The sequence below is a fragment of the Camellia sinensis genome, unplaced genomic scaffold, assembly GCF_055761805.1.
Source record: "Camellia sinensis isolate YWXY unplaced genomic scaffold, ASM5576180v1 Unanchor14, whole genome shotgun sequence".
Classification (NCBI taxonomy): domain Eukaryota; kingdom Viridiplantae; phylum Streptophyta; class Magnoliopsida; order Ericales; family Theaceae; genus Camellia; species Camellia sinensis.
In genome coordinates this window covers 3,030,489-3,102,577 of record NW_028129020.1, presented here as the reverse complement: position 1 = coordinate 3,102,577, position 72,089 = coordinate 3,030,489, and positions in this window count along the sequence as shown.

Below are 72,089 nucleotides of genomic sequence, written 5' to 3'. Positions count from 1 at the left end.
TCTTGCGCATTACGGTTCGAACACTCGAACACCTATACGGATTCTCCTGCACAGTGGCAGATATGTAAATACGTGGTTTACATACCATTTCTTGCGCATTACGGTTCGAACATTCGAACACCTATACGGATTCTCCTGCACAGTGGCAGATATGTAAATACGGGGTTTGCATACCATTTCTTGCGCATTACGGTTCGAACACTCGAACACCTATACGGATTCTCCTGCACAGTGGCAGATATGTAAATACGGGGTTTCCATACCATTTCTTGCGCAATACGGTTCGAACACTCGAACACCTATACGGATTCTCCTGCACAGTGGTAGATATGTAAATACGGGGTTTCCGTACCATTTCTTGCGCATTACGGTTCGAACAGTCGAACACCTATACAGATTCTCCTGCACAGTGGCAGATATGTAAATACGGGGTTGACATACCATTTCTTGCGCATTACGGTTCGAACACTCGAACACCTATACGGATTCTCCTGCACAGTGGCAGATATGTAAATACGGGGTTTCCATACCATTTCTTGCGCATTACGGTTCGAACACTCAAACACCTATACGGATTCTCCTGCACAGTGGCAGATATGTAAATACGTGGTTTACATACCATTTCTTGCGCATTACGGTTCGAACACCCGAACACCTATACGGATTCTCCTGCACAGTGGCAGATATGTAAATACGGGGTTTACATACCATTTCTTGCGCATTACGGTTCGAACACCCGAACACTTATACGGATTCTCCTGCACAGTGGCAGATATGTAAATACGGGGTTTGCATACGATTTCTTGCGCATTACGGTTCGAACACCCGAACACCTATACGGATTCTCCTGCACAGTGGCAGATATGTAAATACGGGGTTTCCATACCATTTCTTGCGCATTACGGTTCAAACACCCGAACACCTATACGGATTCTCCTGCACAGTGGCAGATATGTAAATACGGGGTTTCCGTACCATTTCTTGCGCATTACGGTTCGAACACCCGAACACCTATACGGATTCTCCTGCACAGTGGCAGATATGTAAATACGGGGTTTCCGTACCATTTCTTGCGCATTACGGTTCGAACATTCGAACACTTGTACGGATTCTCCTGCACAGTGGCAGATATGTAAATACGGGGTTTCCGTACCATTTCTTGCGCATTACGGTTCGAACACTCGAACACCTATACGGATTCTCCTGCACAGTGGCAGATATGTAAATACGGGGTTTGCATACCATTTCTTGCGCATTACGGTTCGAACACTCGAACACCTATACGGATTCTCCTGCACAGTGGCAGATATGTAAATACGGGGTTTCCATACCATTTCTTGCGCATTACGGTTCGAACACTCGAACACCTATACGGATTCTCCTGCACAGTGGCAGATATGTAAATACGGGATTTCCGTACCATTTCTTGCGCATTACGGTTCGAACACTCGAACACCTATACGGATTCTCCTGCACAGTGGCAGATATGTAAATACGGGGTTTCCATACCATTTCTTGCGCATTACGGTTCGAACACTCGAACACCTATACGGATTCTCCTGCACAGTGGCAGATATGTAAATACGGGGTTGACATACCATTTCTTGCGCATTACGGTTCGAACACTCGAACACCTATACGGATTCTCCTGCACAGTGGCAGATATGTAAATACGGGGTTTGCATACGATTTCTTGCGCATTACGGTTCGAACACTCGAACACCTATACGGATTCTCCTGCACAGTGGCAGATATGTAAATACGGGGTTTCCATACCATTTCTTGCGCAATACGGTTCGAACACTCGAACACCTATACGGATTCTCCTGCACAGTGGCAGATATGTAAATACGGGGTTTCCGTACCATTTCTTGCGCATTACGGTTCGAACATTCGAACACCTATACGGATTCTCCTGCACAGTGGCAGATATGTAAATACGGGGTTGACATACCATTTCTTGCGCATTACGGTTCGAACACTCGAACACCTATACGGATTCTCCTGCACAGTGGCAGATATGTAAATACGGGGTTTCCATACCATTTCTTGCGCATTACGGTTCGAACACTCGAACACCTATTCGGATTCTCCTGCACAGTGGCAGATATGTAAATACGTGGTTTACATACCATTTCTTGCGCATTACGGTTCGAACATTCGAACACCTATACGGATTCTCCTGCACAGTGGCAGATATGTAAATACGGGGTTTGCATACCATTTCTTGCGCATTACGGTTCGAACACTCGAACACCTATACGGATTCTCCTGCACAGTGGCAGATATGTAAATACGGGGTTTCCATACCATTTCTTGCGCAATACGGTTCGAACACTCGAACACCTATACGGATTCTCCTGCACAGTGGCAGATATGTAAATACGGGGTTTCCGTACCATTTCTTGCGCATTACGGTTCGAACAGTCGAACACCTATACAGATTCTCCTGCACAGTGGCAGATATGTAAATACGGGGTTGACATACCATTTCTTGCGCATTACGGTTCGAACACTCGAACACCTATACGGATTCTCCTGCACAGTGGCAGATATGTAAATACGGGGTTTCCATACCATTTCTTGCGCATTACGGTTCGAACACTCGACCACCTATACGGATTCTCCTGCACAGTGGCAGATATGTAAATACGTGGTTTACATACCATTTCTTGCGCATTACGGTTCGAACATTCGAACACCTATACGGATTCTCCTGCACAGTGGCAGATATGTAAATACGGGGTTTGCATACCATTTCTTGCGCATTACGGTTCGAACACACGAACACCTATACGGATTCTCCTGCACAGTGGCAGATATGTAAATACGGGGTTTCCATACCATTTCTTGCGCATTACGGTTCGAACACTCGAACACCTATACGGATTCTCCTGCACAGTGGCAGATATGTAAATACGTGGTTTACATACCATTTCTTGCGCATTACGGTTCGAACACCCGAACACCTATACGGATTCTCCTGCACAGTGGCAGATATGTAAATACGGGGTTTAAATACCATTTCTTGCGCATTACGGTTCGAACACCCGAACACTTATACGGATTCTCCTGCACAGTGGCAGATATGTAAATACGGGGTTTGCATACGATTTCTTGCGCATTACGGTTCGAACACTCGAACACCTATACGGATTCTCCTGCACAGTGGCAGATATGTAAATACGGGGTTTCCGTACCATTTCTTGCGCATTACGGTTCGAACATTCGAACACCTATACGGATTCTCCTGCACAGTGGCAGATATGTAAATACGGGGTTGACATACCATTTCTTGCGCATTACGGTTCGAACACTCGAACACCTATACGGATTCTCCTGCACAGTGGCAGATATGTAAATACGGGGTTTCCATACCATTTCTTGCGCATTACGGTTCGAACACTCGAACACCTATTCGGATTCTCCTGCACAGTGGCAGATATGTAAATACGTGGTTTACATACCATTTCTTGCGCATTACGGTTCGAACATTCGAACACCTATACGGATTCTCCTGCACAGTGGCAGATATGTAAATACGGGGTTTGCATACCATTTCTTGCGCATTACGGTTCGAACACTCGAACACCTATACGGATTCTCCTGCACAGTGGCAGATATGTAAATACGGGGTTTCCATACCATTTCTTGCGCAATACGGTTCGAACACTCGAACACCTATACGGATTCTCCTGCACAGTGGCAGATATGTAAATACGGGGTTTCCGTACCATTTCTTGCGCATTACGGTTCGAACAGTCGAACACCTATACAGATTCTCCTGCACAGTGGCAGATATGTAAATACGGGGTTGACATACCATTTCTTGCGCATTACGGTTCGAACACTCGAACACCTATACAGATTCTCCTGCACAGTGGCAGATATGTAAATACGGGGTTTCCATACCATTTCTTGCGCAATACGGTTCGAACACTCGAACACCTATACGGATTCTCCTGCACAGTGGCAGATATGTAAATACGGGGTTTCCATACCATTTCTTGCGCATTACGGTTCGAACACTCAAACACCTATACGGATTCTCCTGCACAGTGGCAGATATGTAAATACGTGGTTTACATACCATTTCTTGCGCATTACGGTTCGAACACCCGAACACCTATACGGATTCTCCTGCACAGTGGCAGATATGTAAATACGGGGTTTACATACCATTTCTTGCGCATTACGGTTCGAACACCCGAACACTTATACGGATTCTCCTGCACAGTGGCAGATATGTAAATACGGGGTTTGCATACGATTTCTTGCGCATTACGGTTCGAACACCCGAACACCTATACGGATTCTCCTGCACAGTGGCAGATATGTAAATACGGGGTTTCCATACCATTTCTTGCGCATTACGGTTCAAACACCCGAACACCTATACGGATTCTCCTGCACAGTGGCAGATATGTAAATACGGGGTTTCCGTACCATTTCTTGCGCATTACGGTTCGAACACCCGAACACCTATACGGATTCTCCTGCACAGTGGCAGATATGTAAATACGGGGTTTCCGTACCATTTCTTGCGCATTACGGTTCGAACATTCGAACACTTGTACGGATTCTCCTGCACAGTGGCAGATATGTAAATACGGGGTTTCCGTACCATTTCTTGCGCATTACGGTTCGAACACTCGAACACCTATACGGATTCTCCTGCACAGTGGCAGATATGTAAATACGGGGTTTGCATACCATTTCTTGCGCATTACGGTTCGAACACTCGAACACCTATACGGATTCTCCTGCACAGTGGCAGATATGTAAATACGGGGTTTCCATACCATTTCTTGCGCATTACGGTTCGAACACTCGAACACCTATACGGATTCTCCTGCACAGTGGCAGATATGTAAATACGGGATTTCCGTACCATTTCTTGCGCATTACGGTTCGAACACTCGAACACCTATACGGATTCTCCTGCACAGTGGCAGATATGTAAATACGGGGTTTCCATACCATTTCTTGCGCATTACGGTTCGAACACTCGAACACCTATACGGATTCTCCTGCACAGTGGCAGATATGTAAATACGGGGTTGACATACCATTTCTTGCGCATTACGGTTCGAACACTCGAACACCTATACGGATTCTCCTGCACAGTGGCAGATATGTAAATACGGGGTTTGCATACGATTTCTTGCGCATTACGGTTCGAACACTCGAACACCTATACGGATTCTCCTGCACAGTGGCAGATATGTAAATACGGGGTTTCCATACCATTTCTTGCGCAATACGGTTCGAACACTCGAACACCTATACGGATTCTCCTGCACAGTGGCAGATATGTAAATACGGGGTTTCCGTACCATTTCTTGCGCATTACGGTTCGAACATTCGAACACCTATACGGATTCTCCTGCACAGTGGCAGATATGTAAATACGGGGTTGACATACCATTTCTTGCGCATTACGGTTCGAACACTCGAACACCTATACGGATTCTCCTGCACAGTGGCAGATATGTAAATACGGGGTTTCCATACCATTTCTTGCGCATTACGGTTCGAACACTCGAACACCTATTCGGATTCTCCTGCACAGTGGCAGATATGTAAATACGTGGTTTACATACCATTTCTTGCGCATTACGGTTCGAACATTCGAACACCTATACGGATTCTCCTGCACAGTGGCAGATATGTAAATACGGGGTTTGCATACCATTTCTTGCGCATTACGGTTCGAACACTCGAACACCTATACGGATTCTCCTGCACAGTGGCAGATATGTAAATACGGGGTTTCCATACCATTTCTTGCGCAATACGGTTCGAACACTCGAACACCTATACGGATTCTCCTGCACAGTGGCAGATATGTAAATACGGGGTTTCCGTACCATTTCTTGCGCATTACGGTTCGAACAGTCGAACACCTATACAGATTCTCCTGCACAGTGGCAGATATGTAAATACGGGGTTGACATACCATTTCTTGCGCATTACGGTTCGAACACTCGAACACCTATACGGATTCTCCTGCACAGTGGCAGATATGTAAATACGGGGTTTCCATACCATTTCTTGCGCATTACGGTTCGAACACTCGACCACCTATACGGATTCTCCTGCACAGTGGCAGATATGTAAATACGTGGTTTACATACCATTTCTTGCGCATTACGGTTCGAACATTCGAACACCTATACGGATTCTCCTGCACAGTGGCAGATATGTAAATACGGGGTTTGCATACCATTTCTTGCGCATTACGGTTCGAACACACGAACACCTATACGGATTCTCCTGCACAGTGGCAGATATGTAAATACGGGGTTTCCATACCATTTCTTGCGCATTACGGTTCGAACACTCGAACACCTATACGGATTCTCCTGCACAGTGGCAGATATGTAAATACGTGGTTTACATACCATTTCTTGCGCATTACGGTTCGAACACCCGAACACCTATACGGATTCTCCTGCACAGTGGCAGATATGTAAATACGGGGTTTAAATACCATTTCTTGCGCATTACGGTTCGAACACCCGAACACTTATACGGATTCTCCTGCACAGTGGCAGATATGTAAATACGGGGTTTGCATACGATTTCTTGCGCATTACGGTTCGAACACTCGAACACCTATACGGATTCTCCTGCACAGTGGCAGATATGTAAATACGGGGTTTCCGTACCATTTCTTGCGCATTACGGTTCGAACATTCGAACACCTATACGGATTCTCCTGCACAGTGGCAGATATGTAAATACGGGGTTGACATACCATTTCTTGCGCATTACGGTTCGAACACTCGAACACCTATACGGATTCTCCTGCACAGTGGCAGATATGTAAATACGGGGTTTCCATACCATTTCTTGCGCATTACGGTTCGAACACTCGAACACCTATTCGGATTCTCCTGCACAGTGGCAGATATGTAAATACGTGGTTTACATACCATTTCTTGCGCATTACGGTTCGAACATTCGAACACCTATACGGATTCTCCTGCACAGTGGCAGATATGTAAATACGGGGTTTGCATACCATTTCTTGCGCATTACGGTTCGAACACTCGAACACCTATACGGATTCTCCTGCACAGTGGCAGATATGTAAATACGGGGTTTCCATACCATTTCTTGCGCAATACGGTTCGAACACTCGAACACCTATACGGATTCTCCTGCACAGTGGCAGATATGTAAATACGGGGTTTCCGTACCATTTCTTGCGCATTACGGTTCGAACAGTCGAACACCTATACAGATTCTCCTGCACAGTGGCAGATATGTAAATACGGGGTTGACATACCATTTCTTGCGCATTACGGTTCGAACACTCGAACACCTATACGGATTCTCCTGCACAGTGGCAGATATGTAAATACGGGGTTTCCATACCATTTCTTGCGCATTACGGTTCGAACACTCGACCACCTATACGGATTCTCCTGCACAGTGGCAGATATGTAAATACGTGGTTTACATACCATTTCTTGCGCATTACGGTTCGAACATTCGAACACCTATACGGATTCTCCTGCACAGTGGCAGATATGTAAATACGGGGTTTGCATACCATTTCTTGCGCATTACGGTTCGAACACACGAACACCTATACGGATTCTCCTGCACAGTGGCAGATATGTAAATACGGGGTTTCCATACCATTTCTTGCGCATTACGGTTCGAACACTCGAACACCTATACGGATTCTCCTGCACAGTGGCAGATATGTAAATACGTGGTTTACATACCATTTCTTGCGCATTACGGTTCGAACACCCGAACACCTATACGGATTCTCCTGCACAGTGGCAGATATGTAAATACGGGGTTTAAATACCATTTCTTGCGCATTACGGTTCGAACACCCGAACACTTATACGGATTCTCCTGCACAGTGGCAGATATGTAAATACGGGGTTTGCATACGATTTCTTGCGCATTACGGTTCGAACACCCGAACACCTATACGGATTCTCCTGCACAGTGGCAGATATGTAAATACGGGGTTTCCATACCATTTCTTGCGCATTACGGTTCAAACACCCGAACACCTATACGGATTCTCCTGCACAGTGGCAGATATGTAAATACGGGGTTTACATACCATTTCTTGCGCATTACGGTTCGAACACCCGAACACCTATACGGATTCTCCTGCACAGTGGCAGATATGTAAATACGGGGTTTCCGTACCATTTCTTGCGCATTACGGTTCGAACATTCGAACACTTGTACGGATTCTCCTGCACAGTGGCAGATATGTAAATACGGGGTTTCCGTACCATTTCTTGCGCATTACGGTTCGAACACTCGAACACCTATACGGATTCTCCTGCACAGTGGCAGATATGTAAATACGGGGTTTGCATACCATTTCTTGCGCATTACGGTTCGAACACTCGAACACCTATACGGATTCTCCTGCACAGTGGCAGATATGTAAATACGGGGTTTCCATACCATTTCTTGCGCATTACGGTTCGAACACTCGAACACCTATACGGGTTCTCCTGCACAGTGGCAGATATGTAAATACGGGATTTCCGTACCATTTCTTGCGCATTACGGTTCGAACACTCGAACACCTATACGGATTCTCCTGCACAGTGGCAGATATGTAAATACGGGGTTTCCATACCATTTCTTGCGCATTACGGTTCGAACACTCGAACACCTATACGGATTCTCCTGCACAGTGGCAGATATGTAAATACAGGGTTGACATACCATTTCTTGCGCATTACGGTTCGAACACTCGAACACCTATACGGATTCTCCTGCACAGTGGCAGATATGTAAATACGGGGTTTGCATACGATTTCTTGCGCATTACGGTTCGAACACTCGAACACCTATACGGATTCTCCTGCACAGTGGCAGATATGTAAATACGGGGTTTCCATACCATTTCTTGCGCAATACGGTTCGAACACTCGAACACCTATACGGATTCTCCTGCACAGTGGCAGATATGTAAATACGGGGTTTCCGTACCATTTCTTGCGCATTACGGTTCGAACATTCGAACACCTATACGGATTCTCCTGCACAGTGGCAGATATGTAAATACGGGGTTGACATACCATTTCTTGCGCATTACGGTTCGAACACTCGAACACCTATACGGATTCTCCTGCACAGTGGCAGATATGTAAATACGGGGTTTCCATACCATTTCTTGCGCATTACGGTTCGAACACTCGAACACCTATACGGATTCTCCTGCACAGTGGCAGATATGTAAATACGTGGTTTACATACCATTTCTTGCGCATTACGGTTCGAACATTCGAACACCTATACGGATTCTCCTGCACAGTGGCAGATATGTAAATACGGGGTTTGCATACCATTTCTTGCGCATTACGGTTCGAACACTCGAACACCTATACGGATTCTCCTGCACAGTGGCAGATATGTAAATACGGGGTTTCCATACCATTTCTTGCGCAATACGGTTCGAACACTCGAACACCTATACGGATTCTCCTGCACAGTGGCAGATATGTAAATACGGGGTTTCCGTACCATTTCTTGCGCATTACGGTTCGAACAGTCGAACACCTATACAGATTCTCCTGCACAGTGGCAGATATGTAAATACGGGGTTGACATACCATTTCTTGCGCATTACGGTTCGAACACTCGAACACCTATACGGATTCTCCTGCACAGTGGCAGATATGTAAATACGGGGTTTCCATACCATTTCTTGCGCATTACGGTTCGAACACTCGAACACCTATACGGATTCTCCTGCACAGTGGCAGATATGTAAATACGTGGTTTACATACCATTTCTTGCGCATTACGGTTCGAACATTCGAACACCTATACGGATTCTCCTACACAGTGGCAGATATGTAAATACGGGGTTTGCATACCATTTCTTGCGCATTACGGTTCGAACACTCGAACACCTATACGGATTCTCCTGCACAGTGGCAGATATGTAAATACGGGGTTTCCATACCATTTCTTGCGCATTACGGTTCGAACACTCGAACACCTATACGGATTCTCCTGCACAGTGGCAGATATGTAAATACGTGGTTTACATACCATTTCTTGCGCATTACGGTTCGAACACCCGAACACCTATACGGATTCTCCTGCATAATGGCAGATATGTAAATACGGGGTTTACATACCATTTCTTGCGCATTACGGTTCGAACACCCGAACACTTATACGGATTCTCCTGCACAGTGGCAGATATGTAAATACGGGGTTTGCATACGATTTCTTGCGCATTACGGTTCGAACACCCGAACACCTACACGGATTCTCCTGCACAGTGGCAGATATGTAAATACGGGGTTTCCATACCATTTCTTGCGCATTACGGTTCAAACACCCGAACACCTATACGGATTCTCCTGCACAGTGGCAGATATGTAAATACGGGGTTTACATACCATTTCTTGCGCATTACGGTTCGAACACCCGAACACCTATACGGATTCTCCTGCACAGTGGCAGATATGTAAATACGGGGTTTCCGTACCATTTCTTGCGCATTACGGTTCGAACATTCGAACACTTGTACGGATTCTCCTGCACAGTGGCAGATATGTAAATACGGGGTTTCCGTACCATTTCTTGCGCATTACGGTTCGAACACTCGAACACCTATACGGATTCTCCTGCACAGTGGCAGATATGTAAATACGGGGTTTGCATACCATTTCTTGCGCATTACGGTTCGAACACTCGAACACCTATACGGATTCTCCTGCACAGTGGCAGATATGTAAATACGGGGTTTCCATACCATTTCTTGCGCATTACGGTTCGAACACTCGAACACCTATACGGATTCTCCTGCACAGTGGCAGATATGTAAATACGGGATTTCCGTACCATTTCTTGCGCATTACGGTTCGAACACTCGAACACCTATACGGATTCTCCTGCACAGTGGCAGATATGTAAATACGGGGTTTCCATACCATTTCTTGCGCATTACGGTTCGAACACTCGAACACCTATACGGATTCTCCTGCACAGTGGCAGATATGTAAATACGGGGTTGACATACCATTTCTTGCGCATTACGGTTCGAACACTCGAACACCTATACGGATTATCCTGCACAGTGGCAGATATGTAAATACGGGGTTTGCATACGATTTCTTGCGCATTACGGTTCGAACACTCGAACACCTATACGGATTCTCCTGCACAGTGGCAGATATGTAAATACGGGGTTTCCATACCATTTCTTGCGCAATACGGTTCGAACACTCGAACACCTATACGGATTCTCCTGCACAGTGGCAGATATGTAAATACGGGGTTTCCGTACCATTTCTTGCGCATTACGGTTCGAACATTCGAACACCTATACGGATTCTCCTGCACAGTGGCAGATATGTAAATACGGGGTTGACATACCATTTCTTGCGCATTACGGTTCGAACACTCGAACACCTATACGGATTCTCCTGCACAGTGGCAGATATGTAAATACGGGGTTTCCATACCATTTCTTGCGCATTACGGTTCGAACACTCGAACACCTATACGGATTCTCCTGCACAGTGGCAGATATGTAAATACGTGGTTTACATACCATTTCTTGCGCATTACGGTTCGAACATTCGAACACCTATACGGATTCTCCTGCACAGTGGCAGATATGTAAATACGGGGTTTGCATACCATTTCTTGCGCATTACGGTTCGAACACTCGAACACCTATACGGATTCTCCTGCACAGTGGCAGATATGTAAATACGGGGTTTCCATACCATTTCTTGCGCAATACGGTTCTAACACTCGAACACCTATACGGATTCTCCTGCACAGTGGCAGATATGTAAATACGGGGTTTCCGTACCATTTCTTGCGCATTACGGTTCGAACAGTCGAACACCTATACAGATTCTCCTGCACAGTGGCAGATATGTAAATACGGGGTTGACATACCATTTCTTGCGCATTACGGTTCGAACACTCGAACACCTATACGGATTCTCCTGCACAGTGGCAGATATGTAAATACGGGGTTTCCATACCATTTCTTGCGCATTACGGTTCGAACACTCGAACACCTATACGGATTCTCCTGCACAGTGGCAGATATGTAAATACGTGGTTTACATACCATTTCTTGCGCATTACGGTTCGAACATTCGAACACCTATACGGATTCTCCTGCACAGTGGCAGATATGTAAATACGGGGTTTGCATACCATTTCTTGCGCATTACGGTTCGAACACTCGAACACCTATACGGATTCTCCTGCACAGTGGCAGATATGTAAATACGGGGTTTCCATACCATTTCTTGCGCATTACGGTTCGAACACTCGAACACCTATACGGATTCTCCTGCACAGTGGCAGATATGTAAATACGTGGTTTACATACCATTTCTTGCGCATTACGGTTCGAACACCCGAACACCTATACGGATTCTCCTGCACAATGGCAGATATGTAAATACGGGGTTTACATACCATTTCTTGCGCATTACGGTTCGAACACCTGAACACTTATACGGATTCTCCTGCACAGTGGCAGATATGTAAATACGGGGTTTGCATACGATTTCTTGCGCATTACGGTTCGAACACCCGAACACCTACACGGATTCTCCTGCACAGTGGCAGATATGTAAATACGGGGTTTCCATACCATTTCTTGCGCATTACGGTTCAAACACCCGAACACCTATACGGATTCTCCTGCACAGTGGCAGATATGTAAATACGGGGTTTACATACCATTTCTTGCGCATTACGGTTCGAACACCCGAACACCTATACGGATTCTCCTGCACAGTGGCAGATATGTAAATACGGGGTTTCCGTACCATTTCTTGCGCATTACGGTTCGAACATTCGAACACTTGTACGGATTCTCCTGCACAGTGGCAGATATGTAAATACGGGGTTTCCGTACCATTTCTTGCGCATTACGGTTCGAACACTCGAACACCTATACGGATTCTCCTGCACAGTGGCAGATATGTAAATACGGGGTTTGCATACCATTTCTTGCGCATTACGGTTCGAACACTCGAACACCTATACGGATTCTCCTGCACAGTGGCAGATATGTAAATACGGGGTTTCCATACCATTTCTTGCGCATTACGGTTCGAACACTCGAACACCTATACGGATTCTCCTGCACAGTGGCAGATATGTAAATACGGGATTTCCGTACCATTTCTTGCGCATTACGGTTCGAACACTCGAACACCTATACGGATTCTCCTGCACAGTGGCAGATATGTAAATACGGGGTTTCCATACCATTTCTTGCGCATTACGGTTCGAACACTCGAACACCTATACGGATTCTCCTGCACAGTGGTAGATATGTAAATACGGGGTTGACATACCATTTCTTGCGCATTACGGTTCGAACACTCGAACACCTATACGGATTATCCTGCACAGTGGCAGATATGTAAATACGGGGTTTGCATACGATTTCTTGCGCATTACGGTTCGAACACTCGAACACCTATACGGATTCTCCTGCACAGTGGCAGATATGTAAATACGGGGTTTCCATACCATTTCTTGCGCAATACGGTTCGAACACTCGAACACCTATACGGATTCTCCTGCACAGTGGCAGATATGTAAATACGGGGTTTCCGTACCATTTCTTGCGCATTACGGTTCGAACATTCGAACACCTATACGGATTCTCCTGCACAGTGGCAGATATGTAAATACGGGGTTGACATACCATTTCTTGCGCATTACGGTTCGAACACTCGAACACCTATACGGATTCTCCTGCACAGTGGCAGATATGTAAATACGGGGTTTCCATACCATTTCTTGCGCATTACGGTTCGAACACTCGAACACCTATACGGATTCTCCTGCACAGTGGCAGATATGTAAATACGTGGTTTACATACCATTTCTTGCGCATTACGGTTCGAACATTCGAACACCTATACGGATTCTCCTGCACAGTGGCAGATATGTAAATACGGGGTTTGCATACCATTTCTTGCGCATTACGGTTCGAACACTCGAACACCTATACGGATTCTCCTGCACAGTGGCAGATATGTAAATACGGGGTTTCCATACCATTTCTTGCGCAATACGGTTCTAACACTCGAACACCTATACGGATTCTCCTGCACAGTGGCAGATATGTAAATACGGGGTTTCCGTACCATTTCTTGCGCATTACGGTTCGAACAGTCGAACACCTATACAGATTCTCCTGCACAGTGGCAGATATGTAAATACGGGGTTGACATACCATTTCTTGCGCATTACGGTTCGAACACTCGAACACCTATACGGATTCTCCTGCACAGTGGCAGATATGTAAATACGGGGTTTCCATACCATTTCTTGCGCATTACGGTTCGAACACTCGAACACCTATACGGATTCTCCTGCACAGTGGCAGATATGTAAATACGTGGTTTACATACCATTTCTTGCGCATTACGGTTCGAACATTCGAACACCTATACGGATTCTCCTGCACAGTGGCAGATATGTAAATACGGGGTTTGCATACCATTTCTTGCGCATTACGGTTCGAACACTCGAACACCTATACGGATTCTCCTGCACAGTGGCAGATATGTAAATACGGGGTTTCCATACCATTTCTTGCGCATTACGGTTCGAACACTCGAACACCTATACGGATTCTCCTGCACAGTGGCAGATATGTAAATACGTGGTTTACATACCATTTCTTGCGCATTACGGTTCGAACACCCGAACACCTATACGGATTCTCCTGCACAATGGCAGATATGTAAATACGGGGTTTACATACCATTTCTTGCGCATTACGGTTCGAACACCTGAACACTTATACGGATTCTCCTGCACAGTGGCAGATATGTAAATACGGGGTTTGCATACGATTTCTTGCGCATTACGGTTCGAACACCCGAACACCTACACGGATTCTCCTGCACAGTGGCAGATATGTAAATACGGGGTTTCCATACCATTTCTTGCGCATTACGGTTCAAACACCCGAACACCTATACGGATTCTCCTGCACAGTGGCAGATATGTAAATACGGGGTTTACATACCATTTCTTGCGCATTACGGTTCGAACACCCGAACACCTATACGGATTCTCCTGCACAGTGGCAGATATGTAAATACGGGGTTTCCGTACCATTTCTTGCGCATTACGGTTCGAACATTCGAACACTTGTACGGATTCTCCTGCACAGTGGCAGATATGTAAATACGGGGTTTCCGTACCATTTCTTGCGCATTACGGTTCGAACACTCGAACACCTATACGGATTCTCCTGCACAGTGGCAGATATGTAAATACGGGGTTTGCATACCATTTCTTGCGCATTACGGTTCGAACACTCGAACACCTATACGGATTCTCCTGCACAGTGGCAGATATGTAAATACGGGGTTTCCATACCATTTCTTGCGCATTACGGTTCGAACACTCGAACACCTATACGGATTCTCCTGCACAGTGGCAGATATGTAAATACGGGATTTCCGTACCATTTCTTGCGCATTACGGTTCGAACACTCGAACACCTATACGGATTCTCCTGCACAGTGGCAGATATGTAAATACGGGGTTTCCATACCATTTCTTGCGCATTACGGTTCGAACACTCGAACACCTATACGGATTCTCCTGCACAGTGGCAGATATGTAAATACGGGGTTGAGATACCATTTCTTGCGCATTACGGTTCGAACACTCGAACACCTATACGGATTATCCTGCACAGTGGCAGATATGTAAATACGGGGTTTGCATACGATTTCTTGCGCATTACGGTTCGAACACTCGAACACCTATACGGATTCTCCTGCACAGTGGCAGATATGTAAATACGGGGTTTCCATACCATTTCTTGCGCAATACGGTTCGAACACTCGAACACCTATACGGATTCTCCTGCACAGTGGCAGATATGTAAATACGGGGTTTCCGTACCATTTCTTGCGCATTACGGTTCGAACATTCGAACACCTATACGGATTCTCCTGCACAGTGGCAGATATGTAAATACGGGGTTGACATACCATTTCTTGCGCATTACGGTTCGAACACTCGAACACCTATACGGATTCTCCTGCACAGTGGCAGATATGTAAATACGGGGTTTCCATACCATTTCTTGCGCATTACGGTTCGAACACTCGAACACCTATACGGATTCTCCTGCACAGTGGCAGATATGTAAATACGTGGTTTACATACCATTTCTTGCGCATTACGGTTCGAACATTCGAACACCTATACGGATTCTCCTGCACAGTGGCAGATATGTAAATACGGGGTTTGCATACCATTTCTTGCGCATTACGGTTCGAACACTCGAACACCTATACGGATTCTCCTGCACAGTGGCAGATATGTAAATACGGGGTTTCCATACCATTTCTTGCGCAATACGGTTCGAACACTCGAACACCTATACGGATTCTCCTGCACAGTGGCAGATATGTAAATACGGGGTTTCCGTACCATTTCTTGCGCATTACGGTTCGAACAGTCGAACACCTATACAGATTCTCCTGCACAGTGGCAGATATGTAAATACGGGGTTGACATACCATTTCTTGCGCATTACGGTTCGAACACTCGAACACCTATACGGATTCTCCTGCACAGTGGCAGATATGTAAATACGGGGTTTCCATACCATTTCTTGCGCATTACGGTTCGAACACTCGAACACCTATACGGATTCTCCTGCACAGTGGCAGATATGTAAATACGTGGTTTACATACCATTTCTTGCGCATTACGGTTCGAACATTCGAACACCTATACGGATTCTCCTGCACAGTGGCAGATATGTAAATACGGGGTTTGCATACCATTTCTTGCGCATTACGGTTCGAACACTCGAACACCTATACGGATTCTCCTGCACAGTGGCAGATATGTAAATACGGGGTTTCCATACCATTTCTTGCGCATTACGGTTCGAACACTCGAACACCTATACGGATTCTCCTGCACAGTGGCAGATATGTAAATACGGGATTTCCGTACCATTTCTTGCGCATTACGGTTCGAACACTCGAACACCTATACGGATTCTCCTGCACAGTGGCAGATATGTAAATACGGGGTTTCCATACCATTTCTTGCGCATTACGGTTCGAACACTCGAACACCTATACGGATTCTCCTGCACAGTGGCAGATATGTAAATACGGGGTTGACATACCATTTCTTGCGCATTACGGTTCGAACACTCGAACACCTATACGGATTATCCTGCACAGTGGCAGATATGTAAATACGGGGTTTGCATACGATTTCTTGCGCATTACGGTTCGAACACTCGAACACCTATACGGATTCTCCTGCACAGTGGCAGATATGTAAATACGGGGTTTCCATACCATTTCTTGCGCAATACGGTTCGAACACTCGAACACCTATACGGATTCTCCTGCACAGTGGCAGATATGTAAATACGGGGTTTGCATACCATTTCTTGCGCATTACGGTTCGAACACTCGAACACCTATACGGATTCTCCTGCACAGTGGCAGATATGTAAATACGGGGTTTCCATACCATTTCTTGCGCAATACGGTTCGAACACTCGAACACCTATACGGATTCTCCTGCACAGTGGCAGATATGTAAATACGGGGTTTCCGTACCATTTCTTGCGCATTACGGTTCGAACAGTCGAACACCTATACAGATTCTCCTGCACAGTGGCAGATATGTAAATACGGGGTTGACATACCATTTCTTGCGCATTACGGTTCGAACACTCGAACACCTATACGGATTCTCCTGCACAGTGGCAGATATGTAAATACGGGGTTTCCATACCATTTCTTGCGCATTACGGTTCGAACACTCGAACACCTATACGGATTCTCCTGCACAGTGGCAGATATGTAAATACATGGTTTACATACCATTTCTTGCGCATTACGGTTCGAACATTCGAACACCTATACGGATTCTCCTGCACAGTGGCAGATATGTAAATACGGGGTTTGCATACCATTTCTTGCGCATTACGGTTCGAACACTCGAACACCTATACGGATTCTCCTGCACAGTGGCAGATATGTAAATACGGGGTTTCCATACCATTTCTTGCGCATTACGGTTCGAACACTCGAACACCTATACGGATTCTCCTGCACAGTGGCAGATATGTAAATACGGGATTTCCGTACCATTTCTTGCGCATTACGGTTCGAACACTCGAACACCTATACGGATTCTCCTGCACAGTGGCAGATATGTAAATACGGGGTTTCCATACCATTTCTTGCGCATTACGGTTCGAACACTCGAACACCTATACGGATTCTCCTGCACAGTGGCAGATATGTAAATACGGGGTTGACATACCATTTCTTGCGCATTACGGTTCGAACACTCGAACACCTATACGGATTATCCTGCACAGTGGCAGATATGTAAATACGGGGTTTGCATACGATTTCTTGCGCATTACGGTTCGAACACTCGAACACCTATACGGATTCTCCTGCACAGTGGCAGATATGTAAATACGGGGTTTCCATACCATTTCTTGCGCAATACGGTTCGAACACTCGAACACCTATACGGATTCTCCTGCACAGTGGCAGATATGTAAATACGGGGTTTCCGTACCATTTCTTGCGCATTACGGTTCGAACATTCGAACACCTATACGGATTCTCCTGCACAGTGGCAGATATGTAAATACGGGGTTGACATACCATTTCTTGCGCATTACGGTTCGAACACTCGAACACCTATACGGATTCTCCTGCGCAGTGGCAGATATGTAAATACGGGGTTTCCATACCATTTCTTGCGCATTACGGTTCGAACACTCGAACACCTATACGGATTCTCCTGCACAGTGGCAGATATGTAAATACGTGGTTTACATACCATTTCTTGCGCATTACGGTTCGAACATTCGAACACCTATACGGATTCTCCTGCACAGTGGCAGATATGTAAATACGGGGTTTGCATACCATTTCTTGCGCATTACGGTTCGAACACTCGAACACCTATACGGATTCTCCTGCACAGTGGCAGATATGTAAATACGGGGTTTCCATACCATTTCTTGCGCAATACGGTTCGAACACTCGAACACCTATACGGATTCTCCTGCACAGTGGCAGATATGTAAATACGGGGTTTCCGTACCATTTCTTGCGCATTACGGTTCGAACAGTCGAACACCTATACAGATTCTCCTGCACAGTGGCAGATATGTAAATACGGGGTTGACATACCATTTCTTGCGCATTACGGTTCGAACACTCGAACACCTATACGGATTCTCCTGCACAGTGGCAGATATGTAAATACGGGGTTTCCATACCATTTCTTGCGCATTACGGTTCGAACACTCGAACACCTATACGGATTCTCCTGCACAGTGGCAGATATGTAAATACGTGGTTTACATACCATTTCTTGCGCATTACGGTTCGAACATTCGAACACCTATACGGATTCTCCTGCACAGTGGCAGATATGTAAATACGGGGTTTGCATACCATTTCTTGCGCATTACGGTTCGAACACTCGAACACCTATACGGATTCTCCTGCACAGTGGCAGATATGTAAATACGGGGTTTCCATACCATTTCTTGCGCAATACGGTTCGAACACTCGAACACCTATACGGATTCTCCTGCACAGTGGCAGATATGTAAATACGGGGTTTCCGTACCATTTCTTGCGCATTACGGTTCGAACAGTCGAACACCTATACAGATTCTCCTGCACAGTGGCAGATATGTAAATACGGGGTTGACATACCATTTCTTGCGCATTACGGTTCGAACACTCGAACACCTATACGGATTCTCCTGCACAGTGGCAGATATGTAAATACGGGGTTTCCATACCATTTCTTGCGCATTACGGTTCGAACACTCGAACACCTATACGGATTCTCCTGCACAGTGGCAGATATGTAAATACGTGGTTTACATACCATTTCTTGCGCATTACGGTTCGAACATTCGAACACCTATACGGATTCTCCTGCACAGTGGCAGATATGTAAATACGGGGTTTGCATACCATTTCTTGCGCATTACGGTTCGAACACTCGAACACCTATACGGATTCTCCTGCACAGTGGCAGATATGTAAATACGGGGTTTCCATACCATTTCTTGCGCATTACGGTTCGAACACTCGAACACCTATACGGATTCTCCTGCACAGTGGCAGATATGTAAATACGGGATTTCCGTACCATTTCTTGCGCATTACGGTTCGAACACTCGAACACCTATACGGATTCTCCTGCACAGTGGCAGATATGTAAATACGGGGTTTCCATACCATTTCTTGCGCATTACGGTTCGAACACTCGAACACCTATACGGATTCTCCTGCACAGTGGCAGATATGTAAATACGGGGTTGACATACCATTTCTTGCGCATTACGGTTCGAACACTCGAACACCTATACGGATTATCCTGCACAGTGGCAGATATGTAAATACGGGGTTTGCATACGATTTCTTGCGCATTACGGTTCGAACACTCGAACACCTATACGGATTCTCCTGCACAGTGGCAGATATGTAAATACGGGGTTTCCATACCATTTCTTGCGCAATACGGTTCGAACACTCGAACACCTATACGGATTCTCCTGCACAGTGGCAGATATGTAAATACGGGGTTTCCGTACCATTTCTTGCGCATTACGGTTCGAACATTCGAACACCTATACGGATTCTCCTGCACAGTGGCAGATATGTAAATACGGGGTTGACATACCATTTCTTGCGCATTACGGTTCGAACACTCGAACACCTATACGGATTCTCCTGCACAGTGGCAGATATGTAAATACGGGGTTTCCATACCATTTCTTGCGCATTACGGTTCGAACACTCGAACACCTATACGGATTCTCCTGCACAGTGGCAGATATGTAAATACGTGGTTTACATACCATTTCTTGCGCATTACGGTTCGAACATTCGAACACCTATACGGATTCTCCTGCACAGTGGCAGATATGTAAATACGGGGTTTGCATACCATTTCTTGCGCATTACGGTTCGAACACTCGAACACCTATACGGATTCTCCTGCACAGTGGCAGATATGTAAATACGGGGTTTCCATACCATTTCTTGCGCAATACGGTTCGAACACTCGAACACCTATACGGATTCTCCTGCACAGTGGCAGATATGTAAATACGGGGTTTCCGTACCATTTCTTGCGCATTACGGTTCGAACAGTCGAACACCTATACAGATTCTCCTGCACAGTGGCAGATATGTAAATACGGGGTTGACATACCATTTCTTGCGCATTACGGTTCGAACACTCGAACACCTATACGGATTCTCCTGCACAGTGGCAGATATGTAAATACGGGGTTTCCATACCATTTCTTGCGCATTACGGTTCGAACACTCGAACACCTATACGGATTCTCCTGCACAGTGGCAGATATGTAAATACGTGGTTTACATACCATTTCTTGCGCATTACGGTTCGAACATTCGAACACCTATACGGATTCTCCTGCACAGTGGCAGATATGTAAATACGGGGTTTGCATACCATTTCTTGCGCATTACGGTTCGAACACTCGAACACCTATACGGATTCTCCTGCACAGTGGCAGATATGTAAATACGGGGTTTCCATACCATTTCTTGCGCAATACGGTTCGAACACTCGAACACCTATACGGATTCTCCTGCACAGTGGCAGATATGTAAATACGGGGTTTCCGTACCATTTCTTGCGCATTACGGTTCGAACAGTCGAACACCTATACAGATTCTCCTGCACAGTGGCAGATATGTAAATACGGGGTTGACATACCATTTCTTGCGCATTACGGTTCGAACACTCGAACACCTATACGGATTCTCCTGCACAGTGGCAGATATGTAAATACGGGGTTTCCATACCATTTCTTGCGCATTACGGTTCGAACACTCGAACACCTATACGGATTCTCCTGCACAGTGGCAGATATGTAAATACGTGGTTTACATACCATTTCTTGCGCATTACGGTTCGAACATTCGAACACCTATACGGATTCTCCTGCACAGTGGCAGATATGTAAATACGGGGTTTGCATACCATTTCTTGCGCATTACGGTTCGAACACTCGAACACCTATACGGATTCTCCTGCACAGTGGCAGATATGTAAATACGGGGTTTCCATACCATTTCTTGCGCATTACGGTTCGAACACTCGAACACCTATACGGATTCTCCTGCACAGTGGCAGATATGTAAATACGGGATTTCCGTACCATTTCTTGCGCATTACGGTTCGAACACTCGAACACCTATACGGATTCTCCTGCACAGTGGCAGATATGTAAATACGGGGTTTCCATACCATTTCTTGCGCATTACGGTTCGAACACTCGAACACCTATACGGATTCTCCTGCACAGTGGCAGATATGTAAATACGGGGTTGACATACCATTTCTTGCGCATTACGGTTCGAACACTCGAACACCTATACGGATTATCCTGCACAGTGGCAGATATGTAAATACGGGGTTTGCATACGATTTCTTGCGCATTACGGTTCGAACACTCGAACACCTATACGGATTCTCCTGCACAGTGGCAGATATGTAAATACGGGGTTTCCATACCATTTCTTGCGCAATACGGTTCGAACACTCGAACACCTATACGGATTCTCCTGCACAGTGGCAGATATGTAAATACGGGGTTTCCGTACCATTTCTTGCACATTACGGTTCGAACATTCGAACACCTATACGGATTCTCCTGCACAGTGGCAGATATGTAAATACGGGGTTGACATACCATTTCTTGCGCATTACGGTTCGAACACTCGAACACCTATACGGATTCTCCTGCACAGTGGCAGATATGTAAATACGGGGTTTCCATACCATTTCTTGCGCATTACGGTTCGAACACTCGAACACCTATACGGATTCTCCTGCACAGTGGCAGATATGTAAATACGTGGTTTACATACCATTTCTTGCGCATTACGGTTCGAACATTCGAACACCTATACGGATTCTCCTGCACAGTGGCAGATATGTAAATACGGGGTTTGCATACCATTTCTTGCGCATTACGGTTCGAACACTCGAACACCTATACGGATTCTCCTGCACAGTGGCAGATATGTAAATACGGGGTTTCCATACCATTTCTTGCGCAATACGGTTCGAACACTCGAACACCTATACGGATTCTCCTGCACAGTGGCAGATATGTAAATACGGGGTTTCCGTACCATTTCTTGCGCATTACGGTTCGAACAGTCGAACACCTATACAGATTCTCCTGCACAGTGGCAGATATGTAAATACGGGGTTGACATACCATTTCTTGCGCATTACGGTTCGAACACTCGAACACCTATACGGATTCTCCTGCACAGTGGCAGATATGTAAATACGGGGTTTCCATACCATTTCTTGCGCATTACGGTTCGAACACTCGAACACCTATACGGATTCTCCTGCACAGTGGCAGATATGTAAATACGTGGTTTACATACCATTTCTTGCGCATTACGGTTCGAACATTCGAACACCTATACGGATTCTCCTGCACAGTGGCAGATATGTAAATACGGGGTTTGCATACCATTTCTTGCGCATTACGGTTCGAACACTCGAACACCTATACGGATTCTCCTGCACAGTGGCAGATATGTAAATACGGGGTTTCCATACCATTTCTTGCGCATTACGGTTCGAACACTCGAACACCTATACGGATTCTCCTGCACAGTGGCAGATATGTAAATACGGGATTTCCGTACCATTTCTTGCGCATTACGGTTCGAACACTCGAACACCTATACGGATTCTCCTGCACAGTGGCAGATATGTAAATACGGGGTTTCCATACCATTTCTTGCGCATTACGGTTCGAACACTCGAACACCTATACGGATTCTCCTGCACAGTGGCAGATATGTAAATACGGGGTTGACATACCATTTCTTGCGCATTACGGTTCGAACACCCGAACACTTATACGGATTCTCCTGCACAGTGGCAGATATGTAAATACGGGGTTTGCATACGATTTCTTGCGCATTACGGTTCGAACACCCGAACACCTACACGGATTCTCCTGCACAGTGGCAGATATGTAAATACGGGGTTTCCATACCATTTCTTGCGCATTACGGTTCAAACACCCGAACACCTATACGGATTCTCCTGCACAGTGGCAGATATGTAAATACGGGGTTTACATACCATTTCTTGCGCATTACGGTTCGAACACCCGAACACCTATACGGATTCTCCTGCACAGTGGCAGATATGTAAATACGGGGTTTCCGTACCATTTCTTGCGCATTACGGTTCGAACATTCGAACACTTGTACGGATTCTCCTGCACAGTGGCAGATATGTAAATACGGGGTTTGCATACCATTTCTTGCGCATTACGGTTCGAACACTCGAACACCTATACGGATTCTCCTGCACAGTGGCAGATATGTAAATACGGGGTTTCCATACCATTTCTTGCGCATTACGGTTCGAACACTCGAACACCTATACGGATTCTCCTGCACAGTGGCAGATATGTAAATACGGGATTTCCGTACCATTTCTTGCGCATTACGGTTCGAACACTCGAACACCTATACGGATTCTCCTGCACAGTGGCAGATATGTAAATACGGGGTTTCCATACCATTTCTTGCGCATTACGGTTCGAACACTCGAACACCTATACGGATTCTCCTGCACAGTGGCAGATATGTAAATACGGGGTTGACATACCATTTCTTGCGCATTACGGTTCGAACACTCGAACACCTATACGGATTCTCCTGCACAGTGGCAGATATGTAAATACGGGGTTTGCATACGATTTCTTGCGCATTACGGTTCGAACACTCGAACACCTATACGGATTCTCCTGCACAGTGGCAGATATGTAAATACGGGGTTTCCATACCATTTCTTGCGCAATACGGTTCGAACACTCGAACACCTATACGGATTCTCCTGCACAGTGGCAGATATGTAAATACGGGGTTTCCGTACCATTTCTTGCGCATTACGGTTCGAACATTCGAACACCTATACGGATTCTCCTGCACAGTGGCAGATATGTAAATACGGGGTTGACATACCATTTCTTGCGCATTACGGTTCGAACACTCGAACACCTATACGGATTCTCCTGCACAGTGGCAGATATGTAAATACGGGGTTTCCATACCATTTCTTGCGCATTACGGTTCGAACACTCGAACACCTATACGGATTCTCCTGCACAGTGGCAGATATGTAAATACGTGGTTTACATACCATTTCTTGCGCATTACGGTTCGAACATTCGAACACCTATACGGATTCTCCTGCACAGTGGCAGATATGTAAATACGGGGTTTGCATACCATTTCTTGCGCATTACGGTTCGAACACTCGAACACCTATACGGATTCTCCTGCACAGTGGCAGATATGTAAATACGGGGTTTCCATACCATTTCTTGCGCAATACGGTTCGAACACTCGAACACCTATACGGATTCTCCTGCACAGTGGCAGATATGTAAATACGGGGTTTCCGAACCATTTCTTGCGCATTACGGTTCGAACAGTCGAACACCTATACAGATTCTCCTACATAGTGGCAGATATGTAAATACGGGGTTGACATACCATTTCTTGCGCATTACGGTTCGAACACTCGAACACCTATACGGATTCTCCTGCACAGTGGCAGATATGTAAATACGGGGTTTCCATACCATTTCTTGCGCATTACGGTTCGAACACTCGAACACCTATACGGATTCTCCTGCACAGTGGCAGATATGTAAATACGGGGTTTCCATACCATTTCTTGCGCAATACGGTTCGAACACTCGAACACCTATACGGATTCTCCTGCACAGTGGCAGATATGTAAATACGGGGTTTCCGTACCATTTCTTGCGCATTACGGTTCGAACAGTCGAACACCTATACAGATTCTCCTGCACAGTGGCAGATATGTAAATACGGGGTTTCCGTACCATTTCTTGCGCATTACGGTTCGAACACTCGAACACCTATACGGATTCTCCTGCACAGTGGCAGATATGTAAATACGGGGTTTGCATACGATTTCTTGCGCATTACGGTTCGAACACTCGAACACCTATACGGATTCTCCTGCACAGTGGCAGATATGTAAATACGGGGTTTCCATACCATTTCTTGCGCAATACGGTTCGAACACTCGAACACCTATACGGATTCTCCTGCACAGTGGCAGATATGTAAATACGGGGTTTCCGTACCATTTCTTGCGCATTACGGTTCGAACATTCGAACACCTATACGGATTCTCCTGCACAGTGGCAGATATGTAAATACGGGGTTGACATACCATTTCTTGCGCATTACGGTTCGAACACTCGAACACCTATACGGATTCTCCTGCACAGTGGCAGATATGTAAATACGGGGTTTGCATACGATTTCTTGCGCATTACGGTTCGAACACTCGAACACCTATACGGATTCTCCTGCACAGTGGCAGATATGTAAATACGGGGTTTCCATACCATTTCTTGCGCAATACGGTTCGAACACTCGAACACCTATACGGATTCTCCTGCACAGTGGCAGATATGTAAATACGGGGTTTCCGTACCATTTCTTGCGCATTACGGTTCGAACATTCGAACACCTATACGGATTCTCCTGCACAGTGGCAGATATGTAAATACGGGGTTGACATACCATTTCTTGCGCATTACGGTTCGAACACTCGAACACCTATACGGATTCTCCTGCACAGTGGCAGATATGTAAATACGGGGTTTCCATACCATTTCTTGCGCATTACGGTTCGAACACTCGAACACCTATACGGATTCTCCTGCACAGTGGCAGATATGTAAATACGTGGTTTACATACCATTTCTTGCGCATTACGGTTCGAACATTCGAACACCTATACGGATTCTCCTGCACAGTGGCAGATATGTAAATACGGGGTTTGCATACCATTTCTTGCGCATTACGGTTCGAACACTCGAACACCTATACGGATTCTCCTGCACAGTGGCAGATATGTAAATACGGGGTTTCCATACCATTTCTTGCGCAATACGGTTCGAACACTCGAACACCTATACGGATTCTCCTGCACAGTGGCAGATATGTAAATACGGGGTTTCCGAACCATTTCTTGCGCATTACGGTTCGAACAGTCGAACACCTATACAGATTCTCCTACATAGTGGCAGATATGTAAATACGGGGTTGACATACCATTTCTTGCGCATTACGGTTCGAACACTCGAACACCTATACGGATTCTCCTGCACAGTGGCAGATATGTAAATACGGGGTTTCCATACCATTTCTTGCGCATTACGGTTCGAACACTCGAACACCTATACGGATTCTCCTGCACAGTGGCAGATATGTAAATACGGGGTTTCCATACCATTTCTTGCGCAATACGGTTCGAACACTCGAACACCTATACGGATTCTCCTGCACAGTGGCAGATATGTAAATACGGGGTTTCCGTACCATTTCTTGCGCATTACGGTTCGAACAGTCGAACACCTATACAGATTCTCCTGCACAGTGGCAGATATGTAAATACGGGGTTTCCGTACCATTTCTTGCGCATTACGGTTCGAACACTCGAACACCTATACGGATTCTCCTGCACAGTGGCAGATATGTAAATACGGGGTTTGCATACGATTTCTTGCGCATTACGGTTCGAACACTCGAACACCTATACGGATTCTCCTGCACAGTGGCAGATATGTAAATACGGGGTTTCCATACCATTTCTTGCGCAATACGGTTCGAACACTCGAACACCTATACGGATTCTCCTGCACAGTGGCAGATATGTAAATACGGGGTTTCCGTACCATTTCTTGCGCATTACGGTTCGAACATTCGAACACCTATACGGATTCTCCTGCACAGTGGCAGATATGTAAATACGGGGTTGACATACCATTTCTTGCGCATTACGGTTCGAACACTCGAACACCTATACGGATTCTCCTGCACAGTGGCAGATATGTAAATACGGGGTTTGCATACGATTTCTTGCGCATTACGGTTCGAACACTCGAACACCTATACGGATTCTCCTGCACAGTGGCAGATATGTAAATACGGGGTTTCCATACCATTTCTTGCGCAATACGGTTCGAACACTCGAACACCTATACGGATTCTCCTGCACAGTGGCAGATATGTAAATACGGGGTTTCCGTACCATTTCTTGCGCATTACGGTTCGAACATTCGAACACCTATACGGATTCTCCTGCACAGTGGCAGATATGTAAATACGGGGTTGACATACCATTTCTTGCGCATTACGGTTCGAACACTCGAACACCTATACGGATTCTCCTGCACAGTGGCAGATATGTAAATACGGGGTTTCCATACCATTTCTTGCGCATTACGGTTCGAACACTCGAACACCTATACGGATTCTCCTGCACAGTGGCAGATATGTAAATACGTGGTTTACATACCATTTCTTGCGCATTACGGTTCGAACATTCGAACACCTATACGGATTCTCCTGCACAGTGGCAGATATGTAAATACGGGGTTTGCATACCATTTCTTGCGCATTACGGTTCGAACACTCGAACACCTATACGGATTCTCCTGCACAGTGGCAGATATGTAAATACGGGGTTTCCATACCATTTCTTGCGCAATACGGTTCGAACACTCGAACACCTATACGGATTCTCCTGCACAGTGGCAGATATGTAAATACGGGGTTTCCGTACCATTTCTTGCGCATTACGGTTCGAACAGTCGAACACCTATACAGATTCTCCTGCACAGTGGCAGATATGTAAATACGGGGTTGACATACCATTTCTTGCGCATTACGGTTCGAACACTCGAACACCTATACGGATTCTCCTGCACAGTGGCAGATATGTAAATACGGGGTTTCCATACCATTTCTTGCGCATTACGGTTCGAACACTCGAACACCTATACGGATTCTCCTGCACAGTGGCAGATATGTAAATACGTGGTTTACATACCATTTCTTGCGCATTACGGTTCGAACATTCGAACACCTATACGGATTCTCCTGCACAGTGGCAGATATGTAAATACGGGGTTTGCATACCATTTCTTGCGCATTACGGTTCGAACACTCGAACACCTATACGGATTCTCCTGCACAGTGGCAGATATGTAAATACGGGGTTTCCATACCATTTCTTGCGCATTACGGTTCGAACACTCGAACACCTATACGGATTCTCCTGCACAGTGGCAGATATGTAAATACGGGATTTCCGTACCATTTCTTGCGCATTACGGTTCGAACACTCGAACACCTATACGGATTCTCCTGCACAGTGGCAGATATGTAAATACGGGGTTTCCATACCATTTCTTGCGCATTACGGTTCGAACACTCGAACACCTATACGGATTCTCCTGCACAGTGGCAGATATGTAAATACGGGGTTGACATACCATTTCTTGCGCATTACGGTTCGAACACCCGAACACTTATACGGATTCTCCTGCACAGTGGCAGATATGTAAATACGGGGTTTGCATACGATTTCTTGCGCATTACGGTTCGAACACCCGAACACCTACACGGATTCTCCTGCACAGTGGCAGATATGTAAATACGGGGTTTCCATACCATTTCTTGCGCATTACGGTTCAAACACCCGAACACCTATACGGATTCTCCTGCACAGTGGCAGATATGTAAATACGGGGTTTACATACCATTTCTTGCGCATTACGGTTCGAACACCCGAACACCTATACGGATTCTCCTGCACAGTGGCAGATATGTAAATACGGGGTTTCCGTACCATTTCTTGCGCATTACGGTTCGAACATTCGAACACTTGTACGGATTCTCCTGCACAGTGGCAGATATGTAAATACGGGGTTTCCGTACCATTTCTTGCGCATTACGGTTCGAACACTCGAACACCTATACGGATTCTCCTGCACAGTGGCAGATATGTAAATACGGGGTTTGCATACGATTTCTTGCGCATTACGGTTCGAACACTCGAACACCTATACGGATTCTCCTGCACAGTGGCAGATATGTAAATACGGGGATTCCATACCATTTCTTGCGCATTACGGTTCGAACACTCGAACACCTATACGGATTCTCCTGCACAGTGGCAGATATGTAAATACGGGATTTCCGTACCATTTCTTGCGCATTACGGTTCGAACACTCGAACACCTATACGGATTCTCCTGCACAGTGGCAGATATGTAAATACGGGGTTTCCATACCATTTCTTGCGCATTACGGTTCGAACACTCGAACACCTATACGGATTCTCCTGCACAGTGGCAGATATGTAAATACGGGGTTGACATACCATTTCTTGCGCATTACGGTTCGAACACTCGAACACCTATACGGATTCTCCTGCACAGTGGCAGATATGTAAATACGGGGTTTGCATACGATTTCTTGCGCATTACGGTTCGAACACTCGAACACCTATACGGATTCTCCTGCACAGTGGCAGATATGTAAATACGGGGTTTCCATACCATTTCTTGCGCAATACGGTTCGAACACTCGAACACCTATACGGATTCTCCTGCACAGTGGCAGATATGTAAATACGGGGTTTCCGTACCATTTCTTGCGCATTACGGTTCGAACATTCGAACACCTATACGGATTCTCCTGCACAGTGGCAGATATGTAAATACGGGGTTGACATACCATTTCTTGCGCATTACGGTTCGAACACTCGATCACCTATACGGATTCTCCTGCACAGTGGCAGATATGTAAATACGGGGTTTCCATACCATTTCTTGCGCATTACGGTTCGAACACTCGAACACCTATACGGATTCTCCTGCACAGTGGCAGATATGTAAATACGTGGTTTACATACCATTTCTTGCGCATTACGGTTCGAACATTCGAACACCTATACGGATTCTCCTGCACAGTGGCAGATATGTAAATACGGGGTTTGCATACCATTTCTTGCGCATTACGGTTCGAACACTCGAACACCTATACGGATTCTCCTGCACAGTGGCAGATATGTAAATACGGGGTTTCCATACCATTTCTTGCGCAATACGGTTCGAACACTCGAACACCTATACGGATTCTCCTGCACAGTGGCAGATATGTAAATACGGGGTTTCCGTACCATTTCTTGCGCATTACGGTTCGAACATTCGAACACTTGTACGGATTCTCCTGCACAGTGGCAGATATGTAAATACGGGGTTTCCGTACCATTTCTTGCGCATTACGGTTCGAACACTCGAACACCTATACGGATTCTCCTGCACAGTGGCAGATATGTAAATACGGGGTTTGCATACCATTTCTTGCGCATTACGGTTCGAACACTCGAACACCTATACGGATTCTCCTGCACAGTGGCAGATATGTAAATACGGGGTTTCCATACCATTTCTTGCGCATTACGGTTCGAACACTCGAACACCTATACGGATTCTCCTGCACAGTGGCAGATATGTAAATACGGGATTTCCGTACCATTTCTTGCGCATTACGGTTCGAACACTCGAACACCTATACGGATTCTCCTGCACAGTGGCAGATATGTAAATACGGGGTTTCCATACCATTTCTTGCGCATTACGGTTCGAACACTCGAACACCTATACGGATTCTCCTGCACAGTGGCAGATATGTAAATACGTGGTTTACATACCATTTCTTGCGCATTACGGTTCGAACACCCGAACACCTATACGGATTCTCCTGCACAGTGGCAGATATGTAAATACGGGGTTTACATACCATTTCTTGCGCATTACGGTTCGAACACCCGAACACTTATACGGATTCTCCTGCACAGTGGCAGATATGTAAATACGGGGTTTGCATACGATTTCTTGCGCATTACGGTTCGAACACCCGAACACCTACACGGATTCTCCTGCACAGTGGCAGATATGTAAATACGGGGTTTACATACCATTTCTTGCGCATTACGGTTCGAACACCCGAACACCTATACGGATTCTCCTGCACAGTGGCAGATATGTAAATACGGGGTTTCCGTACCATTTCTTGCGCATTACGGTTCGAACATTCGAACACTTGTACGGATTCTCCTGCACAGTGGCAGATATGTAAATACGGGGTTTCCGTACCATTTCTTGCGCATTACGGTTCGAACACTCGAACACCTATACGGATTCTCCTGCACAGTGGCAGATATGTAAATACGGGGTTTGCATACCATTTCTTGCGCATTACGGTTCGAACACTCGAACACCTATACGGATTCTCCTACACAGTGGCAGATATGTAAATACGGGGTTTCCATACCATTTCTTGCGCATTACGGTTCGAACACTCGAACACCTATACGGATTCTCCTGCACAGTGGCAGATATGTAAATACGGGATTTCCGTACCATTTCTTGCGCATTACGGTTCGAACACTCGAACACCTATACGGATTCTCCTGCACAGTGGCAGATATGTAAATACGGGGTTTCCATACCATTTCTTGCGCATTACGGTTCGAACACTCGAACACCTATACGGATTCTCCTGCACAGTGGCAGATATGTAAATACGGGGTTGACATACCATTTCTTGCGCATTACGGTTCGAACACTCGAACACCTATACGGATTCTCCTGCACAGTGGCAGATATGTAAATACGGGGTTTGCATACGATTTCTTGCGCATTACGGTTCGAACACTCGAACACCTATACGGATTCTCCTGCACAGTGGCAGATATGTAAATACGGGGTTTCCATACCATTTCTTGCGCAATACGGTTCGAACACTCGAACACCTATACGGATTCTCCTGCACAGTGGCAGATATGTAAATACGGGGTTTCCGTACCATTTCTTGCGCATTACGGTTCGAACATTCGAACACCTATACGGATTCTCCTGCACAGTGGCAGATATGTAAATACGGGGTTGACATACCATTTCTTGCGCATTACGGTTCGAACACTCGAACACCTATACGGATTCTCCTGCACAGTGGCAGATATGTAAATACGGGGTTTCCATACCATTTCTTGCGCATTACGGTTCGAACACTCGAACACCTATACGGATTCTCCTGCACAGTGGCAGATATGTAAATACGGGGTTTCCATACCATTTCTTGCGCATTACGGTTCGAACACTCGAACACCTATACGGATTCTCCTGCACAGTGGCAGATATGTAAATACGGGGTTGACATACCATTTCTTGCGCATTACGGTTCGAACACTCGAACACCTATACGGATTCTCCTGCACAGTGGCAGATATGTAAATACGGGGTTTGCATACGATTTCTTGCGCATTACGGTTCGAACACTCGAACACCTATACGGATTCTCCTGCACAGTGGCAGATATGTAAATACGGGGTTTCCATACCATTTCTTGCGCAATACGGTTCGAACACTCGAACACCTATACGGATTCTCCTGCACAGTGGCAGATATGTAAATACAGGGTTTCCGTACCATTTCTTGCGCATTACGGTTCGAACATTCGAACACCTATACGGATTCTCCTGCACAGTGGCAGATATGTAAATACGGGGTTGACATACCATTTCTTGCGCATTACGGTTCGAACACTCGATCACCTATACGGATTCTCCTGCACAGTGGCAGATATGTAAATACGGGGTTTCCATACCATTTCTTGCGCATTACGGTTCGAACACTCGAACACCTATACGGATTCTCCTGCACAGTGGCAGATATGTAAATACGTGGTTTACATACCATTTCTTGCGCATTACGGTTCGAACATTCGAACACCTATACGGATTCTCCTGCACAGTGGCAGATATGTAAATACGGGGTTTGCATACCATTTCTTGCGCATTACGGTTCGAACACTCGAACACCTATACGGATTCTCCTGCACAGTGGCAGATATGTAAATACGGGGTTTCCATACCATTTCTTGCGCAATACGGTTCGAACACTCGAACACCTATACGGATTCTCCTGCACAGTGGCAGATATGTAAATACGGGGTTTCCATACCATTTCTTGCGCAATACGGTTCGAACAGTCGAACACCTATACAGATTCTCCTGCACAGTGGCAGATATGTAAATACGGGGTTGACATACCATTTCTTGCGCATTACGGTTCGAACACTCGAACACCTATACGGATTCTCCTGCACAGTGGCAGATATGTAAATACGGGGTTTCCATACCATTTCTTGCGCATTACGGTTCGAACACTCGAACACCTATACGGATTCTCCTGCACAGTGGCAGATATGTAAATACGTGGTTTACATACCATTTGTTGCGCATTACGGTTCGAACATTCGAACACCTACACGGATTCTCCTGCACAGTGGCAGATATGTAAATACGGGGTTTGCATACCATTTCTTGCGCATTACGGTTCGAACACTCGAACACCTATACGGATTCTCCTGCACAGTGGCAGATATGTAAATACGGGGTTTCCATACCATTTCTTGCGCATTACGGTTCGAACACGCGAACACCTATACGGATTCTCCTGCACAGTGGCAGATATGTAAATACGTGGTTTACATACCATTTCTTGCGCATTACGGTTCGAACACCCGAACACCTATACGGATTCTCCTGCACAGTGGCAGATATGTAAATACGGGGTTTACATACCATTTCTTGCGCATTACGGTTCGAACACCCGAACACTTATACGGATTCTCCTGCACAGTGGCAGATATGTAAATACGGGGTTTGCATACGATTTCTTGCGCATTACGGTTCGAACACCCGAACACCTATACGGATTCTCCTGCACAGTGGCAGATATGTAAATACGGGGTTTCCATACCATTTCTTGCGCATTACGGTTCAAACACCCGAACACCTATACGGATTCTCCTGCACAGTGGCAGATATGTAAATACGGGGTTTACATACCATTTCTTGCGCATTACGGTTCGAACACCCGAACACCTATACGGATTCTCCTGCACAGTGGCAGATATGTAAATACGGGGTTTCCGTACCATTTCTTGCGCATTACGGTTCGAACATTCGAACACTTGTACGGATTCTCCTGCACAGTGGCAGATATGTAAATACGGGGTTTCCGTACCATTTCTTGCGCATTACGGTTCGAACACTCGAACACCTATACGGATTCTCCTGCACAGTGGCAGATATGTAAATACGGGGTTTGCATACCATTTCTTGCGCATTACGGTTCGAACACTCGAACACCTATACGGATTCTTCTGCACAGTGGCAGATATGTAAATACGGGGTTTCCATACCATTTCTTGCGCATTACGGTTCGAACACTCGAACACCTATACGGATTCTCCTGCACAGTGGCAGATATGTAAATACGGGATTTCCGTACCATTTCTTGCGCATTACGGTTCGAACACTCGAACACCTATACGGATTCTCCTGCACAGTGGCAGATATGTAAATACGGGGTTTCCATACCATTTCTTGCGCATTACGGTTCGAACACTCGAACACCTATACGGATTCTCCTGCACAGTGGCAGATATGTAAATACGGGGTTGACATACCATTTCTTGCGCATTACGGTTCGAACACTCGAACACCTATACGGATTCTCCTGCACAGTGGCAGATATGTAAATACGGGGTTTGCATACGATTTCTTGCGCATTACGGTTCGAACACTCGAACACCTATACGGATTCTCCTGCACAGTGGCAGATATGTAAATACAGGGTTTCCATACCATTTCTTGCGCAATACGGTTCGAACACTCGAACACCTATACGGATTCTCCTGCACCGTGGCAGATATGTAAATACGGGGTTTTTCCGTACCATTTCTTGCGCATTACGGTTCGAACATTCGAACACCTATACGGATTCTCCTGCACAGCGGCAGATATGTAAATACGGGGTTGACATACCATTTCTTGCGCATTACGGTTCGAACACTCGAACACCTATACGGATTCTCCTGCACAGTGGCAGATATGTAAATACGGGGTTTCCATACCATTTCTTGCGCATTACGGTTCGAACACTCGAACACCTATACGGATTCTCCTGCACGGTGGCAGATATGTAAATACGGGGTTTGCATACCATTTCTTGCGCATTACGCTTCGAACAGTCGAACACCTATACGGATTCTCCTGCACAGTGGCAGATATGTAAATACGGGGTTTCCATACCATTTCTTGCGCAATACGGTTCGAACACTCGAACACCTATACGGATTCTCCTACACAGTGGCAGATATGTAAATACGGGGTTTCCGTACCATTTCTTGCGCATTACGGTTCGAACATTCGAACACCTATACGGATTCTCCTGCACAGTGGCAGATATGTAAATACGGGGTTGACATACCATTTCTTGCGCATTACGGTTCGAACACTCGAACACCTATACGGATTCTCCTGCACAGTGGCAGATATGTAAATACGGGGTTTCCATACCATTTCTTGCGCATTACGGTTCGAACACTCGAACACCTATACGGATTCTCCTGCACAGTGGCAGATATGTAAATACGTGGTTTACATACCATTTCTTGCGCATTACGGTTCGAACACCCGAACACCTATACGGATTCTCCTACACAGTGGCAGATATGTAAATACGGGGTTTGCATACGATTTCTTGCGCATTACGGTTCGAACACCCGAACACCTATACGGATTCTCCTGCACAGTGGCAGATATGTAAATACGGGGTTTCCATACCATTTCTTGCGCATTACGGTTCAAACACCCGAACACCTATACGGATTCTCCTGCACAGTGGCAGATATGTAAATACGGGGTTTACATACAATTTCTTGCGCATTACGGTTCGAACACCCGAACACCAATACGGATTCTCCTGCACAGTGGCAGATATGTAAATACGGGGTTTCCGTACCATTTCTTGCGCATTACGGTTCGAACATTCAAACACTTGTACGGATTCTCCTGCACAGTGGCAGATATGTAAATACGGGGTTTCCGTACCATTTCTTGCGCATTACGGTTCGAACACTCGAACACTTATACGGATTCTCCTGCACAGTGGCAGATATGTAAATACGGGGTTTGCATACCATTTCTTGCGCATTACGGTTCGAACACTCGAACACCTATACGGATTCTCCTGCACAGTGGCAGATATGTAAATACGGGGTTTCCATACCATTTCTTGCGCATTACGGTTCGAACACTCGAACACCTATACGGATTCTCCTGCACAGTGGCAGATATGTAAATACGGGATTTCCGTACCATTTCTTGCGCATTACGGTTCGAACACTCGAACACCTATACGGATTCTCCTACACAGTGGCAGATATGTAAATACGGGGTTTCCATACCATTTCTTGCGCATTACGGTTCGAACACTCGAACACCTATACGGATTCTCCTGCACAGTGGCAGATATGTAAATACGGGGTTGACATACCATTTCTTGCGCATTACGGTTCGAACACTCGAACACCTATACGGATTCTCCTGCACAGTGGCAGATATGTAAATACGGGGTTTGCATACGATTTCTTGCGCATTACGGTTCGAACACTCGAACACCTATACGGATTCTCCTGCACAGTGGCATATATGTAAATACGGGGTTTCCATACCATTTCTTGCGCAATACGGTTCGAACACTCGAACACCTATACGGATTCTCCTGCACAGTGGCAAATATGTAAATACGGGGTTTCCGTACCAATTCTTGCGCATTACGGTTCGAACATTCGAACACCTATACGGATTCTCCTGCACAGTGGCAGATATGTAAATACGGGGTTGACATACCATTTCTTGCGCATTACGGTTCGAACACTCGAACACCTATACGGATTCTCCTGCACAGTGGCAGATATGTAAATACGGGGTTTCCATACCATTTCTTGCGCATTACGGTTCGAACACTCGAACACCTATACGGATTCTCCTGCACAGTGGCAGATATGTAAATACGTGGTTTACATACCATTTCTTGCGCATTACGGTTCGAACACCCGAACACCTATACGGATTCTCCTGCACAGTGGCAGATATGTAAATACGGGGTTTGCGTACCATTTCTTGCGCATTACGCTTCGAACACTCGAACACCTATACGGATTCTCCTGCACAGTGGCAGATATGTAAATACGGGGTTTCCGTACCATTTCTTGCGCATTACGGTTCGAACATTCGAACACCTGTACGGATTCTCCTGCACAGTGGCAGATATATAAATACGGGGTTGACATACCATTTCTTGCGCATTACGGTTCGAACACTCGAACACCTATACGGATTCTCCTGCACAGTGGCAGATATGTAAATACGGGGTTTGCATACCATTTCTTGCGCATTACGCTTCGAACAGTCGAACACCTATACGGATTCTCCTGCACAGTGGCAGATATGTAAATACGGGGTTTCCATACCATTTCTTGCGCAATACGGTTCGAACACTCGAACACCTATACGGATTCTCCTACACAGTGGCAGATATGTAAATACGGGGTTTCCGTACCATTTCTTGCGCATTACGGTTCGAACATTCGAACACCTATACGGATTCTCCTGCACAGTGGCAGATATGTAAATACGGGGTTGACATACCATTTCTTGCGCATTATGGTTCGAACACTCGAACACCTATACGGATTCTCCTGCACAGTGGCAGATATGTAAATACGGGGTTTCCATACCATTTCTTGCGCATTACGGTTCGAACACTCGAACACCTATACTGATTCTCCTGCACAGTGGCAGATATGTAAATACGTGGTTTACATACCATTTCTTGCGCATTACGGTTCGAACACCCGAACACCTATACGGATTCTCCTGCACAGTGGCAGATATGTAAATACGGGGTTTGCATACGATTTCTTGCGCATTACGGTTCGAACACCCGAACACCTATACGGATTCTCCTGCACAGTGGCAGATATGTAAATACGGGGTTTCCATACCATTTCTTGCGCATTACGGTTCAAACACCCGAACACCTATACGGATTCTCCTGCACAGTGGCAGATATGTAAATACGGGGTTTACATACAATTTCTTGCGCATTGCGGTTCGAACACCCGAACACCAATACGGATTCTCCTGCACAGTGGCAGATATGTAAATACGGGGTTTCCGTACCATTTCTTGCGCATTACGGCTCGAACATTCAAACACTTGTACGGATTCTCCTGCACAGTGGCAGATATGTAAATACGGGGTTTCCGTACCATTTCTTGCGCATTACGGTTCGAACACTCGAACACTTATACGGATTCTCCTGCACAGTGGCAGATATGTAAATACGGGGTTTGCATACCATTTCTTGCGCATTACGGTTCGAACACTCGAACACCTATACGGATTCTCCTGCACAGTGGCAGATATGTAAATACGGGGTTTCCATACCATTTCTTGCGCATTACGGTTCGAACACTCGAACACCTATACGGATTCTCCTGCACAGTGGCAGATATGTAAATACGGGATTTCCGTACCATTTCTTGCGCATTACGGTTCGAACACTCGAACACCTATACGGATTCTCCTGCACAGTGGCAGATATGTAAATACGGGGTTTCCATACCATTTCTTGCGCATTACGGTTCGAACACTCGAACACCTATACGGATTCTCCTGCACAGTGGCAGATATGTAAATACGGGGTTGACATACCATTTCTTGCGCATTACGGTTCGAACACTCGAACACCTATACGGATTCTCCTGCACAGTGGCAGATATGTAAATACGGGGTTTGCATACGATTTCTTGCGCATTACGGTTCGAACACTCGAACACCTATACGGATTCTCCTGCACAGTGGCATATATGTAAATACGGGGTTTCCATACCATTTCTTGCGCAATACGGTTCGAACACTCGAACACCTATACGGATTCTCCTGCACAGTGGCAAATATGTAAATACGGGGTTTCCGTACCATTTCTTGCGCATTACGGTTCGAACATTCGAACACCTATACGGATTCTCCTGCACAGTGGCAGATATGTAAATACGGGGTTGACATACCATTTCTTGCGCATTACGGTTCGAACACTCGAACACCTATACGGATTCTCCTGCACAGTGGCAGATATGTAAATACGGGGTTTCCATACCATTTCTTGCGCATTACGGTTCGAACACTCGAACACCTATACGGATTCTCCTGCACAGTGGCAGATATGTAAATACGTGGTTTACATACCATTTCTTGCGCATTACGGTTCGAACACCCGAACACCTATACGGCTTCTCCTGCACAGTGGCAGATATGTAAATACGGGGTTTGCATACCATTTCTTGCGCATTACGCTTCGAACACGCGAACACCTATACGGATTGTCCTGCACAGTGGCAGATATGTAAATACGGGGTTTCCGTACCATTTCTTGCGCATTACGGTTCGAACATTCGAACACCTGTACGGATTCTCCTGCACAGTGGCAGATATATAAATACGGGGTTGACATACCATTTCTTGCGCATTACGGTTCGAACACTCGAACACCTATACGGATTCTCCTGCACAGTGGCAGATATGTAAATACGGGGTTTCCGTACCATTTCTGGCGCATTACGGTTCGAACATTCAAACACTTGTACGGATTCTCCTGCACAGTGGCAGATATGTAAATACGGGGTTTCCGTACCATTTCTTGCGCATTACGGTTCGAACACTCGAACACTTATACGGATTCTCCTGCACAGTGGCAGATATGTAAATACGGGGTTTGCATACCATTTCTTGCGCATTACGGTTCGAACACTCGAACACCTATACGGATTCTCCTGCACAGTGGCAGATATGTAAATACGGGGTTTCCATACCATTTCTTGCGCATTACGGTTCGAACACTCGAACACCTATACGGATTCTCCTGCACAGTGGCAGATATGTAAATACGGGATTTCCGTACCATTTCTTGCGCATTACGGTTCGAACACTCGAACACCTATACGGATTCTCCTGCACAGTGGCAGATATGTAAATACGGGGTTTCCATACCATTTCTTGCGCATTACGGTTCGAACACTCGAACACCTATACGGATTCTCCTGCACAGTGGCAGATATGTAAATACGGGGTTGACATACCATTTCTTGCGCATTACGGTTCGAACACTCGAACACCTATACGGATTCTCCTGCACAGTGGCAGATATGTAAATACTGGGTTTCCATACCATTTCTTGCGCATTACGGTTCGAACACTCGAACACCTATACGGATTCTCCTGCACAGTGGCAGATATGTAAATACGTGGTTTACATACCATTTCTTGCGCATTACGGTTCGAACACTCGAACACCTATACGGATTCTCCTGCACAGTGGCAGATATGTAAATACGGGGTTGACATACCATTTATTGCGCATTACGGTTCGAACACTCGAACACCTATACGGATTCTCCTGCACAGTGGCAGATATGTAAATACGGGGTTTCCATACCATTTCTTGCGCATTACGGTTCGAACACTCGAACACCTATACGGATTCTCCTGCACAGTGGCATATATGTAAATACGGGGTTTCCATACCATTTCTTGCGCAATACGGTTCGAACACTCGAACACCTATACGGATTCTCCTGCACAGTGGCAAATATGTAAATACGGGGTTTCCGTACCATTTCTTGCGCATTACGGTTCGAACATTCGAACACCTATACGGATTCTCCTGCACAGTGGCAGATATGTAAATACGGGGTTGACATACCATTTCTTGCGCATTACGGTTCGAACACTCGAACACCTATACGGATTCTCCTGCACAGTGGCAGATATGTAAATACGGGGTTTCCATACCATTTCTTGCGCATTACGGTTCGAACACTCGAACACCTATACGGATTCTCCTGCACAGTGGCAGATATGTAAATACGTGGTTTACATACCATTTCTTGCGCATTACGGTTCGAACACCCGAACACCTATACGGATTCTCCTGCACAGTGGCAGATATGTAAATACGGGGTTTGCAGACCATTTCTTGCGCATTACGCTTCGAACACTCGAACACCTATACGGATTCTCCTGCACAGTGGCAGATATGTAAATACGGGGTTTCTGTACCATTTCTTGCGCATTACGGTTCGAACATTCGAACACCTGTACGGATTCTCCTGCACAGTGGCAGATATATAAATACGGGGTTGACATACCATTTCTTGCGCATTACGGTTCGAACACTCGAACACCTATACGGATTCTCCTGCACAGTGGCAGATATGTAAATACGGGGTTTGCATACCATTTCTTGCGCATTACGCTTCGAACAGTCGAACACCTATACGGATTCTCCTGCACAGTGGCAGATATGTAAATACGGGGTTTCCATACCATTTCTTGCGCAATACGGTTCGAACACTCGAACACCTATACGGATTCTCCTACACAGTGGCAGATATGTAAATACGGGGTTTCCGTACCATTTCTTGCGCATTACGGTTCGAACATTCGAACACCTATACGGATTCTCCTGCACAGTGGCAGATATGTAAATACGGGGTTGACATACCATTTCTTGCGCATTACGGTTCGAACACTCGAACACCTATACGGATTCTCCTGCACAGTGGCAGATATGTAAATACGGGGTTTCCATACCATTTCTTGCGCATTACGGTTCGAACACTCGAACACCTATACGGATTCTCCTGCACAGTGGCAGATATGTAAATACGTGGTTTACATACCATTTCTTGCGCATTACGGTTCGAACACCCGAACACCTATACGGATTCTCCTGCACAGTGGCAGATATGTAAATACGGGGTTTGCATACGATTTCTTGCGCATTATGGTTCGAACAACCGAACACCTATACGGATTCTCCTGCACAGTGGCAGATATGTAAATACGGGGTTTCCATACCATTTCTTGCGCATTACGGTTCAAACACCCGAACACCTATACGGATTCTCCTGCACAGTGGCAGATATGTAAATACGGGGTTTACATACAATTTCTTGCGCATTACGGTTCGAACACCCGAACACCAATACGGATTCTCCTGCACAGTGGCAGATATGTAAATACGGGGTTTCCGTACCATTTCTTGCGCATTACGGCTCGAACATTCAAACACTTGTACGGATTCTCCTGCACAGTGGCAGATATGTAAATACGGGGTTTCCGTACCATTTCTTGCGCATTACGGTTCGAACACTCGAACACTTATACGGATTCTCCGGCACAGTGGCAGATATGTAAATACGGGGTTTGCATACCATTTCTTGCGCATTACGGTTCGAACACTCGAACACCTATACGGATTCTCCTGCACAGTGGCAGATATGTAAATACGGGGGTTCCATACCATTTCTTGCGCATTACGGTTCGAACACTCGAACACCTATACGGATTCTCCTGCACAGTGGCAGATATGTAAATACGGGATTTCCGTACCATTTCTTGCGCATTACGGTTCGAACACTCGAACACCTATACGGATTCCCCTGCACAGTGGCAGATATGTAAATACGGGGTTTCCATACCATTTCTTGCGCATTACGGTTCGAACACTCGAACACCTATACGGATTCTCCTGCACAGTGGCAGATATGTAAATACGGGGTTGACATACCATTTCTTGCGCATTACGGTTCGAACACTCGAACACCTATACGGATTCTCCTGCACAGTGGCATATATGTAAATACGGGATTTCCATACCATTTCTTGCGCAATACGGTTCGAACACTCGAACACCTATACGGATTCTCCTGCACAGTGGCAAATATGTAAATACGGGGTTTCCGTACCATTTCTTGCGCATTACGGTTCGAACATTCGAACACCTATACGGATTCTCCTGCACAGTGGCAGATATGTAAATACGGGGTTGACATACCATTTCTTGCGCATTACGGTTCGAACACTCGAACACCTATACGGATTCTCCTGCACAGTGGCAGATATGTAAATACGGGGTTTCCATACCATTTCTTGCGCATTACGGTTCGAACACTCGAACACCTATACGGATTCTCCTGCGCAGTGGCAGATATGTAAATACGTGGTTTACATACCATTTCTTGCGCATTACGGTTCGAACACCCGAACACCTATACGGATTCTCCTGCACAGTGGCAGATATGTAAATACGGGGTTTGCATACCATTTCTTGCGCATTACGCTTCGAACACTCGAACACCTATACGGATTCTCCTGCACAGTGGCAGATATGTAAATACGGGGTTTCCGTACCATTTCTTGCGCATTACGGTTCGAACATTCGAACACCTGTACGGATTCTCCTGCACAGTGGCAGATATATAAATACGGGGTTGACATACCATTTCTTGCGCATTACGGTTCGAACACTCGAACACCTATACGGATTCTCCTGCACAGTGGCAGATATGTAAATACGGGGTTTGCATACCATTTCTTGCGCATTACGCTTCGAACAGTCGAACACCTATACGGATTCTCCTGCACAGTGGCAGATATGTAAATACGGGGTTTCCATACCATTTCTTGCGCAATACGGTTCGAACACTCGAACACCTATACGGATTCTCCTACACAGTGGCAGATATGTAAATACGGGGTTTCCGTACCATTTCTTGCGCATTACGGTTCGAACATTCGAACACCTATACGGATTCTCCTGCACAGTGGCAGATATGTAAATACGGGGTTGACATACCATTTCTTGCGCATTACGGTTCGAACACTCGAACACCTATACGGATTCTCCTGCACAGTGGCAGATATGTAAATACGGGGTTTCCATACCATTTCTTGCGCATTACGGTTCGAACACTCGAACACCTATACGGATTCTCCTGCACAGTGGCAGATATGTAAATACGTAGTTTACATACCATTTCTTGCGCATTACGGTTCGAACACCCGAACACCTATACGGATTCTCCTGCACAGTGGCAGATATGTAAATACGGGGTTTGCATACGATTTCTTGCGCATTACGGTTCGAACACCCGAACACCTATACGGATTCTCCTGCACAGTGGCAGATATGTAAATACGGGGTTTCCATACCATTTCTTGCGCATTACGGTTCAAACACCCGAACACCTATACGGATTCTCCTGCACAGTGGCAGATATGTAAATACGGGGTTTACATACAATTTCTTGCGCATTACGGTTCGAACACCCGAACACCAATACGGATTCTCCTGCACAGTGGCAGATATGTAAATACGGGGTTTCCGTACCATTTCTTGCGCATTACGGCTCGAACATTCAAACACTTGTACGGATTCTCCTGCACAGTGGCAGATATGTAAATACGGGGTTTCCGTACCATTTCTTGCGCATTACGGTTCGAACACTCGAACACTTATACGGATTCTCCTGCACAGTGGCAGATATGTAAATACGGGGTTTGCATACCATTTCTTGCGCATTACGGTTCGAACACTCGAACACCTATACGGATTCTCCTGCACAGTGGCAGATATGTAAATACGGGGTTTCCATACCATTTCTTGCGCATTACGGTTCGAACACTCGAACACCTATACGGATTCTCCTGCACAGTGGCAGATATGTAAATACGGGATTTCCGTACCATTTCATGCGCATTACGGTTCGAACACTCGAACACCTATACGGATTCTCCTGCACAGTGGCAGATATGTAAATACGGGGTTTCCATACCATTTCTTGCGCATTACGATTCGAACACTCGAACACCTATACGGATTCTCCTGCACAGTGGCAGATATGTAAATACGGGGTTGACATACCATTTCTTGCGCATTACGGTTCGAACACTCGAACACCTATACGGATTCTCCTGCACAGTGGCAGATATGTAAATACGGGGTTTGCATACGATTTCTTGCGCATTACGGTTCGAACACTCGAACACCTATACGGATTCTCCTGCACAGTGGCAGATATGTAAATACGGGGTTTCCATACCATTTCTTGCGCATTACGGTTCGAACATTCGAACACCTATACGGATTCTCCTGCACAGTGGCAGATATGTAAATACGGGGTTGACATACCATTTCTTGCGCATTACGGTTCGAACACTCGAACAGCTATACGGATTCTCCTGCACAGTGGCAGATATGTAAATACGGGGTTTCCATACCATTTCTTGCGCATTACGGTTCGAACACTCGAACACCTATACGGATTCTCCTGCACAGTGGCAGATATGTAAATACGTGGTTTACATACCATTTCTTGCGCATTACGGTTCGAACACCCGAACACCTATACGGATTCTCCTGCACAGTGGCAGATATGTAAATACGGGGTTTGCATACCATTTCTTGCGCATTACGCTTCGAACACTCGAACACCTATACGGATTCTCCTGCACAGTGGCAGATATGTAAATACGGGGTTTCCGTACCATTTCTTGCGCATTACGGTTCGAACATTCGAACACCTGTACGGATTCTCCTGCACAGTGGCAGATATATAAATACGGGGTTGACATACCATTTCTTGCGCATTACGGTTCGAACACTCGAACACCTATACGGATTCTCCTGCACAGTGGCAGATATGTAAATACGGGGTTTGCATACCATTTCTTGCGCATTACGCTTCGAACAGTCGAACACCTATACGGATTCTCCTGCACAGTGGCAGATATGTAAATACGGGGTTTCCATACCATTTCTTGCGCATTACGGTTCGAACACCCGAACACCTATACGGATTCTCCTGCATAGTGGCAGATATGTAAATACGGGGTTTCCATACCATTTCTTGCGCATTACGGTTCGAACACTCGAACACCTATACGGATTCTCCTGCACAGTGGCAGATATGTAAATACGGGGTTTCCGTACCATTTCTTGCGAATTACGGTTCGAACATTCGAACACCTATACGGATTCTCCTGCACAGTGGCAGATATGTAAATACGGGGTTGACATACCATTTCTTGCGCATTACGGTTCGAACACTCGAACACCTATACGGATTCTCCTGCACAGTGGCAGATATGTAAATACGGGGTTGACATACCATTTCTTGCGCATTACGGTTCGAACACTCGAACACCTATACGGATTCTCCTGCACAGTGGCAGATATGTAAATACGGGGTTTGCATACGATTTCTTGCGCATTACGGTTCGAACACTTGAACACCTATACGGATTCTCCTGCACAGTGGCAGATATGTAAATACGGGATTTCCCTACCATTTCTTGCGCAATACGGTTCGAACACTCGAACACCTATACGGATTCTCCTGCACAGTGGCAGATATGTAAATACGGGGTTTCCGTACCATTTCTTGCGCATTACGGTTCGAACATTCGAACACCTATACGGATTCTCCTGCACAGTGGTAGATATGTAAATACGGGGTTGACATACCATTTCTTGCGCATTACGGTTCGAACACTCGAACACCTATACGGATTCTCCGGCACAGTGGCAGATATGTAAATACGGGGTTTCCATACCATTTCTTGCGCATTACGGTTCGAACACTCGAACACCTATACGGATTCTCCTGAACAGTGGCAGATACTTAAATACGTGGTTTACATACCATTTCTTGCGCATTATGGTTCGAACACCCGAACACCTATACGGATTCTCCTGCACAGTGGCAGATATGTAAATACGGGGTTGGCATACCATTTCTTGCGCATTACGCTTCGAACACTCGAACACCTATACGGATTCTCCTGCACAGTGGCAGATATGTAAATACGGGGTTTCCGTACCATTTCTTGCGCATTACGGTTCGAATATTCGAACACCTGTACGGATTCTCCTGCACAGTGGCAGATATGTAAATACGGGGTTGACATACCATTTCTTGCGCATTACGGTTCGAACACTCGAACACCTATACGGATTCTCCTGCACAGTGGCAGATATGTAAATACGGGGTTTGCATACCATTTCCTGCGCATTACGCTTCGAACAGTCGAACACCTATACGGATTCTCCTGCACAGTGGCAGATATGTAAATAAGGGGTTTCCATACCATTTCTTGCGCATTACGGTTCGAACACCCGAACACCTATACGGATTCTCCTGCACAGTGGCAGATATGTAAATACGGGGTTTCCATACCATTTCTTGCGCATTACGGTTCGAACACTCGAACACCTATACGGATTCTCCTGCACAGTGGCAGATATGTAAATACGGGGTTTCCGTACCATTTCTTGCGCATTACGGTTCGAACATTCGAACACCTATACGGATTCTCCTGCACAGTGGCAGATATGAAAATACGGGGTTGACATACCATTTCTTGCGCATTACGGTTCGAACACTCGAACACCTATACGGATTCTCCTGCACAGTGGCAGATATGTAAATACGGGGTTTCCGTACCATTTCTTGCGCATTACGGTTCGAACATTCGAACACCTGTACGGATTCTCCTGCACAGTGGCAGATATGTAAATACGGGGTTGACATACCATTTCTTGCGCATTACGGTTCGATCACTCGAACACCTATACGGATTCTCCTGCACAGTGGCAGATATGTAAATACGGGGTTTGCATACCATTTCTTGCGCATTACGCTTCGAACAGTCGAACACCTATACGGATTCTCCTGCACAGTGGCAGATATGTAAATAAGGGGTTTCCATACCATTTCTTGCGCATTACGGTTCGAACACGCGAACACCTATACGGATTCTCCAGCACAGTGGCAGATATGTAAATACGGGGTTTACATAACATTTCTTGCGCATTACGGTTCGAACACCCGAACACCTATACGGATTCTCCTGCACAGTGGCAGATATGTAAATACGTGGTTTACATACCATTTCTTGCGCATTACGGTTCGAACACCCGAACACCTATACGGATTCTCCTGCACAGTGGCAGATATGTAAATACGGGGTTTGCATACCATTTCTTGCGCATTACGCTTCGAACACTCGAACACCTATACGGATTCTCCTGCACAGTGGCAGATATGTAAATACGGGGTTGACATACCATTTCTTGCGCATTACGGTTCGAACACTCGAACACCTATACGGATTCTCCTGCACAGTGGCAGATATGTAAATACGGGGTTTGCATACCATTTCTTGCGCATTACGCTTCGAACAGTCGAACACCTATACGGATTCTCCTGCACAGTGGCAGATATGTAAATAAGGGGTTTCCATACCATTTCTTGCGCATTACGGTTCGAACACCCGAACACCTATACGGATTCTCCTGCACAGTGGCAGATATGTAAATACGGGGTTTCCATACCATTTCTTGCGCATTACGGTTCGAACACTCGAACACCTATACGGATTCTCCTGCACAGTGGCAGATATGTAAATACGGGGTTTCCGTACCATTTCTTGCGCATTACGGTTCGAACATTCGAACACCTATACGGATTCTCCTGCACAGTGGCAGATATGAAAATACGGGGTTGACATACCATTTCTTGCGCATTACGGTTCGAACACTCGAACACTTATACGGATTCTCCTGCACAGTGGCAGATATGTAAATACGGGGTTTGCATACGATTTCTTGCGCATTACGGTTCGAACACTAGAACACCTATACGGATTCTCCTGCACAGTGGCAGATATGTAAATACGGGGTTTCCATACCATTTCTTGCGCAATACGGTTCGAACACTCGAACACCTATACGGATTCTCCTGCACAGTGGCAGATATGTAAATACGGGGTTTCCGTACCATTTCTTGCGCATTACGGTTCGAACATTCGAACACCTATACGGATTCTCCTGCACAGTGGCAGATATGTAAATACGGGGTTGACATACCATTTCTTGCGCATTACGGTTCGAACACTCGAACACCTATACGGATTCTCCTGCACAGTGGCAGATATGTAAATACGGGGTTTCCATACCATTTCTTGCGCATTACGGTTCGAACCCTCGAACACCTATACGGATTCTCCTGCACAGTGGCAGATATGTAAATACGTGGTTTACATACCATTTCTTGCGCATTACGGTTCGAACACCCGAACACCTATACGGATTCTCCGGCGCAGTGGCAGATATGTAAATACGGGGTTTGCATACCATTTCTTGCGCATTACGCTTCGAACACTCGAACACCTATACGGATTCTCCTGCACAGTGGCAGATATGTAAATACGGGGTTTCCGTACCATTTCTTGCGCATTACGGTTCGAACATTCGAACACCTGTGCGGATTCTCCTTCACAGTGGCAGATATGTAAATACGGGGTTGACATACCATTTCTTGCGCATTACGGTTCGAACATTCGAACACTTATACAGATTCTCCTGCACAGTGGCAGATATGTAAATACGGGGTTTACATACCATTTCTTGCGCATTACGCTTCGAACACTCGAACACCTATACGGATTCTCCTGCACAGTGGCAGATATGTAAATACGGGGTTTCCATACCATTTCTTGCGCATTACGGTTCGAACACCCGAACACCTATACGGATTCTCCTGCACAGTGGCAGATATGTAAATACGGGGTTTCCATACCATTTCTTGCGCATTACGGTTCGAACACTCGAACACCTATACGGATTCTCCTGCACAGTGGCAGATATGTAAATACTGGGTTTCCGTACCATTTCTTGGGCATTACGGTTCGAACATTCGAACACCTATACGGATTCTCCTGCACAGTGGCAGATATGTAAATACGGGGTTGACATACCATTTCTTTCGCATTACGGTTCGAACACTCGAACACCTATACGGATTCTCCTGCACAGTGGCAGATATGTAAATACCGGGTTTGCATACGATTTCTTGCGCATTACGGTTCGAACACTCGAACACCTATACGGATTCTCCTGCACAGTGGCAGATATGTAAATACGGGGTTTCCATACCATTTCTTGCGCAATACGGTTCGAACACTCGAACACCTATACGGATTCTCCTGCACAGTGGCAGATATGTAAATGCGGGGTTTCCGTACCATTTCTTGCGCATTACGGTTCGAACATTCGAACACCTATACGGATTCTCCTGCACAGTGGCAGATATGTAAATACGGGGTTGACATACCATTTCTTGCGCATTACGGTTCGAACACTCGAACACCTATACGGATTCTCCTGCACAGTGGCAGATATGTAAATACGGGGTTTCCATACCATTTCTTGCGCATTACGGTTCGAACACTCGAACACCTATACGGATTCTCCTGCACAGTGGCAGATATGTAAATACGGGATTTCCGTACCATTTCTTGCGCATTACGGTTCGAACACCCGAACACCTATACGGATTCTCCTGCACAGTGGCAGATATGTAAATACGGGGTTTGCATACCATTTCTTGCGCATTACGCTTCGAACACTCGAACACTTATACGGATTCTCCTGCACAGTGGCAGATATGTAAATACGGGGTTTCCGTACCATTTCTTGCGCATTACGGTTCGAACATTCGAACACCTGTACGGATTCTCCTCCACAGTGGCAGATATGTAAATACGGGGTTGACATACCATTTCTTGCGCATTACGGTTCGAACACTCGAACACCTATACGGATTCTCCTGCACAGTGGTAGTTATGCAAACACGGGGTTTACATACCATTTCTTGCGCATTACGGTTCGAACACCCGAACACTTATACGGATTCTCCTGCACAGTGGCAGATATGTAAATACGTGGTTTACATACCATTTCTTGCGCATTACGGTTCGAACACCCGAACACCTATACGGATTCTCCTGCACAGTGGCAGATATGTAATTACGGGGTTTGCATACGATTTCTTCCGCATTACGGTTCGAACACTCGAACACCTATACGGATTCTCCTGCACAGTGGCATACATGTAAATACGGGGTTTCCATACCATTTCTTGCGCAATACGGTTCGAACACTCGAACACCTATACGGATTCTCCTGCACAGTGGCAAATATGTAAATACGGGGTTTCCGTACCATTTCTTGCGCATTACGGTTCGAACATTCGAACACCTATACGGATTCTCCGGCACAGTGGCAGATATGTAAATACGGGGTTGACATACCATTTCTTGCGCATTACGGTTCGAACACTCGAACACCTATACGGATTCTCCTGCACAGTGGCAGATATGTAAATACGGGGTTTCCATACCATTTCTTGCGCATTACGGTTCGAACACTCGAACACCTATACGGATTCTCCTGCACAGTGGCAGATATGTAAATACGTGGTTTACATACCATTTCTTGCGCATTACGGTTCGAACACCCGAACACTTATACGGATTCTCCTGCACAGTGGCAGATATGTAAATACGGGGTTTGCATACCATTTCTTGCGCATTACGCTTCGAACACTCGAACACCTATACGGATTCTCCTGCACAGTGGCAGATATGTAAATACGGGGTTTCCGTACCATTTCTTGCGCATTACGGTTCGAACATTCGAACACCTGTACGGATTCTCCTGCACAGTGGCAGATATGTAAATACGGGGTTGACATACCATTTCTTGCGCATTACGGTTCGAACACTCGAACACCTATACGGATTCTCCTGCACAGTGGCAGATATGTAAATACGGGGTTTGCATACCATTTCTTGCGCATTACGCTTCGAACAGTCGAACACCTATACGGATTCTCCTAAACAGTGGCAGATATGTAAATAAGGGGTTTCCATACCATTTCTTGCGCATTACGGTTCGAACACTCGAACACCTATACGGATTCTCCTGCACAGTGGCAGATATGTAAATACGGGGTTTACATAACATTTCTTGCGCATTACGGTTCGAACACCCGAACACCTATACGGATTCTCCTGCACAGTGGCAGATATGTAAATACGGGGTTTACATACCATTTCTTGCGCATTACGGTTCGAACACCCGAACACCTATACGGATTCTCCTGCACAGTGGCAGATATGTAAATACGGGGTTTGCATACCATTTCTTGCGCATTACGCTTCGAACACTCGAACACCTATACGGATTCTCCTGCACTGTGGCAGATATGTAAATACGGGGTTTACATACCATTTCTTGCGCATTACGGTTCGAACACCCGAACACCTATACGGATTCTCCTGCACAGTGGCAGATATGTAAATACGGGGTTTGCATACCATTTCTTGCGCATTACGCTTCGAACACTCGAACACCTATACGGATTCTCCTGCACAGTGGCAGATATGTAAATACGTGGTTTCCACACCATTTCTTGCGCATTACGGTTCGAACACTCGAACACCTATACGGATTCTCCTGCACAGTGGCAGATATGTAAATAAGTGGTTTACATACCATTTCTTGCGCATTACGGTTCGAACACCCGAACACCTATACGGATTCTCCTGCACAGTGGCAGATATGTAAATACGGGGTTTGCATACCATTTCTTGCGCATTACGCTTCGAACACTCGAACACCTATACGGATTCTCCTGCACAGTGGCAGATATGTAAATACGGGGTTTCCGTACCATTTCTTGCGCATTACGGTTCGAACATTCGAACACCTGTACGGATTCTCCTGCACAGTGGCAGATATGTAAATACAGGGTTGACATACCATTTCTTGCGCATTACGGTTCGAACACTCGAACACCTATACGGATTCTCCTGCACAGTGGCAGATATGTAAATACGGGGTTTGCATACCATTTCTTGCGCATTACGCTTCGAACAGTCGAACACCTATACGGATTCTCCTGCACAGTGGCAGATATGTAAATAAGGGGTTTCCATACCATTTCTTGCGCATTACGGTTCGAACACTCGAACACCTATACGGATTCTCCTGCACAGTGGCAAATATGTAAATACGGGGTTTCCGTACCATTTCTTGCGCATTACGGTTCGAACATTCGAACACCTATACGGATTCTCCGGCACAGTGGCAGATATGTAAATACGGGGTTGACATACCATTTCTTGCGCATTACGGTTCGAACACCCGAACACCTATACGGATTCTCCTGCACAGTGGCAGATATGTAAATACGGGGTTTGCATACCATTTCTTGCGCATTACGCTTCGAACACTCGAACACCTATACGGATTCTCCTGCACAGTGGCAGATATGTAAATACGGGGTTTACATACCATTTCTTGCGCATTACGGTTCGAACACTCGAACACCTATACGGATTCTCCTGCACAGTGGCAGATATGTAAATACGGGGTTTCCGTACCATTTCTTGCGCATTACGGTTCGAACATTCGAACACCTGTACGGATTCTCCTGCACAGTGGCAGATATGTAAATACAGGGTTGACATACCATTTCTTGCGCATTACGGTTCGAACACTCGAACACCTATACGGATTCTCCTGCACAGTGGCAGATATGTAAATACGGGGTTTGCATACCATTTCTTGCGCATTACGCTTCGAACAGTCGAACACCTATACGGATTCTCCTGCACAGTGGCAGATATGTAAATAAGGGGTTTCCATACCATTTCTTGCGCATTACGGTTCGAACACTCGAACACCTATACGGATTCTCCTGCACAGTGGCAGATATGTAAATACGGGGTTTACATAAGATTTCTTGCGCATTACGGTTCGAACACCCGAACCCCTATACGGATTCTCCTGCACAGTGGCAGATATGTAAATACGGGGTTTACATTCCATTTCTTGCGCATTACGGTTCGAACACCCGAACACCTATACGGATTCTCCTGCACAGTGGCAGATATGTAAATACGGGGTTTGCATACCATTTCTTGCGCATTACGCTTCGAACACTCGAACACCTATACGGATTCTCCTGCACAGTGGCAGATATGTAAATACGGGGTTTACATACCATTTCTTGCGCATTACGGTTCGAACACCCGAACACCTATACGGATTCTCCTGCACAGTGGCAGATATGTAAATACGGGGTTTCCGTACCATTTCTTGCGCATTACGGTTCGAACATTCGAACACCTGTGCGGATTCTCCTTCACAGTGGCAGATATGTAAATACGGGGTTGACATACCATTTCTTGCGCATTACGGTTCGAACATTCGAACACTTATACAGATTCTCCTGCACAGTGGCAGATATGTAAATACGGGGTTTACATACCATTTCTTGCGCATTACGCTTCGAACACTCGAACACCTATACGGATTCTCCTGCACAGTGGCAGATATGTAAATACGGGGTTTCCATACCATTTCTTGCGCATTACGGTTCGAACACCCGAACACCTATACGGATTCTCCTGCACAGTGGCAGATATGTAAATACGGGGTTTCCATACCATTTCTTGCGCATTACGGTTCGAACAGTCGAACACCTATACGGATTCTCCTGCACAGTGGCAGATATGTAAATAAGGGGTTTCCATACCATTTCTTGCGCATTACGGTTCGAACACTCGAACACCTATACGGATTCTCCTGCACAGTGGCAAATATGTAAATACGGGGTTTCCGTACCATTTCTTGCGCATTACGGTTCGAACATTCGAACACCTATACGGATTCTCCGGCACAGTGGCAGATATGTAAATACGGGGTTGACATACCATTTCTTGCGCATTACGGTTCGAACACCCGAACACCTATACGGATTCTCCTGCACAGTGGCAGATATGTAAATACGGGGTTTCCGTACCATTTCTTGCGCAGTACGGTTCGAACACTCGAACACCTATACGGATTCTCCTGCACAGTGGCAGATATGTAAATACGGGGTTTCCGTACCATTTCTTGCGCATTACGGTTCGAACACTCGAACACCTATGCGGATTCTTCTGCACAGTGGCAGATATGTAAATACGGGGTTTCGGTACCATTTCTTGCGCATTACGGTTCGAACACTCGAACACCTATACGGATTCTTCTGCACAGTGGCAGATATGTAAATACGGGGTTGACATACCATTTCTTGCGCATTACGGTTCGAACACTCGAACACCTATACGGATTCTCCTACACAGTGGCAGATATGTAAATACGGGGTTTCCGTACCATTTCTTGCGCATTACGGTTCGAACACTCGAACACCTGTACGGATTCTCCTGCACAGTGGCAGATATGTAAATAAGGGGTTTCCATACCATTTCTTGCGCATTACGGTTCGAACACTCGAACACCTATACGGATTCTCCTGCACAGTGGCAGATATGTAAATACGGGGTTGACATACCATTTCTTGCGCATTACGGTTCGAACACTCGAACACCTATACGGATTCTCCTGCACAGTGGCAGATATGTAAATACGGGGTTTCCGTACCATTTCTTGCGCATTACGGTTCGAACCCTCGAACACCTATACGGATTCTCCTGCACAGTGGCAGATATGTAAATACGTGGTTTACATACCATTTCTTGCGCATTACGGTTCGAACACCCGAACACCTATACGGATTCTCCGGCGCAGTGGCAGATATGTAAATACGGGGTTTGCATACCATTTCTTGCGCATTACGCTTCGAACACTCGAACACCTATACGGATTCTCCTGCACAGTGGCAGATATGTAAATACGGGGTTTCCGTACCATTTCTTGCGCATTACGGTTCGAACATTCGAACACCTGTGCGGATTCTCCTTCACAGTGGCAGATATGTAAATACGGGGTTTCCGTACCATTTCTTGCGCATTACGGTTCGAACATTCGAACACTTATACAGATTCTCCTGCACAGTGGCAGATATGTAAATACGGGGTTTACATACCATTTCTTGCGCATTACGCTTCGAACACTCGAACACCTATACGGATTCTCCTGCACAGTGGCAGATATGTAAATACGGGGTTTCCATACCATTTCTTGCGCATTACGGTTCGAACACCCGAACACCTATACGGATTCTCCTGCACAGTGGCAGATATGTAAATACGGGGTTTCCATACCATTTCTTGCGCATTACGGTTCGAACACTCGAACACCTATACGGATTCTCCTGCACAGTGGCAGATATGTAAATACTGGGTTTCCGTACCATTTCTTGGGCATTACGGTTCGAACATTCGAACACCTATACGGATTCTCCTGCACAGTGGCAGATATGTAAATACGGGGTTGACATACCATTTCTTTCGCATTACGGTTCGAACACTCGAACACCTATACGGATTCTCCTGCACAGTGGCAGATATGTAAATACCGGGTTTGCATACGATTTCTTGCGCATTACGGTTCGAACACTCGAACACCTATACGGATTCTCCTGCACAGTGGCAGATATGTAAATACGGGGTTTCCATACCATTTCTTGCGCAATACGGTTCGAACACTCGAACACCTATACGGATTCTCCTGCACAGTGGCAGATATGTAAATGCGGGGTTTCCGTACCATTTCTTGCGCATTACGGTTCGAACATTCGAACACCTATACGGATTCTCCTGCACAGTGGCAGATATGTAAATACGGGGTTGACATACCATTTCTTGCGCATTACGGTTCGAACACTCGAACACCTATACGGATTCTCCTGCGCAGTGGCAGATATGTAAATACGGGGTTTCCATACCATTTCTTGCGCATTACGGTTCGAACACTCGAACACCTATACGGATTCTCCTGCACAGTGGCAGATATGTAAATACGGGATTTCCGTACCATTTCTTGCGCATTACGGTTCGAACACCCGAACACCTATACGGATTCTCCTGCACAGTGGCAGATATGTAAATACGGGGTTTGCATACCATTTCTTGCGCATTACGCTTCGAACACTCGAACACTTATACGGATTCTCCTGCACAGTGGCAGATATGTAAATACGGGGTTTCCGTACCATTTCTTGCGCATTACGGTTCGAACATTCGAACACCTGTACGGATTCTCCTCCACAGTGGCAGATATGTAAATACGGGGTTGACATACCATTTCTTGCGCATTACGGTTCGAACACTCGAACACCTATACGGATTCTCCTGCACAGTGGTAGTTATGCAAACACGGGGTTTACATACCATTTCTTGCGCATTACGGTTCGAACACCCGAACACTTATACGGATTCTCCTGCACAGTGGCAGATATGTAAATACGTGGTTTACATACCATTTCTTGCGCATTACGGTTCGAACACCCGAACACCTATACGGATTCTCCTGCACAGTGGCAGATATGTAATTACGGGGTTTGCATACGATTTCTTCCGCATTACGGTTCGAACACTCGAACACCTATACGGATTCTCCTGCACAGTGGCATACATGTAAATACGGGGTTTCCATACCATTTCTTGCGCAATACGGTTCGAACACTCGAACACCTATACGGATTCTCCTGCACAGTGGCAAATATGTAAATACGGGGTTTCCGTACCATTTCTTGCGCATTACGGTTCGAACATTCGAACACCTATACGGATTCTCCGGCACAGTGGCAGATATGTAAATACGGGGTTGACATACCATTTCTTGCGCATTACGGTTCGAACACTCGAACACCTATACGGATTCTCCTGCACAGTGGCAGATATGTAAATACGGGGTTTCCATACCATTTCTTGCGCATTACGGTTCGAACACTCGAACACCTATACGGATTCTCCTGCACAGTGGCAGATATGTAAATACGTGGTTTACATACCATTTCTTGCGCATTACGGTTCGAACACCCGAACACTTATACGGATTCTCCTGCACAGTGGCAGATATGTAAATACGGGGTTTGCATACCATTTCTTGCGCATTACGCTTCGAACACTCGAACACCTATACGGATTCTCCTGCACAGTGGCAGATATGTAAATACGGGGTTTCCGTACCATTTCTTGCGCATTACGGTTCGAACATTCGAACACCTGTACGGATTCTCCTGCACAGTGGCAGATATGTAAATACGGGGTTGACATACCATTTCTTGCGCATTACGGTTCGAACACTCGAACACCTATACGGATTCTCCTGCACAGTGGCAGATATGTAAATACGGGGTTTGCATACCATTTCTTGCGCATTACGCTTCGAACAGTCGAACACCTATACGGATTCTCCTAAACAGTGGCAGATATGTAAATAAGGGGTTTCCATACCATTTCTTGCGCATTACGGTTCGAACACTCGAACACCTATACGGATTCTCCTGCACAGTGGCAGATATGTAAATACGGGGTTTACATAACATTTCTTGCGCATTACGGTTCGAACACCCGAACACCTATACGGATTCTCCTGCACAGTGGCAGATATGTAAATACGGGGTTTACATACCATTTCTTGCGCATTACGGTTCGAACACCCGAACACCTATACGGATTCTCCTGCACAGTGGCAGATATGTAAATACGGGGTTTGCATACCATTTCTTGCGCATTACGCTTCGAACACTCGAACACCTATACGGATTCTCCTGCACTGTGGCAGATATGTAAATACGGGGTTTACATACCATTTCTTGCGCATTACGGTTCGAACACCCGAACACCTATACGGATTCTCCTGCACAGTGGCAGATATGTAAATACGGGGTTTGCATACCATTTCTTGCGCATTACGCTTCGAACACTCGAACACCTATACGGATTCTCCTGCACAGTGGCAGATATGTAAATACGTGGTTTCCACACCATTTCTTGCGCATTACGGTTCGAACACTCGAACACCTATACGGATTCTCCTGCACAGTGGCAGATATGTAAATAAGTGGTTTACATACCATTTCTTGCGCATTACGGTTCGAACACCCGAACACCTATACGGATTCTCCTGCACAGTGGCAGATATGTAAATACGGGGTTTGCATACCATTTCTTGCGCATTACGCTTCGAACACTCGAACACCTATACGGATTCTCCTGCACAGTGGCAGATATGTAAATACGGGGTTTCCGTACCATTTCTTGCGCATTACGGTTCGAACATTCGAACACCTGTACGGATTCTCCTGCACAGTGGCAGATATGTAAATACAGGGTTGACATACCATTTCTTGCGCATTACGGTTCGAACACTCGAACACCTATACGGATTCTCCTGCACAGTGGCAGATATGTAAATACGGGGTTTGCATACCATTTCTTGCGCATTACGCTTCGAACAGTCGAACACCTATACGGATTCTCCTGCACAGTGGCAGATATGTAAATAAGGGGTTTCCATACCATTTCTTGCGCATTACGGTTCGAACACTCGAACACCTATACGGATTCTCCTGCACAGTGGCAAATATGTAAATACGGGGTTTCCGTACCATTTCTTGCGCATTACGGTTCGAACATTCGAACACCTATACGGATTCTCCGGCACAGTGGCAGATATGTAAATACGGGGTTGACATACCATTTCTTGCGCATTACGGTTCGAACACCCGAACACCTATACGGATTCTCCTGCACAGTGGCAGATATGTAAATACGGGGTTTGCATACCATTTCTTGCGCATTACGCTTCGAACACTCGAACACCTATACGGATTCTCCTGCACAGTGGCAGATATGTAAATACGGGGTTTACATACCATTTCTTGCGCATTACGGTTCGAACACTCGAACACCTATACGGATTCTCCTGCACAGTGGCAGATATGTAAATACGGGGTTTCCGTACCATTTCTTGCGCATTACGGTTCGAACATTCGAACACCTGTACGGATTCTCCTGCACAGTGGCAGATATGTAAATACAGGGTTGACATACCATTTCTTGCGCATTACGGTTCGAACACTCGAACACCTATACGGATTCTCCTGCACAGTGGCAGATATGTAAATACGGGGTTTGCATACCATTTCTTGCGCATTACGCTTCGAACAGTCGAACACCTATACGGATTCTCCTGCACAGTGGCAGATATGTAAATAAGGGGTTTCCATACCATTTCTTGCGCATTACGGTTCGAACACTCGAACACCTATACGGATTCTCCTGCACAGTGGCAGATATGTAAATACGGGGTTTACATAAGATTTCTTGCGCATTACGGTTCGAACACCCGAACCCCTATACGGATTCTCCTGCACAGTGGCAGATATGTAAATACGGGGTTTACATACCATTTCTTGCGCATTACGGTTCGAACACCCGAACACCTATACGGATTCTCCTGCACAGTGGCAGATATGTAAATACGGGGTTTGCATACCATTTCTTGCGCATTACGCTTCGAACACTCGAACACCTATACGGATTCTCCTGCACAGTGGCAGATATGTAAATACGGGGTTTACATACCATTTCTTGCGCATTACGGTTCGAACACCCGAACACCTATACGGATTCTCCTGCACAGTGGCAGATATGTAAATACGGGGTTTCCGTACCATTTCTTGCGCATTACGGTTCGAACATTCGAACACCTGTGCGGATTCTCCTTCACAGTGGCAGATATGTAAATACGGGGTTGACATACCATTTCTTGCGCATTACGGTTCGAACATTCGAACACTTATACAGATTCTCCTGCACAGTGGCAGATATGTAAATACGGGGTTTACATACCATTTCTTGCGCATTACGCTTCGAACACTCGAACACCTATACGGATTCTCCTGCACAGTGGCAGATATGTAAATACGGGGTTTCCATACCATTTCTTGCGCATTACGGTTCGAACACCCGAACACCTATACGGATTCTCCTGCACAGTGGCAGATATGTAAATACGGGGTTTCCATACCATTTCTTGCGCATTACGGTTCGAACACTCGAACACCTATACGGATTCTCCTGCACAGTGGCAGATATGTAAATACTGGGTTTCCGTACCATTTCTTGGGCATTACGGTTCGAACATTCGAACACCTATACGGATTCTCCTGCACAGTGGCAGATATGTAAATACGGGGTTGACATACCATTTCTTTCGCATTACGGTTCGAACACTCGAACACCTATACGGATTCTCCTGCACAGTGGCAGATATGTAAATACCGGGTTTGCATACGATTTCTTGCGCATTACGGTTTGAACACTCGAACACCTATACGGATTCTCCTGCACAGTGGCAGATATGTAAATACGGGGTTTCCATACCATTTCTTGCGCAATACGGTTCGAACACTCGAACACCTATACGGATTCTCCTGCACAGTGGCAGATATGTAAATGCGGGGTTTCCGTACCATTTCTTGCGCATTACGGTTCGAACATTCGAACACCTATACGGATTCTCCTGCACAGTGGCAGATATGTAAATACGGGGTTGACATACCATTTCTTGCGCATTACGGTTCGAACACTCGAACACCTATACGGATTCTCCTGCACAGTGGCAGATATGTAAATACGGGGTTTCCATACCATTTCTTGCGCATTACGGTTCGAACACTCGAACACCTATACGGATTCTCCTGCACAGTGGCAGATATGTAAATACGGGATTTCCGTACCATTTCTTGCGCATTACGGTTCGAACACCCGAACACCTATACGGATTCTCCTGCACAGTGGCAGATATGTAAATACGGGGTTTGCATACCATTTCTTGCGCATTACGCTTCGAACACTCGAACACTTATACGGATTCTCCTGCACAGTGGCAGATATGTAAATACGGGGTTTCCGTACCATTTCTTGCGCATTACGGTTCGAACATTCGAACACCTGTACGGATTCTCCTCCACAGTGGCAGATATGTAAATACGGGGTTGACATACCATTTCTTGCGCATTACGGTTCGAACACTCGAACACCTATACGGATTCTCCTGCACAGTGGTAGTTATGTAAACACGGGGTTTACATACCATTTCTTGCGCATTACGGTTCGAACACCCGAACACTTATACGGATTCTCCTGCACAGTGGCAGATATGTAAATACGTGGTTTACATACCATTTCTTGCGCATTACGGTTCGAACACCCGAACACCTATACGGATTCTCCTGCACAGTGGCAGATATGTAATTACGGGGTTTGCATACGATTTCTTGCGCATTACGGTTCGAACACTTGAACACCTATACGGATTCTCCTGCACAGTGGCATACATGTAAATACGGGGTTTCCATACCATTTCTTGCGCAATACGGTTCGAACACTCGAACACCTATACGGATTCTCCTGCACAGTGGCAAATCTGTAAATACGGGGTTTCCGTACCATTTCTTGCGCATTACGGTTCGAACATTCGAACACCTATACGGATTCTCCGGCACAGTGGCAGATATGTAAATACGGGGTTGACATACCATTTCTTGCGCATTACGGTTCGAACACTCGAACACCTATACGGATTCTCCTGCACAGTGGCAGATATGTAAATACGGGGTTTCCATACCATTTCTTGCGCATTACGGTTCGAACACTCGAACACCTATACGGATTCTCCTGCACAGTGGCAGATATGTAAATACGTGGTTTACATACCATTTGTTGCGCATTACGGTTCGAACACCCGAACACCTATACGGATTCTCCTGCACAGTGGCAGATATGTAAATACGGGGTTTGCATACCATTTCTTGCGCATTACGCTTCGAACACTCGAACACCTATACGGATTCTCCTGCACAGTGGCAGATATGTAAATACGGGGTTTCCGTACCATTTCTTGCGCATTACGGTTCGAACACTCGAACACCTATACGGATTCTCCTGCACAGTGGCAGATATGTAAATACGGGGTTTGCATACCATTTCTTGCGCATTACGCTTCGAACACTCGAACACCTATACGGATTCTCCTGCACAGTGGCAGATATGTAAATACGGGGTTTCCGTACCATTTCTTGCGCATTACGGTTCGAACACTCGAACACCTATACGGATTCTCCTGCACAGTGGCAGATATGTAAATACGGGGTTTGCATACCATTTCTTGCGCATTACGCTTCGAACACTCGAACACCTATACGGATTCTCCTGCACTGTGGCAGATATGTAAATACGGGGTTTACATACCATTTCTTGCGCATTACGGTTCGAACACCCGAACACCTATACGGATTCTCCTGCACAGTGGCAGATATGTAAATACGGGGTTTGCATACCATTTCTTGCGCATTACGCTTCGAACACTCGAACACCTATACGGATTCTCCTGCACAGTGGCAGATATGTAAATACGTGGTTTCCACACCATTTCTTGCGCATTACGGTTCGAACACTCGAACACCTATACGGATTCTCCTGCACAGTGGCAGATATGTAAATAAGTGGTTTACATACCATTTCTTGCGCATTACGGTTCGAACACCCGAACACCTATACGGATTCTCCTGCACAGTGGCAGATATGTAAATACGGGGTTTGCATACCATTTCTTGCGCATTACGCTTCGAACACTCGAACACCTATACGGATTCTCCTGCACAGTGGCAGATATGTAAATACGGGGTTTCCGTACCATTTCTTGCGCATTACGGTTCGAACATTCGAACACCTGTACGGATTCTCCTGCACAGTGGCAGATATGTAAATACAGGGTTGACATACCATTTCTTGCGCATTACGGTTCGAACACTCGAACACCTATACGGATTCTCCTGCACAGTGGCAGATATGTAAATACGGGGTTTGCATACCATTTCTTGCGCATTACGCTTCGAACAGTCGAACACCTATACGGATTCTCCTGCACAGTGGCAGATATGTAAATAAGGGGTTTCCATACCATTTCTTGCGCATTACGGTTCGAACACTCGAACACCTATACGGATTCTCCTGCACAGTGGCAGATATGTAAATACGGGGTTTACATAAGATTTCTTGCGCATTACGGTTCGAACACCCGAACCCCTATACGGATTCTCCTGCACAGTGGCAGATATGTAAATACGGGGTTTACAAACCATTTCTTGCGCATTACGGTTCGAACACCCGAACACCTATACGGATTCTCCTGCACAGTGGCAGATATGTAAATACGGGGTTTGCATACCATTTCTTGCGCATTACGCTTCGAACACTCGAACACCTATACGGATTCTCCTGCACAGTGGCAGATATGTAAATACGGGGTTTACATACCATTTCTTGCGCATTACGGTTCGAACACCCGAACACCTATACGGATTCTCCTGCACAGTGGCAGATATGTAAATACGGGGTTTGCATACCATTTCTTGCGCATTACGCTTCGAACACTCGAACACCTATACGGATTCTCCTGCACAGTGGCAGATATGTGAATACGTGGTTTACATACCATTTCTTGCGCATTACGCTTCGAACACTTGAACACCTATACGGATTCTCCTGCACAGTGGCAGATATGTAAATACGGGGTTTGCATACCATTTCTTGCGCATTACGCTTCGAACACTCGAACACCTATACGGATTCTCCTGCACAGTGGCAGATATGTAAATACGGGGTTTACATACCATTTCTTGCGCATTACGGTTCGAACACCCGAACACCTATACGGATTCTCCTGCACAGTGGCAGATATGTAAATTCGGGGTTTCCATACCATTTCTTGCGCATTGCGGTTCGAACACTCGAACACCTATACGGATTCTCCTGCACAGTGGTAGATACGTAAATACGGGGTTTTCGTACCATTTCTTGCGCATTACGGTTCGAACACTCGAACACCTATACGGATTCTCCTGCACAGTGGCAGATATGTAAATACGGGGTTTATATACCATTTCTTGCGCATTACGGTTCGAACACCCGAACACCTATACGGATTCTCCTGCACAGTGGCAGATATGTAAATACGGGGTTTACATACCATTTCTTGCGCATTACGGTTCGAACACCCGAACACCTATACGGATTCTCCTGCACAGTGACAGATATGTAAACACGGGGTTTGCGTACCATTTCTTGCGCATTACGCTTCGAACACTCGAACACCTATACGGATTCTCCTGCACAGTGGCAGATATGTAAATACGGGGTTTACATAACATTTCTTGCGCATTACGGTTCGAACACCCGAACACTTATACGGATTCTCCTGCACAGTGGCAGATATGTAAATACGGGGTTTCCATACCATTTCTTGCGCATTACGGTTCGAACACTCGAACACCTATACGGATTCTCCTGCACAGTGGCAGATATGTAAATACGGGGTTTTCGTACCATTTCTTGCGCATTACGGTTCGAACATTCGAACACCTATACGGATTCTCCTGCACAGTGGCAGATATGTAAACACGGGGTTGACATACCATTTCTTGCGCATTACGGTTCGAACACTCGAACTCCTATACGGATTCTCCTGCACAGTGGCAGATATGTAAATACGGGGTTTCCATACCATTTCTTGCGCATTACGGTTCGAACACTCGAACACCTATACGGATTCTCCTGCACAGTGGCAGATATGTAAATACGAGATTTCCGTACCATTTCTTGCGCATTACGGTTCGAACACTCGAACACCTATACGGATTCTATTGCACAGTAGCAGATATGTAAATACGGGGTTTCCATACCATTTCTTGCGCATTACGGTTCGAACACTCGAACACCTATACGGATTCTCCTGCACAGTGGCAGATATGTAAATACGGGGTTTCCGTACCATTTCTTGCGCATTACGGTTCGAACATTCGAACACTTATACGGATTCTCCTGCACAGTGGCAGAAATGTAAATACGGGGTTTCCGTACCATTTCTTGCGCATTACGGTTCGAATACTCGAACACCTATACGGATTCTCCTGCACAGTGGCAGATATGTAAATACGGGGTTTCCATACCATTTCTTGCGCATTACGGTTCGAACACTCGAACACCTATACGGATTCTCCTGCACAGTGGCAGATATGTAAATACGGGATTTCAGTACCATTTCTTGCGCATTACGGTTCGAACACTCGAACACCTATACGGATTCTATTGCACAGTGGCAGATATGTAAATACGGGGTTTCCATACCATTTCTTGCGCATTACGGTTCGAACACTCGAACACCTATACGGATTCTCCTGCACAGTGGCAGATATGTAAATACGGGGTTTGCATACCATTTCTCACGCATTACGGTTCGAACACTCGAACACCTATACGGATTCTCCTGCACAGTGGCAGATATGTAAATACGGGGTTTGCATACGACTTCTTGCGCATTACGGTTCGAACAGTTGAACACCTATACGGATTCTCCTGCACAGTGGCAGATATGTAAATACGGGGTTTCCATACCATTTCTTGCGCAATACGGTTCGAACACTCGAACACCTGTACGGATTCTCCTGCAAAGTGGCAGATATGTAAATACGTGGTTTACATACCATATTTTGCGCATTACGGTTCGAACACCCGAACACCTATACGGATTCTCCTGCACAGTGGCAGATATGTAAATACGGGGTTTCCGTACCATTTCTTGCCCATTACGGTTCGAACATTCGAACACTTATACGGATTCTCCTGCACAGTGGCAGAAATGTAAATACGGGGTTGACATACCATTTCTTGCGTATTACGGTTCGAACACTCGAACACCAATACGGATTCTCCTGCACAGTGGCAGATATGTAAATACGGGGTTTACATACCATTTCTTGCGCATTACGGTTCGAACACCCGAACACCTATACGGATTCTCCTGCACAGTGCCAGATATGTAAATACGGGGTTTGCATACCATTTCTTGCGCATTACGCTTCGAACACTCGAACACCTATACGGATTCTCCTGCACAGTGGCAGATATGTAAATACGGGGTTTACATACGATTTCTTGCGCATTACGGTTCGAACACCCGAACACCTATACGGATTCTCCTGCACAGTGGCAGATATGTAAATACGGGGTTTCCGTACCATTTCTTGCGCATTACGGTTCGAACACTCGAACACCTATACGGATTCTCCTGCACAGTGGCAGATATGTAAATACGGGGTTTTCGTACCATTTCTTGCGCATTACGGTTCGAACACTCGAACACCTATACGGATTCTCCTGCACAGTGGCAGATATGTAAATACGGGGTTTTCGTACCATTTCTTGCGCATTACGGTTCGAACACCCGAACACCTATACGGATTCTCCTGCACAGTGGCAGATATGTAAATACGGGGTTTTCGTACCATTTCTTGCGCATTACGGTTCGAACACTCGAACACCTATACGGATTCTCCTGCACAGTGGCAGATATGTAAATACAGGGTTTCCGTACCATTTCTTGCGCATTACGGTTCGAACACTCGAACACCTATGCGGATTCTTCTGCACAGTGGCAGATATGTAAATACGGGGTTTCCGTACCATTTCTTGCGCATTACGGTTCGAACACTCGAACACCTATACGGATTCTCCTCCACAGTGGCAGATATGTAAATACGGGGTTTTCGTACCATTTCTTGCGCATTACGGTTCGAACACTCGAACACCTATACGGATTCTCCTGCACAGTGGCATATATGTAAATACGGGGTTTCCGTACCATTTCTTGCGCATTACGGTTCGACCACTCGAACACCTATACGGATTCTCCTGCACAGTGGCAGATATGTAAATACGGGGTTTACGTACCATTTCTTGCGCATTACGGTTCGAACACTCGAACACCTATGCGGATTCTTCTGCACAGTGGCAGATATGTAAATACGGGGTTTCCGTACCATTTCTTGCGCATTACGGTTCGAACACTCGAACACCTATGCGGATTCTTCTGCACAGTGGCAGATATGTAAATACGGGGTTTCCATACCGTTTCTTGCGCATTACGGTTCGAACACTCGAACACCTGTACGGATTCTCCTGCATAGTGGCAGATATGTAAATACGGGGTTTCGGTACCATTTCTAGCGCATTACGGTTCGAACACTCGAACACCTGTACGGATTCTCCTGCACAGTGGCAGATATGTAAATACGGGGTTTCCGTACCTTTTCTTGCGCATTACGGTTCGACCACTCGAACACCTATACGGATTCTCCTGCACAGTGGCAGATATGTAAATACGGGGTTTCGGTACCATTTCTTGCGCATTACGGTTCGAACACTCGAACACCTATACGGATTCTCCTGCACAGTGGCAGATATGTAAATACGGGGTTTCCGTACCATTTCTTGCGCATTACGGTTCGACCACTCGAACACCTATACGGATTCTCCGGCACAGTGGCATATATGTAAATACGGGGTTTATGTACCATTTCTTGCGCATTACGGTTCGAACACTCGAACACCTATCCGGATACTCCTGCACAGTGGCAGATATGTAAATACGGGGTTTCCGTACCATTTCTTGCGCATTACGGTTCGAACACTCGAACACATATACGGATTCACCTGCACAGTGGCAGATATGTAAATACGGGGTTTCCATACCATTTCTTGCGCATTACGGTTCGAACACTCGAACACCTATACGGATTCTCCTGCACCGTGGCAGATATGTAAATACAGGGTTTACTTACCATTTCTTGCGCATTACGGTTCGAACACTCGAACACCTATACGGATTCTCCTGCACAGTGGCAGATATGTAAATACGGGGTTTACATACCATTTCTTGCGCATTACGGTTCGAACACTCGAACACCTATGCGGATTCTCTTGCACAGTGGCAGATATGTAAATACGGGGTTTCCGTACCATTTCTTGCGCATTACGGTTCGAACACTCGAACACCTATACGGATTCTCCTGCACAGTGGCAGATATGTAAATACGGGGTTTCGGTACCATTTCTGGCGCATTACGGTTCGAACACTCGAACACCTATTCGGATTCTCCTGCACAGTGGCAGATATGTAAATACGGGGTTTCCATACCATTTCTTGCGCATTACGGTTCGAACACTCGAACACCTGTACGGATTCTCCTGCATAGTGGCAGATATGTAAATACGGGGTTTCGGTACCATTTCTAGCGCATTACGGTTCGGACGCTCGAACACCTGTACGGATTCTCCTGCACAGTGGCAGATATGTAAATATGAGGTTTACGTACCATTTCTTGCGCATTACGGTTCGAACACTCAAACACCTATGCGGATTCTTCTGCACAGTGGCAGATATGTAAATACGGGGTTTCCGTACCATTTCTTGCGCATTACGGTTCGAACACTCGAACACCTATACGGATTCTCCTGCACAGTGGCAGATATGTAAATACGGGGTTTCCGTACCATTTCTTGCGCATTACGGTTCGAACACTCGAACACCTATACGGATTCTCCTGCACAGTTGCAGATATGTAAATACGGGGTTTCCGTACCATTTCTTGCGCATTACGGTTCGAACACTCGAACACCTATACGGATTCTCCTGCACAGTGGCAGATATGTAAATACGGGGTTTCCGTACCATTTCTTGCGCATTACGGTTCGACCACTCGAACACCTATACGGATTCTCCTGCACAGTGGCAGATATGTAAATACGGGGTTTACGTACCATTTCTTGCGCATTACGGTTCGAACTCTCGAACACCTATGCGGATTCTTCTGCACAGTGGCAGATATGTCAATACGGGGTTTCCGTACCATTTCTTGCGCATTACGGTTCGAACACTCGAACACCTATGCGGATTCTTCTGCACAGTGGCAGATATGTAAATACGGGGTTTCCGTACCATTTCTTACGCATTACGGTTCGAACACTCGAACACCTATACGGATTCTCCTGCACAGTGGCAGATATGTAAATACGGGGTTTTCGTACCATTTCTTGCGCATTACGGTTCGAACACTCGAACACCTATACGGATTCTCCTGCACAGTGGCAGATATGTAAATACAGGGTTTCCGTACCATTTCTTGCGCATTATGGTTCGAACACTCGAACACCTATGCGGATTCTTCTGCACAGTGGCAGATATGTAAATACGGGGTTTCCGTACCATTTCTTGCGCATTACGGTTCGAACACTCGAACACCTATACGGATTCTCCTGCACAGTGGCAGATATGTAAATACGGGGTTTTCGTACCATTTCTTGCGCATTACGGTTCGAACACTCGAACACCTATACGGATTCTCCTGCACAGTGGCAGATATGTAAATACGGGGTTTCCGTACCATTTCTTGCGCATTACGGTTCGACCACTCGGACACCTATACGGATTCTCCTGCACAGTGGCAGATATGTAAATACGGGGTTTACGTACCATTTCTTGCGCATTACGGTTCGAACTCTCGAACACCTATGCGGATTCTTCTGCACAGTGGCAGATATGTAGATACGGGGTTTCCGTACCATTTCTTGCGCATTACGGTTCGAACACTCGAACACCTATGCGGATTCTTCTGCACAGTGGCAGATATGTAAATACGGGGTTTCCGTACCATTTCTTGCGCATTACGGTTCGAACACTCGAACACCTATACGGATTCTCCTGCACAGTGGCAGATATGTAAATGCGGGGTTTTCGTACCATTTCTTGCGCATTACGGTTCGAACACTCGAACACCTATACGGATTCTCCTGCACAGTGGCAGATATGTAAATACGGGGTTTCCGTACCATTTCTTGCGCATTACGGTTCGACCACTCGAACACCTATACGGATTCTCCTGCACAGTGGCAGATATGTAAATACGGGGTTTACCTACCATTTCTTGCGCATTACGGTTCGAACACTCGAACACCTATACGGATTCTCCTGCACAGTGGCAAATATGTAAATACGGGGTTTCCGTACCATTTCTTGCGCATTACGGTTCGACCACTCGAACACCTATACGGATTCTCCTGCACAGTGGCAGATATGTAAATACGGGGTTTACGTACCATTTCTTGCGCATTACGGTTCGAACTCTCGAACACCTATGCGGATTCTTCTGCACAGTGGCAGATATGTAAATACGGGGTTTCCGTACCATTTCTTGCGCATTACGGTTCGAACACTCGAACACCTATGCGGATTCTTCTGCACAGTGGCAGATATGTAAATACGGGGTTTCCGTACCATTTCTTGCGCATTACGGTTCGAACACTCGAACACCTATACGGATTCTCCTGCACAGTGGCAGATATGTAAATACGGGGTTTTCGTACCATTTCTTGCGCATTACGGTTCGAACACTCGAACACCTATACGGATTCTCCTGCACAGTGGCAGATATGTAAATACAGGGTTTCCGTACCATTTCTTGCGCATTATGGTTCGAACACTCGAACACCTATGCGGATTCTTCTGCACAGTGGCAGATATGTAAATGCGGGGTTTTCGTACCATTTCTTGCACATTACGGTTCGAACACTCGAACACCTATACGGATTCTCCTGCACAGTGGCAGATATGTAAATACGGGGTTTCCGTACCATTTCTTGCGCATTACGGTTCGACCACTCGAACACCTATACGGATTCTCCTGCACAGTGGCAGATATGTAAATACGGGGTTTACCTACCATTTCTTGCGCATTACGGTTCGAACACTCGAACACCTATACGGATTCTCCTGCACAGTGGCAAATATGTAAATACGGGGTTTCCGTACC